This window comes from Onychomys torridus, chromosome 8, assembly GCF_903995425.1.
Source record: "Onychomys torridus chromosome 8, mOncTor1.1, whole genome shotgun sequence".
Classification (NCBI taxonomy): domain Eukaryota; kingdom Metazoa; phylum Chordata; class Mammalia; order Rodentia; family Cricetidae; genus Onychomys; species Onychomys torridus.
This window is the reverse complement of record NC_050450.1, coordinates 49587434-49656178: the sequence shown is the minus strand read 5'-3', so window position 1 is coordinate 49656178 and position 68745 is coordinate 49587434. Positions and strand designations below refer to the sequence as shown.

General features: G+C 49.2%; 4 protein-coding genes and 1 pseudogene across 13 annotated transcripts in view; 3 read left to right on the top strand and 2 right to left on the bottom strand.

Moving 5' to 3' along the window:
- Epn2 (epsin 2) overlaps window positions 1-15097 on the top strand; it is a 61513-nt gene extending 46416 nt beyond the window's left edge. For all 5 annotated transcript variants that reach the window (XM_036194836.1, XM_036194835.1, XM_036194833.1 and 2 more), the window contains 4 exons: window positions 9192-9356; window positions 9829-9915; window positions 10626-10841; window positions 12685-15097. In XM_036194836.1, the coding sequence (XP_036050729.1) occupies window positions 9192-9356; window positions 9829-9915; window positions 10626-10841; window positions 12685-12974 (758 nt within the window). In that variant the 3' untranslated portion in view covers window positions 12975-15097. The remainder of the gene's footprint in view (window positions 1-9191; window positions 9357-9828; window positions 9916-10625; window positions 10842-12684) is intronic.
- A 5513-nt stretch (window positions 15098-20610) lies between these two features.
- Window positions 20611-28733, bottom strand: B9d1 (B9 domain containing 1). Of its 3 annotated transcripts, none has more exons than XM_036197677.1 (7): window positions 28363-28733; window positions 27134-27253; window positions 25392-25503; window positions 23960-24056; window positions 23537-23599; window positions 21145-21212; window positions 20611-20914 (listed from the first exon to the last, which is right to left on the bottom strand). In XM_036197677.1, the coding sequence occupies exons 1-7, from the start codon at window positions 28423-28425 to the stop codon at window positions 20772-20774; spliced, it is 666 nt and encodes a 221-aa protein (XP_036053570.1). In that variant the 5' UTR covers window positions 28426-28733; the 3' UTR covers window positions 20611-20771. The 3 variants fall into 3 exon arrangements, with proteins under 3 accessions (XP_036053570.1, XP_036053572.1, XP_036053571.1); XM_036197678.1 differs by having other exon boundaries at window positions 20613-20914; window positions 27185-27253; window positions 28363-28717; XM_036197679.1 differs by lacking the exon at window positions 23960-24056 and having other exon boundaries at window positions 27185-27253.
- Window positions 28734-38046: 9313 nt separating this feature from the next.
- Mapk7 (mitogen-activated protein kinase 7) lies at window positions 38047-43729 on the top strand. 3 transcript variants are annotated; one of them, XM_036196712.1, is made up of 7 exons: window positions 38047-38231; window positions 38363-38669; window positions 39251-39416; window positions 40878-41956; window positions 42060-42691; window positions 43039-43172; window positions 43281-43729. In XM_036196712.1, exons 2-7 carry the CDS (start codon window positions 38438-38440, stop codon window positions 43432-43434), a joined length of 2397 nt encoding a protein of 798 aa, XP_036052605.1. In that variant the 5' UTR covers window positions 38047-38231; window positions 38363-38437; the 3' UTR covers window positions 43435-43729. The 3 variants fall into 3 exon arrangements, with proteins under 3 accessions (XP_036052605.1, XP_036052604.1, XP_036052606.1); XM_036196711.1 differs by having other exon boundaries at window positions 38047-38669; XM_036196713.1 differs by lacking the exons at window positions 38047-38231; window positions 38363-38669 and adding an exon at window positions 38726-38793.
- Window positions 43730-43843: 114 nt separating this feature from the next.
- Mfap4 (microfibril associated protein 4) lies at window positions 43844-46719 on the bottom strand. Of its 2 annotated transcripts, XM_036196715.1 has the most exons (6): window positions 46663-46719; window positions 46356-46437; window positions 46007-46161; window positions 45376-45472; window positions 45121-45303; window positions 43844-44775 (listed from the first exon to the last, which is right to left on the bottom strand). In XM_036196715.1, the coding sequence occupies exons 1-6, from the start codon at window positions 46666-46668 to the stop codon at window positions 44528-44530; spliced, it is 771 nt and encodes a 256-aa protein (XP_036052608.1). In that variant the 5' UTR covers window positions 46669-46719; the 3' UTR covers window positions 43844-44527. The 2 variants fall into 2 exon arrangements, with proteins under 2 accessions (XP_036052608.1, XP_036052607.1); XM_036196714.1 differs by having other exon boundaries at window positions 45121-45472.
- Window positions 46720-48286: 1567 nt separating this feature from the next.
- LOC118588673 lies at window positions 48287-52861 on the top strand (annotated as a pseudogene).
- The last annotated feature ends 15884 nt before the right edge of the window (window positions 52862-68745 follow it).

Sequence of the window (68745 nt, the reverse complement as noted above, 5' to 3'; positions counted from 1 at the left end):
GAAATCATTGGAAATCACCTCACATGGTACTCATTGGCACTGTGTGGCTGGGCCACTAGTTCTTGAGCAGCTGTGTCCTGTGAAGGTGCTTTTGAAAAATGATGTTAAGTTACCGTGTTCTTGGAGCCTTAACCCAGCTAGCTACCTGGCATAGTCAGGTGCTTTGCTCCTTGTATCTGTGAGCTGACTGCAGAGCAGGCATGTGGTACATACAGTTTACTGCTTAGCCTCTGCTAAAGCCCAAGTGTAAGAGCCACTTCTCAGTCCCATGACACTCATAATTATTAAAGCCTCTCCCATAGCACAGAGCTGCTCTCTGCATGAAAGGAATCCTTTCTGAAAGCCACCATTTGTAGTGGGCCCTGTTATTACCAGTTCTTTCCAAGTAGCACTGGGGACTGCCGAGCCAAGTGGCCTTGGGAGGAAATGCTAAGAGCTCAGAGGAGGGAAGTTGGAGCCTGCCAGGTCAGCAGGGCACTTCCTCCTCTGTTTTAGACACACAAAGCTGCCACCTGGTCTGAAGAGGCCTCATAGCCTGGCAATTCAGAAGGCCTTGGCTGGCTTGTCCCCTTTACTGTCTGCCCACCCACCAGAGCCAAGGCCAGGACCGAGCCTAACTTCCGCCTGGCGGTAGCAGGTGTGCTCTGGCTTCTTGATGACCCCTGTGTGACTGTGACTGCCGGCTGTGCCCATGAATATTCATCTATCCACTGAACTCCTGTGAATGGGTCTACAGAGGAAGCGGAAGCTGCTCTCTTTCTGAACTTGGTTCCCTTCTCCTTTCTCACTCATTTGAGCTTTAAATGAGCCTTTATTTATTGGGTGTGTGACATAGCAGGACCTACTGATGCCAGGCCCTGAAGGCATAGAAAGGCCTTGTAATGGCCTAATTGCAGCTCTGTATCTGCTATTTTCCTGTGGAGTAGAGGTCAGGGGTGGCACTGTCTTTGCACAGTGATTGAAGCAATCTATACTGCTATAGGACTGCTTGCTTGTGTCTATGGTGTCTACCCATTTGGCACTAAATTCAGCCCATCAGCCTGCAAAGTCCCAGATTCATATACCTAGGACCCCAGTGTCACTTGCAGAACAGAAACTCAGCTACTCATTTGGGCTCACCAATCTGTCCCTGATGATCTCTGTTGTTTGAGATTGGTAAGGGTTTGAGCTGAGGATGTGCTTCATTCCCTGTCCAGAGCTCTGAGTTTTGATTACTTTGTCCCTGCTGGCTCTGCATGCTGCTGGCTCAGGAGGGGAGTGTAGCAGTGTTTCAGGGTTACAAAACCTGGGTAGCCAGGGAAAGCTTCAGGACTTGGACTGTGAGGTGTGTAGGCAGCCTGCCCCCTTACACACCCAATCTTTATATTGTGTCTTACTCTGCCTATGAAACCTCTCTTCCTCCTCCAAAGATTTACTTCATTTTTATTTGTTTGTGTATGCCACAAATATAGGGGTACCTATGGAAGCCAGAAGAAAGCGTTGGATCCCCTAGACCTGGAAGTACAGATTGTTGTGAGCCACCTGATAGGGGTTTTGGGAACCCAGCTCTATCTGGAGGAGCACCAAGCACTCCTAACCACTGAGCTCTCTTTCCAGCCCAACTCTTGTTTCTTTTTAAAGACATGGCTTGGGTGTCTCTGCCTGTGGTCATCTTGTTCTCAGGACCCCTTCCTGCCCCATGTTCTGCCTCTTGGCTGCCTATTATCTTCAGGTTGGTACATTGACTTGTGTCTTCTTACAGACAGGGACCATCCTGGGACTTGGCTGGAGGAATGCTGAGCATATTGTTAGGGTAGAGTAATGCAACTGTGTATGAAGCCTGGGCTGTGTGCCCGGGTTAGGTCACTCTTGCATGAGAGGGGTTTGGACAAGGCTCTGAGTGCATCAGGAGCTCAGATTTGCATGGCTCCCTATTGGAGCTTACTAGACATCTGTATAGGTCTTCCCCAGACTCTGTGTGCTTAGGGAGATTTCCTAAAGATAGGTATAGTGACAGCCAGGATCACACACCTTGTGTCCCAAGCTCCCCGCTGAGTCCAAGCCATTGGGATGCTCCCTGTGTCGACTCTCAGTGCGGTAGTGAGAGCGACTCTTCATGCCTGTGCTTGTAGCTCTGGGTCTCCTTGTTTCCTCCGTCTAGTCTTAGATTAGCCATGGTATCAGCATGGTCTAGAATGGGAAGCAGCTTCAGCCCTGCCTATGGAGACAGAGCACGTGTACTTACCCAGAGGCATTCACCTTCACCTATAAGCAAGACCAGTGTAGGAGTGCCCTGCAGTGGACTCCCAGCAGGTTTGGTGGGGAGCTGTATGATGGGATGGTATGAAAGCTTCAGGGTGGGAACTGTGCTGTATTGTCTGAGGCAATGTTAGGATTTGAGTTAGCTTCAGAAAGTGAGAACCCAGTGGCTACCTTTAGGCCAGTGTGACCTGCTGGCTCAAGAAGTGTAATAGTTATGCATACTCAGGCCTGCTTTGATCTGGTGTCTCCCTGTGGCCTACCCCCATCCCCAGGAGCTCAAGGTTGTGTTCTTTGCAAGCTCAGTGGCTCCCGAGAAGGCTCACTGCATGTTTTGTCTCCATGGCCTAGGACATAAAGAAACTCACTCTGCAGCTCCTACATGACGTTTTGGAATTGGGGTTTATTTTAGCCCATGAGGATCCTCCCTGATTGTCAGGGCAGTGTCTAACCCCCATAGATTAGGAGAGTGGGTGAGGAAAAGCTCCCATGGAGCATTAAGGTTTTCTTTAGGGAAAAGGGCAGTGGGGGTTGGAAATGATAGGATGTGTCTCCTAAGTAGGCAACTAGAAAAGAAAGGTAGCAGCAGTCTTCTGAGAGGCACTGCAGAGCAGGGAGGTCTCCTCAGCCTGTGTCCTCAGTTGGAGCTAGCTGAGAGAAGTGGGCCTGTGAGCAGGGGGACAGGAAAGCGTGTATGTTAATACGACTCCCATATGACAGTGGTCCTGGCATTTCTGTGTCATCACACCACAGCTCCCTGGCTTCCTGCCCAGCCTTCCCTTTGGCAAACCATTTCTACCATGTTACTCTCCAGTCAGGACAGAGCCATAACCTGATGAGGTACCCTCTTGGGGAGCAGAAGCAGAGTGAGGGCTTAGTTCCTGCAGTGTGAGTCCAACTGAGGCCAGGTTCACAATCCTGGCAAAGTATCACACAGGCCTGGAAATGTAGGCCCATAGAGAAACTGGGGTGAAAGGTCAGAGGCACTTCTCAGGGAGACAGGTTTTGGAAGCCTGATGATTCTGGTGCAACAGCAGAAGAAGTGGAAAGTCCAAATAAGTTGGCAGGCCATGAGGACAGGAAAGTGTCATTGGGATGCTTCTTGACAGTGAGTGTCCGCTAGCTCACAGCTTTTGTGTGGGTCACTGCAGCAAGCCTGGGGAGAAGTGAAGGCTGCATTCATTCCTGCCCCTCTGTACTGGGGCACTATACTAGCCAGATAGCCTAGTCAGACCGGAAGTTAGAGAGCATGGGCATAGTGCCTACAACATCTTAATAGGCCCCAAGTAAGCTCTTTGGCATTTCAGACCTTGGCAGGCATAAAGCTGCTGTGTGGTAGAAAGACTAATGGTGGGGTCATCTTAACACTGTGGAATGTGCTAGCTCACAGGCGTGCTGGGGTAAACTGAGGAGAGGGCACGGGGAGATGGTGGCCCAGGGCAATGGAGTCCTGAAACTTTCAGAGCTCAGAGAACAGTCCTTGACTTTCTAAGAATGACAAGTCCTTGCTGCTCTTCTCTTATCCCTGGCATATCCTGGTTGTCACAACCTTGTTGGGTGTCCCCTCATGGTTAGAGTTGGGGTTAAAATTGTCCACTCTTCTACAGTAGGGAATTCAGTTTAGAAAAAACAAAAACAAAAACCCTGGTTAGATGGGTGGTTTTGGTAAATGCTCTAAAAGAAGGTAAGTGGAGGATTCTAGAGTGCCTAGGGCATAGAACAGGTTCAGTGGGGCCTGAGACAGAAGGCAGAGAGTTTCTCTGTTGTGTCTGAAGAGCATAGGGAGCCAATGTGGCCAGGCTGGGCATGGAGGCTGTATGGATGTCTGTAGCTCACATTTCTTTGGGGTTCCTTCATGTCTGAAGGAGATGATATCCAAGAACATTGTAAAAGGTGTAGGAAGCTGAAGAATGCTAAGGCAACTTGTCCAGGTAGCTTGTGTGAGCAAAGCAAGACTGTGTCCAGGGAAGGAGCTAGACAGTGACGGGGCTGAGGACAGTGGAGGAAACTTACTTCAGTGTGCTTGCAGAAACCATTGTCTATACCTAAACTTCCATTGCTAGAAAATCGTCTTTCTTCTGAGGATAAGTGGAAACAGGATGTTTGAAATTCAGAAGCAACTCCCAAATCTACAAAAATCCAGAACTTTATATTCAGTGAAGTACACTTTAGAAGTAGAGGGGAGGGCTACATCTTGTCGTGGCAGAGTGTGATAAGGACTGTCTGCAATGATGCACAGCGGTAAGGACAACATTTACAACTTTCAGATGTTCACATCAGCAATGGGGAAATGCACAGAGTTGTGTGAGGGTAGGATGGCATTGCACCCAGGCAGAGGAGGAGGGAGCCACAGGAAGAGAAGTTATGCACGAGAACATAAACAGACACAAGTTAGTCATTGTTCTCACCCCTACACACCCGGATCAACACTGTACCCTGGGTGCTTCCCTACTCCTCTTTCCAACCCTTGTTCCGAGACAGGGTCTTTCTAGGTGCCCAGACCGTCTTACTCTGTGGCTCAGGTAGCATCCAACTTCCAGTCTTCGTGCCTTCAGCCTCCCAAGAAGTTAGGATTACTGTGCTGCCAGGCCCACCAAGTTTCAGAAACAGCGGCAATGAAGAGCAACTTTCGCTGGAGCACTCTGCTTACAGGTCTGAAAACCTCAGTGTTCAAAGATGCCAGTGAAAACTAGGAAGGCTGTGGTGACGACTCATACCTGTAATCCTTGCACAAGGGAGGTTGAGACAGGGTTTAAAGAGTTCCGAACCCACTAGGAAGTGGTAGTGCACGTCTTTAATCCCAGCAGTGTGGAGGCAGAGGCGAGTGGATCTCTGCATTCAAGGCCAGCCTAGTTTACAGAGTTCCAGGACAGCCAAGGCTATACAGAGAAACTGTCTTGAAATACAAAACAAACAACAAAAAAGAGAAGATCTATTGAGTTCCACCCAGGGTAACATGAGACCCTGCCTCCCTTCCCAAAGAAGAAAATGTAAGTAGAGATAAGGCTTATTTACCATGAAAGAAGTCGAAAAGGGTACCCAACCCCTCCCCAAGTCCACCCAGAGGATTTTATAGGTAAATTCTAATAGCATTCAGAAACAGTTCTACTTTTTAATCCTAACTCCTTCTACTTTCTACTCAGTTTCCAGAGACTGAGGTAACCTTGATATTAAACTAGACAGAGTGTACAATGTGGGTTCAACTATTTTAGGCCAGTACCACTTATGAATATGGATGTATTGAAAAGAAATGTAAATCAGGAAAGTGTTTTAGAAGATAGGGTGTATTATAGAAATTCTCTGTAAGAACCAAGTCCTTAGAAACTGGCCCTACTAAAGATGAAAACGTGCAATCACTTTGATAGAAGCAGAGGCAGCTTTTCTTTAGGTACTTTTGGCAATCTTAGAATAATGGAGAAATTCCCACAATACTTGGGGCTTCTAAATGGAGGAAGCCTGGGGCTGGGGAGATAGACGCCATAGTTGGTAAAGTTTTTACTGGTCACTTTGGGACAAGCCTCCCCACACATGCTCACTTAAGGCCAGGCATAGTGGCTCATGTCTATAATCCAGCCCCTGGGGAGCTGATGGTTCAGTCTGTTTGAATTGGTGAGCTCCTGGCTCAGTGAGCAACCCTGTCTCAAAAACTGTGTGAAGAGCAATTGAAGAAGGTAGCAGATGTCGGACTCAAAGTAAACAAATAGATAACTAAATAAATGGAGGGAAGCCTCTAAACTAACGAAATACTAAGATATTGGAGATTGATTTTTGTCAGGTCAGGTGCAAGGCAAGATGCCTGTGATCTGTCCCACTGCTTTACATTGTGAATGGTTCTAGCCAGTGCCACAGGATGACAAAAAAATGTAAAAGGTTAGAAGACATTAGCGTTTTACAGATACTTAAACTTTTGTTTGTTTGTTTGTTTGTTTTTGTTTTGTTTTGTTTTTCGAGACATGGTTTCCCTGTGTAGCTTTGCGCCTTTCCTGGATCTCACTCTGTAGCCCAGGCTGGCCTCGAACTCACAGAGACCCGCCTGGCTCTGCCTGCGAGTGCTGGGATTAAAGGCGTGCGCCACCACCGCCCAGCTGATACTTAAACTTTTATAGATTAAATGGATTAAGAATTAATAGAACCATCAGAATCAATTCTTTCCTTCCTTTCTTTCATTCTTTCTCTTTGTTCTTTTTGAGACAGGGTGTTTCTCTACATAGCCCTGTTATTCCTACAACTCACTATGTAGACCAGGCTGCCCTTGACCTCAGAGATCCATCTGCCTCCCATATGCTGTGATTAAAGGCATGTATCAATTTATAGTTCAGCAAGATTGCTAGATACAAGCATAGTACACAAAATTAAATAAAATACCTGTTCCCAGCAATGATACTAAATTCCTTAGAATAAATTTTAGTGTTAGATAAATCCTAAATAAGAATGATTGAATTTTATTGAAAAATGTAAATACACAGAGGTATCATTTTGATTTAGAAAACTCCCCATTACTGTAATGATTCTTCCCAAATTGATCAGTAATTGAATGCAGTTTTGGTCAGAGTTTCACCACACTTTGTTATTTGTTTGTTTGTTTTGGAACAGGGATTGTTGTAGCCCAGGTCGTCTTCAAACTCCTGGTCTTCCTGCTTCTACCCAGCTCTGAATGAAGAATAAGTTGAGGAATGTGTACATAATCCTTATGATCAATATGGAAAAGTAAGAGCCAGAGACAGGTAGACTCAGGCTGGGATTTGCCATATTGGTTATTAAGAATTTCCTAGTACTTCAGAATAGAAACTAGAGGATCATAAATTCAGGGCCATCAGGGTGGTGGCACACGCCTTTAGTCCCAGCACTTGGGAGGCAGAGGCGGGTGGATCTCCTGAGTTCCAGGCCAGCCCGGTCTGCAGGGTGAGTTCCAGAGGCCATCCAGGGCTCCACAGAGAAACCCTGTCTCAGACCCTTCCCCTCCCCTCTAGAAAAGGTTCGAGGTCATCCTCAGCTACATAGCTTGAGGCTAGCCTGAGCTACATGAGACTCTGTCTTGGAGGGGAGGTCATTATCATAATATGTGTGAAGATAATTAAGATCATGTAGAGAAGGAAATCAGTAGGCCAATGCAACAGACTAGGGAGCCCTGTGATAAACACCTGAAGATCTAACTGAGATCCCAAGAATGAATGGGTACTTTAATCCGTGCTGCTGAGGGAGTTAGTCAGACAGGGATATCCCTAGAGGACACTGATGAAAGACGTGGACCTTGTAGGAAGAAGGGGTCATGACTGACCCATGAATATGTAAAAGGATGGACGTGTTTATTAGAGCAAGAACACATAAAACTATTGCAAAATAGACTTCATATGTACCACTTTTGGTACAAATTTAAAAAGCAGGTTACCTATCAGAAAGTTAGAAGCAACTCCCAGGGCAACAGGACCTGCTCAGTGGATTATAAGTGGTGTGGAAGCAGTTCTGGAATTATGTGCTGAAAGCACAGGGACCTGTTGCCCAGTAGCTGTCTTGTGCACAGGACAAAGGGATGTAAACAAGAATAGGAGCAAAGCAAAGCACACATAGGGTCTGCCCCATGATCATCTGGGACCTTTTGATAAAGTTCAGCTACAGATCAGCAACGGTGAATTCCAAGGAATGACAACCCCCCCCCCCCACACACACACACCTTATTTCTACAGTAAACTCACAAGTGCAGCACAGCTATACACTGCATTGTTTCAAGCTGTGATCAACTAAAAGGCAAAGCAGGAGGTTGGTTTGGTTCAGGGTGCTTTGTAGTGGACCTGGAAATGGTGCAGTATTTAAACATTGTCTTCCACAAGAAAGGATGATTTGTTTCATATTTTCACAATAGTAATTGGAAAATCCACACACAAGCTTGACATTTAACATTAGATATACACAGGAATATTCTCTATTCCCCTTCATTTAAAAGGTTTTTTTTTATAGTGAGTGAGTGAGTGAGTGAGTGTGTGTGTGTGTGTGTGTGTGTGTGTGTGTGTGTGTGTGTGTGTGTGTAGGGTGGTTCATGTGTAGAGGTCAGAAGTCAACTGGTAGAAGTTGGTTCTCCTCTTTACTGACCGAGCTGCCCCACCAGACCGCCCAACCCTTGTAAAAGGCAGGTGTGACCCATAAGTTTACCTTGGCTGTTGCTCATGGTTTGGAAATGTTCTACTGCTGAACCTGGTGATAAGCACCCACCTATTCTGTTACCTTTCCTTGGTGCTCAACCATCCGGGAGAGCAGGGTCCACCCAACGCTGATGGGAGAGTGCCTCTTGGGAGCCGATAGAGTAGGAGGGGGCGCCAAGCTTCACATCTGGGATGGAGCCTTCATTTGTAGGGGAAGTAGACTTGTTCCTTATAGCTTCTTTTGACTTGGGGGACTCCTGTGAACCCTTGGGTGGTGGGAAATGTTCAGAATGTCTTAGCTTTGCCCTCTGTGGACTTCCTAGAGGATTGTCTCCAGCCACTCTTGTCTGGCAGGCTCTGGACTTAGCTCTGCCCAGTCTCGTTGGCTTGGTGTAGCACCCTCTGGGTAGCTGCCACCCTCAGTTGAGAGGGCACAGACTCGTGTGTCACTGTATCCTCTGCCCTCACCCCATTTATTTTGCACTTTCTGAAGTTACCTGTGAGTTTTTGTTTTTTTTCTGGGTTGAGGGGGCTTATTTGGCTTGCAATTCCAGTTACATACAGTTCATTATTGCATTTAACAGATTTTTTAAGTTTATGTGTACGTGTGTGAGACTATGTGAGTTTATGTGTACCATTTTTGTGCATATGCCAGAGGAGACCAGAGGATGTAAAATTCCCTGGAACTGGACTCACAGACGATTGTGAGCATGCTGTTGTGAATGCTGGGAATCAAACCCTGGTCCTCTGCAAAAACATGGAAACTCTTTACCATTCTCCAGCCCCTATTCTGAGTTATGACTCTGACTTCTTCAGGTACCAAGCCAGCTGCCTCTGTGGACCCATGGGGAGTGCCTACCACAGCCAGCACACAGTCTGTCCCCAAGAACCCAGACCCTTGGGCAGCCTCACAGCAGCCTGCCTCCACAGCTGGGAAAACAGCAGATGCCTGGGGAGCTGCCAAGCCCAGCTCTGCCTCAGGTGATCGATCCCTGTGCTCAACCTGGTTTCTGGAGCTCCACCACTTCTCCCCGCTCCTGGTGCACTGGCAGTAGCTAGCTGACTGACCATTTCTGTTCCCACTGGGCCCCAAACAGGAGTTCAGGCCTTCTCCCTGGGTGGCAGGCTGATCTTGTATCTCCCTGGGGACACTTCCCACAGACTCTATCCCAGTGTCCAGACCCTACACACATTTGCCCACATTGCTGGCTCTTATTATGTTTGTAGGATGGTAGAGGTAGTGGTAGGCATTCATGTTCCCTGATCACACCTGTTGCCTTCTCAGTCCAAGTAATTGACTCTGGCTTGGCCCTGAGTTTACACTATGATGTGGGGTGCCTGGGAGAAGCCACCATGGCCTGTGTTAACCCACTATCCCCGTGCAAATTGGGTACCTGTTGTGCTGGGGCATGGAAAGAGATGCCCTCAGTCACCGGCTCGTATATTCCCTCAGGGTCTTTTGAGCTCTTCAATAATTTCAATGGCACAGCTAAAGATGACTTTTCTGAATTTGACAACCTTCGAACTTCAAAAAAACCAGGTAGGTTAAAGATGGTTTCTATATAGCATTTTGTGTATTTGACCACCTGGTTGATTTTAGAAGGAACAAACTTTTCAGGGAGAGGTAGGTATGTGTGTGTCTGTGTGTGTGTATGTCTGTCTGTCTGTCTGTCTGTCGGTGGTTCTTTCCTGTCATCTTCTGTGAGCTGCCAGCAAACTCTGCTCTTTCTGCCTCCTGTCTGCTGTGGGAATGCTGGGATTATGGACTTGTGAAACACTGCATCTGCCCTTTTTATTGGGTTCTGGTGATGGAACTCAGTTTCAGGCTTATGCAGCAGACGCTTTTACCTGTGGAATTGGGGTTGGGGATTTAGCTCAGTAGTAGAGCGCTAGGTAAGGCCCTAGGTTTGGTCCTCAGCCCTGGGGAAAAAAAAGACAAAATTACCTATGGAGATATCTCACTGGCTCAGTAGTTTGCTTGCATCTTACTATCAAGAATTCCGAAAGAAAATTTAGAAAATGAATGGAAACAAGTATATGTTTATGCCTTGCCATGAACCTCAAATCATATCTTAATTTTTTTGGAGGAATGTGCTATGTATACTTGTGTGAATCTTGCTTTTTCATTTACCATTTTTAAATTACATTTGGTTTATTTATTCGTTTATTTATTTAATGCTTGTGTGTGCATTGTTTACAATAGTTTACACGTGGGATGAGAAGACAATTTGCTTTGTCCTTGTCTTGCAGCCGAGTCAGGGGCCTCAGTTGCAGCCCAGGACAGCAGAACCACGAGCCCTGACCTCTTTGAGTCTCAACCCCTGACTTCTGACTCAAGCAAGCCTAGCAGTGCCCGGAAAACGCCTGAGTCCTTCCTGGGCCCCAATGCGGCTCTGGTGAACCTGGACTCACTGGTGACCAAGCCTCCTCCACCAGCCCAGTCCCTCAATCCCTTCCTGGCACCAGGTAGGCATGTGCTGTGCTTCATCAATGGCTATACTGTCCATGCTGGCCTCTGCCTCTTTCTCCCCTCTCAGGGACTGCTGGCCTGTGGCTGGGAAGGGTTGGAGCCCTCAGGACCTCCACACTGCTATTTGGCCTGGTGGGGTGATGTAGATGTCAGTATTTAAAGAGGGGTAAGGGTAGGGAAGAAATCAGCCTCTTCCTGGAGGAGAGCGTGGTGTAGAAGCTGTCTGAAACTGTGCCTGCAGGGATGTTCTTATTAGTGCTAGCTTTGGGTCTAGCGGAGGCCTTTGCTGCCCTGTGTCTATCCCACGTGTAGAAGCAACGCCTTAGCTCTTTAGCATGAGCTACTCCTGGAGGCTGAAGGGCCCTTGTCATAGTACCTGGCACAGCATTCTGCACAGCATGTTCCAGGCTCTGCACTGCCAGAGGACAGGCCCAATAACTTGACCCAGTACTTGGGGTCCCCATGGCCTTGCTGTGGACTCTAACCTCCAACCTTTTAGCCCATTTCTACCCTCTTGCATTCCTGTGTGCACTGAACTCTTGGCTATACTGAGCTAAATAACAACCCTCCAGATTCAACAGTCCCCTCTACCTCCAGGCCATGACATTCCCTACTCACTCTGCTTGCACATCCCCCCTTCCACATCCCTTCAAGCTGAGTTCTTCATCTAGTCCATACTTCTGCCCTTACTCTGCACAGATTCTTCAAGACATAGGCCTCCCAAGTGTGTCAACCCTGACCTGACTCTGTGTGTCAGGCGCTGGAGGACTTTATTTCTCTGTCCCTACAGGTCCTGGCAGAGGAGTATGATACCTAGAAGCTGTGGGCAGAAATAGGATCTGTGGAATTTCTAGGTTCCACCCCACCCTGAGGTCCTAATGGTTGAAGGCATGATATCTTTAGAGAAAAGTTGCCCTGTGAGTGGAGCTGGACAGGACTTGAGTCCTCAGCTAATCTGGTGCCTGTTCCTGCCCAAGAGACTCTTTTCCCCAGTCCCAGAGCCCAAGAGCTGTGAGGGCTCCTGCACTGTGGTGGGCCTTGCCTACAAACCTATTATGGACTTTAGGGGCCATGGCCAGATTGAGGAAGTTTTGACAGATGTAGTGGACTCAGGGTCATTCTGGGCCTCACGGGTAGACCTGGATCTGCCATTCCTGAGTGTGACTACAGATCACCTTTGTTTTCTGTGGACCTGGGGTCACATAACAGTCCTGGTAGAAGTGGATCAGAGTACAGCAACTGCTTCTCATCATGGTGGCTCATGCTGCCCCTTGATGAGCAGGCTGTGTTGGTGAGTGGGGCCTAACGAGCTCAGAGACTTAGTGATGGCAGTGTCACGCATCCTGGAAAGACAGACGCACCAGTTATTTCGCTGACAGAAGAGCCTTTGGTTAAGGGCTGTTTAGAGAAGCTGGGTGAGAGTGGACCACCTGAGTTCTCAGCAGCAGCCCTTCTCGAGCCTTCTTCATGGTGCCAGTGTGTGCGGCCTAGGATGCTGCATGGCCTTTCCCAGACACTTGTAGCCACAATGGCAGACAGAGTGAGGGAACAGGGCAACTGACAGCAGCCTGGGTACCCACCCTCCAGAACTAGAGTACCCAAGCCGGTGTGCTCTTGGCTCTGCCTTGTGTAGCTCTATAGCCCTGGAAAGGTGATACACTCCTCACAGACACAGTCTTCTTGGCCTCAGCAATCTGTAGATGTTTGCCAGTGTCTCCTGTGGATTCTATCCTACTGATCAGTGTTGGAGTGCCAGATGTGGAGGTGTGGGGGGGTTGGGAGGTACACCTGTCCTGAGGGGGTCGTGACTCACCTGTGTTCTCCTTGCTCTTTTATCAGGTGCTGCCACCCCAGCCCCTGTCAACCCCTTCCAGGTCAACCAGCCCCAGCCGCTGACACTGAACCAGCTTCGGGGGAGCCCTGTCCTTGGGAGCAGTGCATCCTTTGGGTCTGGTCCAGGGGTGGAGCCTGTGGCCCCCGTGACCTCAGTAGCCCCACACTCAGCATTGGGGGCCAGTGGCTCTTCACTGACACCACTAGGCCCTACAGCAATGAAAATGGTAGGCAGTGTGGGCATTCCCCCGTCAGCAGCTCAGGCAACGGGCACAACCAACCCCTTCCTTCTCTAGTGCCCAGGCTGGGACTTGCCTGAGTGAACACCCAGAGTGCCGAGCCCAAGGATGTCAAGTGGGGACTCTCTCTGATTTGTGTAGTGGCTGAGAATCTGGTGGTAGGGTGTTAGAGCTTCAGGTCCAGCTTCCTGGTGAAAGGGTGGTTGCTTATAGTCCAGACCTTCAAGCTGGAGTACAGGCGGGATGGCCTCACTGTCCTAGCCGGGGCCCATTTCTCTTCCTAAGTTCTCAGCTCTGACTGTGCTCCACTGAGGTCTTGAACAAGAAGATGTTACCAGTGTTGTCTAAGATTCTGGGATACTGTCTAGCCCAGGACTTGGGACAATCATCTCGTGTGCCCCACCCCCAGTGATCCTCAGGGTGTGGATAAAGTGCAGCTCTGGCCCCACACCACACTAACGGTTGAGAAGTGGTTGTGCATATTTTCTTTTCCTTTGACTCGTGGGAGTCCCAGGTAAACAACACTAGTGTGGGGCTTTACGCTGACTAGAGCACAGCCCTGCCCCGTGGCTCTGTGCTTGTGCACGTTTGCACATTTTGTTGAGTACAGTTTCATATTTGAGTTTGCAAAATTATCTAATAGTCTTTTTTTGGCTAATATTTTTATAATGTGGTTCTTATTTAACTGTCTAGTTTTGATAGAATTGACCAAGTCTGGCTGAATTAAGGTCTTGGCACGTATTATTTTAGTGGTCTAATTTCTCTTATTTATGGTCTTAACTGTAAGAAAACTTTAAAAGAAGAGATATTTGGATGACAAAAATATGCCTTATGGAAAACTAAGCAAATTCTTTATAGGAAAAAAAATCCAGAATTTGATTACACAAAAACCATTTTATTAAAACAAAAACTTGCAACAGTAACAAAACTCCACAGCCTCCAGTTGCCTTTCCCCTCTTCAGCTCTTCTGATGATTACCAAATCAACTGACTCTTGGGGCCTTTCTGCTTAGATCCTGGGAGGCTTTTTTACTAGTGTATTGACATCTTAATGTTAAAAGGACAAACAGACAGCGCATGAGTGAGACTCACAGTTTTTATCAACTCCTTCCTCTCTTGTACCTGGCACACAGGGATTGCCTGGAACTTCTGTTTACTGCCCCCCCAGAGGTGCGGCTGGCTGTGCCACCATCGTGCTCAGGTTAATGAAGAGTGTGTGAAATGGGGGTGGCTGTGCACTTCTGGGCTCATGGGTCACCAAGGATGGTCTCCAAGTTGAGTTAGGACAAGGCCTGACCCTGATGTGTCTGCTGCCAGCTCCAGCTCAGGCTGTTGACCTGGAAGTGATCATATCTTACTTTGGAGATGAAAGAATCCTCACATGGCTATATTCCCTCCCAACCTTCCGGATCCTTACTCTACTCACTCTTAAGGAAAGTATTAAATCCTGAATTAGAGACCACTGACTTGACTTTTCTTCAGAGCAAGGACTGCCCCTTCTTACCAAGAGGTCCTGGCAGTTTGTGTGGCTGGCTTTTCTGCCTTGTCTTGCAGTATGAACTTCTTACCTTCAGCTCTAAGCGTACCCAACCACCTGCCAGCCCCTCTCTGCATCGAGAGAAAGTTTTGGTCCACATGGTTGACTCAGTGATTCCTGCTTGAAGGAGGACTGTACTCATGAGTCTGAAGGCCCTTCCTAACTACCTACTTCTCCCAGGACTAGCAGCCTAGGGGTAGGCTCAGGCTCTGCTGTTCAGGAAGGCTGATGACTGGGCTCCTGCCTGGGAGAGGTGGGGACACCATGGGACGGGAGGCGGGGCAGCATTTCAGATGGTACTTCCTTCCGATTGTATAGGCCAGGTCCAGATCTGCCTGCTGGGGGCCAGTGATTCTGCTGCAGAAGATGCGAGCCCTTCTGACTGAGGCCCCACTCCAATAGCCACTGAGTCCCCTCCTCCCACAGGCCATCCAGCGCATGCCCCTGTTACCCACTGCACTGATCATGAAGGCACTGGCCACCGCCATGTGTGTTGCACACATGCCACCATGCCCTTCCTGATGAATACCCTAGGGAAGTCATCCAGCTGTTTCTCAGTCCCAGGGCTGGTGGTTGGTTTTGGATTTGTGTTGACTGTTGATACTTATTTACTGTATAAATATAATTTATCATTTGTATCATGATGTGGTTTCTGGCTGTGTCCTTTGCCTATTCCTGGCTTCACCCATCCAGTATGACAAGATGGCAGGGCTGGCTAGGGAAGCAGCTTGGTCTGCAGTCAGGCCACCCTTACCTAGTGCCTGAGTCTCAGGTCTGCTATTGGTGGACATTGCCATGGCCTATCTGAAGGTTTTGCCAGGCAAATGTTGGCCCAAGTCCATTGCCCAGGTGGCTTTCAATTGCTGTGATGAAATACCATGACCAAAAAGCAACTTGGGAGTTGAAAGGGTTTGTTTGGTTTATGCTTCCACATTAAATGAGAAAAAGAAATAAATAAAAAGGAAAGGAAGGGCACGACTACTCCTAGGTATGGTGGAAGAGAAAGTTTATTGTAGATATGTGGGAGAGCATAGTCAGAGGCCAGGAATATCTGGGCCAGTCCAGAGTGGACATGACCAACCTGAGCTAGGCCATGTAGGGGGTTGGGGGGTGGGAGAGAAGGGGACTAGGTACAGTAGCCAGGAGCCCAAAGATACAAGAGGAGGAGGGTGAACAAAATGTCTGGATTATGTAGGTTAGAGCCCCTGGGGGAAGGGCAGCCCAGCCTCTGGGCTGGAGAGTTCAGAGTGGAGGGCCAGGTAGGCTGCTATTCATACCCTGTAACAGGTAGGAACTGAGGGATGCTGGGAGAACCAGGGGGCCTGGTCTGCTTTGATATGTTAAATAGGCGGCTCAGCCTTTGGTCCTAGGTTTGAAGCTTACACACACCACTGTTCACCAATCTCACCCCCAGCCCCCAGAGTTTCTCTTTGTAGCCCTGGCCATCCTGGAACTCACTCTGTAGACCAGGCTGCCTCACCTCCCAAGTGCTGGGATTGCCCAGTTTATACTGCTCATTGTTAAAGGAAGTCCTAGCAGGAATCTGGAGGCAGGAGCTAATGCAGAGCTCATAGAGTACTGATTACTGGCTTGCTCGGCCTGCTTTCTTATAGAACCCAGGACTGTCAGCCCAAGGATGGCACTACCCATAATGAGCTGGGCCCTCCCCCATCTATCATTAAGAAAACAAACAGGCTTGGTTAGCAGGTTACCAGTTATTGTTAGCTCTGGGCACCAAGGCCTGACTTATCCCATAGACCAAGAGCTTGCAAGGGTCCTTCCTGTATTCAGCCAAGAATGTAGGGTTTATGAGGGCAGAGCCTTCTCCAGTGCGGCAGGCCCCCAGCAGTGCAGGAGGCTGAGCGACACCACTGTAGTGTGGGAGGTACTGACTCCAGCACTGAGGCCCTGTGAGGCCTTGCAGCACAGGAACAGGCCTGGGATGGCCTCAAGCTCTGCAGGTGGCCTGTCCTGGGAGCAGCTGGGAGCCAGCTTTCTGCCTGCACATGGATATTGCCAGCTGGGACTTGTTCTGGATCTTGTGGTGGCGTGCTGGCTGGTTTCGAATCAACTTGACACAAGCTAGATTCATTGGGAGATGAGGGAGCCTCAGTTGAGAAAACGCCTCCATAGGCAAGCCTGTAGGGACATTTTCTTATTTGGTGATCAGTGGGGACCACCTTTGTGGGTGACGCCATCACTGGGCTGTTGGTCCTGGGTACTATAACGAAGCAGACTGAACAAGCCAGTAAGCAGCACCTTTCCATGACCTCTGCCTCTAGGTTCCTGCCAAGACATCTTTCAGTGGTGGACTGTGCTGTGGAATTCTAAGCCAGTAAGCCCTTTTCCCAACTTGCTCTTGGTCATGGTGATTATTACAGCAGTAGAAAAACCCGACAGGCCACTTCCTCAGAACCTTTGCAGGCTTTTAGCTCTTTGCTTTTGCCATGGATACATACCTTCTCACCACCACCCCCTCCAAGACAGAGTCCCTGTGTAACAGCCCTGGCTGTCCTGGAACTCACTCTGTAGACCAAGCTGCCTTGAACTCAGAGATCCGCCTGCCTCTGCCTCCCGAGTGCTAGGATTGAAGGCGTGCGCCATTGTATGCAGCTCTTCATTTATTCTTCACCACACGACTAGGCTTTTATGGTTTAATTTTCAGTCTTAGAATTTGAGTTTAGAGTCCTCTTACTAATCCTTTTTTTTTAAAATTATTTTTATTGTGTATGGGTATTTTGTTTGAATGCATGTCTACACTCCGTGCATGTTTGCTCCCCTTGGGGGCCTGAAGGTGGCATCAGAGCTCCTCAGACTGCAGTTACTGACATGTGTGAGCCCCCAGGCCCGAACCCTGGTCCTCTAAAGGAGCAGCCAGTGCTCTGCTCAGCTGTCTTCCCAGCCCCTTCCTAGTCTTTTGATGCTAACATTTTCGCTTTCTTTGTTCCTGTTCGTTTCTGCCTTTGCAAACTGGCCTATTCTTCCCCAGACTTCACTTTTCTGGCACATCCCCCAGAGCTGTTGGTTTGGCCCCAGAACCTGCCTTGAGCTCTGCCAAGTAGAGTGGGCTCTCTGCTGCCCACTGTGTGCTTGCACTCTTCCTGCCTGCCACCCTGGCGGCGGTCTGTCTGTGCCATATACAGTAGTTTATGGGTTTTAATCATGGCATAAACTCATTCCTTGTAAGAGTTTCTGGGTAAAGAGTCTGCAGGAATAAGTTCCCTGCCTTCCTTCTGTTCAGGGTAGAACACAATAAAATTCCCCCACAAAATACCCAACAGGGGTGTCCTTGCAGCACCCCTCCTGGCTGGAATCTGACACCAGATTGTTCCCTCATTGCAGTCCTGCCTTCAGTGTAGGCCTTCAAGGGCTTCATGGACAAGAGCAAGGAGGTTTAAGGGGTCAGGCTTCCTATCTGGTGAACAACCTCTTAGCATTTTGTAAGCTTACCAGTGGGACACCAGAGGCCCAGGAGATGGAGTCTAATGGTTTGACCATGACAAAGTGAACAATCTGGTGAACGACCGTGACAGTGAGTGGAGGATAAACCTGGTTTTCATGTCTCTTAATAGTCACATGTCGAGCCAGGCGTTGGTGGCACATGCCTTTAATCTCAGCACTTGGGAGGCAGAGCCAGGCGGATCTCTGTGAGTTCGAGGCCAGCCTGGGCTACAGAGCAAGATCCAGGAAAGGCGCAAAGCTACACAGAGAAACCCTGTCTCGGGAAAAACAAAACAACAACAAAAAGTCACATGTCACTGCATGGTTATGGTGCACACCTTTAATTCTAGCTTTTGGGAGGCAGAGGCAGGCAGATCTCTTGAGTTCAAGGCCAGCCTGGTCTACAGAGCAAGTTGCAGGACAGCCAGGTGTACACAGTGAAACTGTCTTGGGGAGGGAAAAAAATGGTCTTATGGCTGACACCCTCTCACATTTCAGACATGCTCCAGTCACTGGCCTCCAAAGCTCTCCTCTGCATGGTTTCTCATCTTGACTGGCAGGCATGCCAGAGGCTCTTAGGTGATGGTACCTCTCTGTGCCTTGATTGGGGTTGGGGTATGCATTCATGAAACTGTTCATTCAGCACAGATGTGTGTGCATCTAGTTGGATGTAAAGGTTCACTTGAAAGATGAATAACTAGTACAGAACTCCGGCTAATGATCTGCATGCTGCAGTCCACAGCAGGTAATATGCTAAGCACAGGGTGGACTAGAGGAGAAGAAAGATTTCACCAACGTGAAAATGCAAATACAGTCTCTGTCCTTTGGTATCCTGGGTGGTTAGAACCCCACCAGGGCACCAAAATGTGAGGACAAGCAAATGCCCTGTATAAATGGTGTAGTGTTTGCATAGTGCTTACCCCATGTAGTCCTGTACTTTACCTCATCTCTAGAGGAATTGTAATACCAAACACAATGAAAATGATACACGATTGTTAGGAAGGGATGGGGACAAGAAGAGTCTGCATATATCTGTAAATGTTTAGTTTGTGACCCTGGAACTTTGGTTTGTGGAACCTGCAGACAGAATCCTGCCTGCAGGAAAAATGACCACAATTTGTAGATGGTGGTCTGTTACTTCAATTTTCCTGTGTTTAAATAGCTTCATAGTTTTGGCAAAAGGGACATTTTCACACAAGAGGCAGTCCACTGTGTCAAAACTTTTGGCAGATGATGCCATGGTGTCTGAGGCCAGAAATAGACTGGAAAGGGACAGAGCTTCTGAGGTGGAAAAGGCCAGGTGGCATGGGTGTTGGGTAAGAGACCTGCAGTGAAATAGGGTGAGATGCAGAGGGACATAAGAGGGGCTCCTGAACCAAGAGCTTGAGGAAGGAAGGGACTGTTCTTGTGAATGTGACATTGGGGAAGACAGTGCAGTGGTATGGCCTCTGGAAGGTAGCATCTCCAGGCTAAGGAGAGGCACTTGAGATGGGAGGTACAGGTGTGCTGATGATGGTCTAAAGATAGGGTGGGCATGAGGGAGTAGCCTGAGGAACACAGAGGAACCATGGGCAGAGTGAGGTCCCCAGGGTATGATGGTGAATTAAAAGATCACAATGGCAGGTGAGATTCTGTTGAGCTAGTATGAAGAAAGGAACACACAGACGGTGGAGTGTTTACAAATGACACCCATGAGTGCTAATGGCAGAAAGGACACTGGGGCTCCAGGAGGTCTCGGGTGGCAAACAGAAGATCGCATGAGGGAGGTACTGGTCTGAGAGATGCTTGGGTGATGCAGTTGCTGCAACTGTGCATGGGGTGCAGATGTCAACATCACTGCAAGTGGGGAGCCTTGAAGAGGTTATCCACAGGAACGGCTGAAGACTGGGTGTCAAGAGCAAGCTCTCTCCTGATGCCAGCAATTGTGTGGTTTGACAAACTGGAAAACTGATGTGGGCCCTCTAGGAGGAAAGGCTGGAGCTACAAAGAGACAGGGCAGCTTCAGAAGGCAAGAGGAGCTTGCCAGTCAGAGAATTTTGCTGACAGATCCAAAACCCCAGCTGGGGGTGGGGGGTGGGGTGTAAAAGGCAGTTTGGTCCAGGGGATCTCTCAGAGCATGTCCCAGTAACTCAAGACATGTGCAGCAGTGTGGCTGGTGGTTTGAGACGTGGTGAAGGCCTTGGTTAGCTTGTTTGCTGGGCAGAGGAGGCTAGATGTGACTGCCTCAGTCCACGCTAGGTCATGTGCCACCAGCATGCATGCATGGGGAAACTGGAGGCCCAACTGCTCTCCCATAGGTACCAGGGTGCCAGAAAGTTGTACTCTTGACACAGCCTCCTGCCTGGCATGTCTCTTCCCTGTCCTCAGGCTCCTAGCAGCACACTAGAGGTGTGGAGTGGGAAGGGACAGTAGTGGAAGCTGGAAGGCAGGTGCATCCCAGGGCACCTCTTGCAGATTATGCTAACCATATATGGTGGGCAGTCATAGTGTCAGCCAGCCATGAAGCAAGTGACTTTAACATCCTGATGTGGAAGAGGACACGTTTTAGAGATGAGTACTGAGAACCTTGAAAGGGTCTTAGCTCTGAACAAGTTGGTTAGCAATCCTGGGGAGCCTAACTCCCCACTCCACTCCAGCCTGGCACCCTTCTGGGGCATGTCCTGGGAGGTTGAGCCCCAGGCCTGTTCCTTTGGGGGAGATAGGAGAATAAAGCAAGAAATCCAGGACCCAGAATTTCTGGGAAAAAAAAAAAGGTAATGCTTTATTATAGAAAACTGTCTTCAGCTCTCCACTCCCCAGCCATGCTGCTGGAGTCTTTGATTGTGTGTGGGCTGTGCGGCACCTGGGCCATAATGGTGGGCAGAAAGGCTGATTCTTTCATTGTAGGTTGCTCTGTGACAGGCTGGGACCCAGGACTCCTTGTGTGTCCACAGGCCCAGTGTCATAGCCCAGCTTCTTCATGTCCTTGGTCACCACATTGAAGAGGAGGGTGACAAATCCCTGAGAGCGGACACGGGTCACTAGAGACATGAGATGAGCATTACGTGAGGTTTGTCAGGGATAGACGTAGCAAACCACCTGCTGAAGCCCCTGTGTAGGTGGTGTTCTAGAAAATTCTTTGGGTGGCTTGTATATTACCAAGTCCCAGTTGTCTGGAAGCTCCCTAGCCTTCACCCATCCGTTTGCTGGGCTCCTGGGAGTTGGGGGCCCACCTCTTCCCTTCAACTGGGGTTGGGAGTATCAGCTTTACCTTCCCGGCCTTCACCCTGGGCCACCACCTTGGGGTCTGTGTACTCAGGCCGCCGTCCCATGAACCAGCTGAGGACATAGGAAAACATCAGTGAGGAGACCTCTTCCTGCTGTCCCTCCTCCTGTCTGATAGGCCAGGTAAGGTGCAGGAGATGTCCCCTGTCTGGGTCTGTGGCCAACAGTCCCAGCAGTGCTGCTACCAGGTGCTCCAAGCCATGTCCAGCCAAGGCTTTTGTGGGTTTGCATCACCAAGTACAACCTGAACCCATAGGGACACCCTCCCCCATACACACAAGGAACAGATGGGTCAGGAGAGGAGAAGAAAGCAGGCAGTGTGACCCTTAGCCTCCTCAGGTTAAGGAGGGAGGGAGAACCCAATTTCAAGTGCCAGATTCAGCTCCCCAAACTTGACCTCCTTGTATGGGATCCAGAACAAGCCACACCCTGTCACTGAACCTGTTTGTCTACCTCATGGGACTGTGTGGAAGCAAAGGTACCCTGCCAGCTGCCACATGACATTACCCTTTCTAGGGAGACTCTGGCCCTGGAAGGCTCTGGGTAACAGGTCATCTGACTTTTAAAGTCTCACCTAGCTAAGGGTACCGTTCAGCCCCCAGGCTCTGGCTAGCAAACGCAGAAACACTTCCTACAAATGTCCTGTGACTCATAGGCCACAATCCCACTGCACCCTAACTTCAGATCTTGGGCCCCACCCAGGGCTCTAAGGCACATGGACAGGATGTACAGGCCCAGCCAGCATCTTGCTGGAAACCATAGGCTTGGGGCAGACAGGATTAGCCTAAGCACAGAACCTAGGACCAACTCAGACTTCATGGAACAACTCCACCAGCATTCCTGTTTGCCTGCAGCGGCTGCGGCGGCGGGGCTTTGTCTTTTCCCAGGGCAGTTTGTGGCAGGCTTAAAAGGTAACCATGACTACACATCGACCACCCATAACTATGCTGAGGGCATGGCTGGACCCTTGGGCTCCCAGGCTAGACCTCAGCAGTCCCATTGGACTGCTGGGCAGGAGGTCCTGTGGAGTCAACTGTGAGTGCTGTTCAGACAACCTAAGGTAGGGATAGGGAACCAGGGTCCCTGCAGTCGTGCATTCCAGGAGAAACTGGATGCGCGTGCGTGTGCGTGTGCGCGCACTGCTTCCTGTCTCCCCATCATAGAGCAAAGCTCTAGCTGTAGTCACCTCAGCAATGAGGAGTCTCAGGAATGCCTGGCAGTAAAGGCACCCTTAGCATGTCTCCAGCTGTCTTCTACTCTGCAGGTGGTTTTCTCATGAGAAGAGACAGGCAAGTTCAGGGGAAGTGCTCCAGGCGAGGGCTGAGGCAGGGCAGAACCTAGTGGGCTCAAAAAGCCGAGGCCAGGCGAATGAGAAGCAAGAAAGAGGCCACTGGCATCCTGGCTCCTAAAGGCAAGAGGGTGTGCCAAGCAGCTTCCAGCAGCGATACCACCCTAGGGCTTTGCAAAGACGAGGGTGGGGAGGCTGCACTGAGAAGGTGGCTTATCTGTGAAGAGGGTCTATGGAGGAGGTACTAAGAATGTTGCAAGGTAGGAATAATCCTGGGTTATCCAGGTAGGCATAGGCAAGGTGCAGTCCGCCCTAAGAACCTTTCTTCAGCCCTCTCAAAAGTGGGCTCCAGGCTCCCTTCTCCACATCCTCTCTGCCTGATACTAGCTTGCAGGAGGCTGCTCATTGGCTGCTGCCTGGGAGCCTCGGGGCCTTCACTTCCCTTTCATCCCTGTCAGCGTGCTGGGGAGCAGAGGTGGCATGCAGCAGAGCTGGGCAAAGATCTCCCCCTGGGCCATCTCCAAGATTCCTGTCCTGTTCTCCGGGACCTTCTCACTGCCTCCTCCCTGCACCCCCGTCCCCCAACCCTCTTCACACTTGCTGGCAGCAGCAACTTTCTGACTGCTCCTAACTCTTAAGTTTTCCCCAAGAGAGCAAGAGCTCTTAGGGCCCTGTGTGTAGAACATGCTCCCAAGATTCTTCGCAGCTGCTGCTTGACTCTGCTCTTGTTCCACCTAAAGTGGCCTCCCAGGGTGCCATGTGGAAGGCACTAGTAGATGCTCATAATACTGGGTCACTGTGGCTGTCATGAGGAGTTGCCTCCTCTTGCTGCTGCAGCCCGACAAACAGCGTTTCCATGTGACAGACTCAAAGGGCACAGCAGAAAGCCCCACAGCCTTAAGCTGCCAGGAAGTGGTCCAAGGAAGCCTGAGGACTCAGCAGTCTTCCTGTCTGCATACCTGTCTCCAGCTGTCTCTAGGTGCAGCCACGTGAAGACCTGTGGTTTCCAGGCCTCAGGAAGGTGGGAGGCGCTGGCCCATTAGTTACCCATTAGATCAAGAGGCAATAAGGCTGCAAACCAAAGGCCCACCTTGTGAACTTCTGCAGTGTAGATGTGGACTCCGGCACAAACATGGGGATGGTCCTCTTGTGCCTGAAACAAATGTTTTTCACACAGAGATGTACAGAGGAACAGTACTGGCCCTGTGGAAACCTCTACAGGCCAGGGTGCAAACCTGTACCGATGAAGGTGTGTGGCTGCACATAGATAGGACCTTTTCTACCTACACCCCCTTCCATTCCTCTCCAGTAGCATGAGTCTCCTACATAGGTGTGTCTCTTCCAAGGTGCAGACTATATACCCAGGTCACCCAGGGCTCTGAATATATTTGCCCAAGTCCAAGGAAGGAGCAATGGCCAGAAAGCCTGCTGTCTAAAAGTGCTGTCTCAGGGTTTGCCTACCCCAGTAAGGGGCAGACTACAGGCCAGAGACTGGGTCAGAGTGGGCACCTACCGTCCCGGAGAGAAGGGTACATGCACTGCTCCGTAGCCTCGGACCACATCATTCCCAAACACGTCTGGTCCATACACACTGAGCACGATCTGTGGCCCTTTGAAGGACAAGGTTGGCATGTGGGGAAACAAGGGAAGGTGTGCAATACATGATGTGCCCAGCTGAGTCTGGAGCAGGGACTCACAGGATGAGTCCAAGCCCTGGGAATCCTGTCCACACCAGGGTTTCTGTCCCCTGCTACTTCCTGTGCCTCTGCTGGTGCCCTGGTGCTCTCCATACCTCTGCTCATAGGTGGGGAGACAGAGCCAAGACATTTAGTAGACACAGGAAGTCCGTTGGAGGCTCTGTGCCAACCTGGGCCTGTTTTCTTCTTCTCTGGTGGCTATGGTCTCTCTAAGCTGTGACACCCTGAGAGAGGGGCTTGTCCTGAGGGTTCTGAGAGCAGTTAGGAAAATCATGGCCTTCCAGGTATTTTTCCTTAACATACTGATGTTTACATATGCTTCCTGATCACATCCAAACAGGCCTGCCAGGCCTGCCAGGCCTCCACCTCCTTAGTGTCTGACCTCTAGGTGTAACTGACAGATCTACTACTGTCTGCTGCAACTCCAGATGACAGGTGAGGCCTGGAAGCTGGCTCTGTAGTTACTGCGGAATGGCCTCAGTCAAGCTTCTCAACATTTTTGCCCTCAGCTTTCTTGTGTCTAAAAGCATTGGAATAGTACCAAACACAAGAGGTGCACAGTAAAGGTTAATGAAGTCTGCCCTTCCACAACTGCTCTGCCACCAGAGCAGTCTGTGAGTTATTCAGATAGTTCCTATGTGGTGCTTTGTTCATTCCCAACACTACCTGATCACTATAGATCACTCACATAGAGGTTCTTGACACACGGTGTACTCGCCTCTGAGCACACTGCTGGGTGTATGCCCAGGAAGGACTCACACAGACAGGCAGGTCTCTGGTCAGTTCTACAGCCCTACATTGCACTCCTCTCCACGGGTGCTTTCCCAGCTGTGTTCTCTGACCTGCCACTCCACACTTGCCAACCTTGGCAGACCAGTGTCAGCCTGGCCTGGCCAGCCTCTACGGCTTTGCTAGGTTTGGAAGGGCTCAGAATTAGAAGGGGAAGGCTTTGTACAGAGCATGAACAAAGGCTCAGAAGAAGGTCCCGAGCCACTGGCACAGGATGAGCAGGTACTGCAGCAGTATGCAGTGGGAAGCTGAGTGACTCGGGGTCAGACCCTCCAGCCAGGTGGCTGCAGCCTTGCACACCAGGCTGTGTGTGCAGATGGCAGTCAACAGAACAGCCAGATGTTGAGCACATCAAAGGCTGGGGCAAACACCAAGACACTGGCAGTGTCCATCTGAAGAAGGAGAGTGGGGGAAGTGCAGCAGAGGATCCACCCGTCCCATCCTGGCCCACAGACTCACAGCCATAGGGGTTGGTACTTTTAAAGGTGACATCGATGGGGAAGTTCCACACCAGTGCTTGCCGGACATCTTGGCTCTTGGATGCTATCTGTGAGATGCCCTCCTCCAGACCCTGTATAGACACAGATAGAGATAGCTGGTCTGAGCTCCTGGTCTCATGGCCCTTCCACTTGTGTAGTCAGGTTAGGAAGGCCATTTGAGTTCTTTCCATGTGGCTTGTTCCCTACCTTTCTTTTAGATACTTACCCCAAAGTGCCTTGGTCTAGACTCTGCCCTCCCGTTATCGGTGGACTCCTGATGCCCTGCCCTCCTCAGTCCACCCATCTCTGACTGACAGACTAGAGCGTGCTCGACTTACTGTGTTGGTTTCCTCTACAAGAGGCTCTGCTCTGCTCTACGGACGTGGGGACTTCTGTCAGGCGTTGGTCACTCCCAGAGAACTCAGTAATAATTATTAAGACAAGAAAGTGCTGACTCAGTGGGTAAAGGCACTTGCTGCACAAGCCTGACAACCCGAGTCTCATCCCCAGAAGCGTATAAAATCAGATAAACCACCCTGGTGTGGTGGTGTGAGAGGGGGGGTGGAGACAAGAGAGTGCCCCTCTGTCCCCAGCATATCTAGTGTGTGTGGGCATGTACTTGTACACACAAAATAAAATCATTTTAGAAATTCGTTTTATAGCCGGGTGGTCGTGGCACACGCCTTTATTCCTAGCCCTTGAGAAGTAGAGGCAGAGACAGGCAGATCTCTGTGAGTTTGAGGCCAGCCTGGTCTACAGAGCGAGTTCATACCAGAACAACCAGAGCTACACAGAGAAACCCTGTCTCGACGCCCCGCCCCCTTTTCATTTTTTTTGTTTTGCCTGCATTGCATGTCTATGGAGGCCAGCAGAGGGCACCAGATCCCCTGGGACTGCAGTTACAGATGGTTGTGAGCCACCATTTATTTGTGTGCTGGGTATTGTTGGGGTCATCTGCAAGAGGATGCTGTCAACTGCTTAGTCATCTCTCTGGCCCCAAGGGTGGCTCACAACCACCTGTAACTCCAGCTCCAGGGGATCTGACCTCTGGCCTTCATAGTCACTTGCATTCACAGCCATACACAGATACACATTAACATAATTTAAAGTAAAATAAATCCCTGATAAGTAGAGGCATCTTTCAAAAAATGTAAATATCATAGGAGAAAAAAGAAAACAAAAGTATTGACATGTCTGTGGTACAAATGAAGAAACCCAGGCTCAAAGAAGTTGGGCTTCTACGTTTTAATTTTTTTCGTTTGTTTGGGTCTTATATATGTAGCCCAGGTTAACCTTGAACTCCCAGAGATGCTCCTGCCTCAGCCTTCTGTGTTGGATTACAGGCATATGCCACCATGTTTGGCTAGCTGTCACTTTTTAAACTGTTGTGAGGGTTAAGTGTGTGTGGTGCTAACAAGAAAGCACGGTGTGGTGTACCACAGCCCCTGGGTGTTCTCTGCTGTCTGAGGAGAGGCCAGATTTTGGGGTGTCAGGGTTACTGGCTGAGGGTGTTTATAGCCACTGGTGGGCACTTTTCCAGGGCCTGCTGCTTATGCTGCCCTCTGTCCCTCTTGGCTGCCACCAGCACACACTCCAGGGATGCGTCAGTGAACCCAGTGGTGGCTATATTCTGTAGCTTTGCCAGGAGCAAACTCCTGTTTGGGTCCCCTCTGACCTTAGGGTCCACCTCTTGGGTCTGGAATAGAAGGCTGTGACAGGTACCTCAGGAATCACGACAGCTCTAAGTAGAGGAGGCCCATGAGTCCAACTCACCGCTGTGGGGGCCCAGTCCTGGCCGTACACGAAGCAGTACTTGCAGAAGAGGTCATCATATTCTGGAAACTGAGAGAAAAGCATGCAGGATTCTGTTTAGGGAATGCAAACTGAGCCCACACGTTAGCTAGGCAGGTGCAGTGGATAGGAATTAGGAACACGAGGCACCTGGGATGGAGGGTATGGACTTCAGCAGGGGCAAGGGGACAGAAATGAGGGAGATGGGGTTAGTCCCAGACTGCCAATGCTTATAGGCTGCTTTGCTCACGGTCTGCTTTCTGTCTGTCTTTCCCAGTCCATCATCTGGCAGACCCCCTTGCTCATCCTTCAGAATTCACCCTCGGGGCACCTGTTCTTAACTCCTTAGATGGTTAAGGATCATTGCTTGGCTCCTTTTGACCTCTGCATTTCCACATCCAGGTACCCAATGTCTACGTCTGACAACCTTGTGTGACTGAGGAAGGAACAGGTTTTATGTGTGTCCTCAGTGCTGGGCACAAATTAGATCTACAGGAATCATGCTGACGTGAAACCCAGGAAGCTACAGATCTATGGCTAGAACTGAGGGCCTGGGAGAAGGGAGGACCCAGAGCAGAAACTGGAAGAAGGTGGCTAGAGTACTCAGCCCATCTGGGCAGCCTTCTGTTGGATAAAGGAAAACAGGAGGACATAATACTTGATGAACCAGGAAGGCAGGAACACCTACGGAACCTCGGGCCTGGCAGAACGTAAACCATCTAGCCAAACCTCAGAATAAGTAAGAGTACGAGTATTTTCAACAAGCAGCCTAGAAAAATAATTGTAGCAAAGTTCTGACTGTCTGTCAGACAGATCTGTGTTCGAATCCCACTTGGCCACTGCCTCCTGCTAAGTTTTTCTAGCTGTTAAGTAGATCAGCTGAGCCTTCACTCCGATTAGTACCAGCCCATCACTCAACCAAGTAGACAGGATGCAAGCTGGAGGCCATAGTGTGACTTTGGTACCAGCTCAAGGACTCGAGAGGTCTGTTTTCACGCCTGCTTGTCCGGGCCCAGCAACCTGGCGCCAAGGTTTTCAAAGGCTGATTCTCCATTCCAACTAATTGAGAGGCTCAGAGCAATGGCTTGGCTCTCCGGGAGCTGAGGGAAGAATCCGGGGAGGGGAACGGGCCGGCCCTGGGCAGGTCCACGGCAGCTCACCTGGGCGCTCTCTACCTGCCCGTTGACCATGAGCAGGAAGACGCTGGGACTCGCTGCAGCCATGGCACGGCTGGGCCGGGAGACCCGCGCAGGCCGCGCGCCCTGCCGTTGCCAGGAGGCTCCCGGGTTGCCTTGGAAACAGATGGCAAGCCATCTGGGACAAATTTCTCAGCGGTGACGATTTGGTTCAAGAACTAGAGTGCGCAGGCGCGGTAGTCTTGGCGGCCGTAAAGGCGGTCTTCTCCGCTCCCGGCCGTGTGAAATTAACCTCTAAGGTTGGATCCTCAGACCCGCGGTAACTGTAACTACCCTAGCCTGGCCGTGTTTGAAGAGAACAGGGTGACGAAAAGCAGCTGCCGGACTCAGGCCCGCGGAAAGTCACGTGCTAGAGTTACCTCTGGCCACAAGGTGTCGCTGTGGCCGCACGCGGCGGCGGTCGGAGGGCCGGATGCGAGTGGTCCAGCAGGCATCGCCTTGCGCCCTGCCCCAGGTGAAGGGTATGCCCTTCAGGTCTTTGAGGCTCTTGTCCTTGAAACCTCTAGAATCCTCCAGTCCAAGCCCCCGGCCCCACATGTGAAACTTGGACCCACGGAGAGGCAGCGATCCACGTACCAGTCACCCATTTTTGGAGAATCACTGGCTGCTCAGGGATGTTAGAGCTGGGTCCCAAGCATCCTACCCAGTAGACGCAGCTGTCATCCCTTAGCTCCTACTGGACTCTCATCACTATCCAATCCAATGCTAGCCTTTGCCTCTAGCTCCCCAAGTGCCTGTCCTCATTGGCAAGGCCATGGTAAACACTTGGGAACTACGTCTTGAATGAATTCTTGAATGTATCTCCGTTTCTGGAGGAAGAAACTGAAATTCAGACCCGGGAGGTAATCTGGCCATATTCATTGCAGTAATTTAGGCTTCACATGCAGAATTTCACAAGGCAACATTAGAGACCACATTAAGTACTGGAGAGCCTGGAAACAAATGGATACAAAGGTGTACACTTGAGGGAGCTCAGCCTGTGGAGTCCAGGTCATCATATCAGCTGCCAACTGGGAAGTCAGTCCAGTGTTCCTACAGCCACTTGTGTGGAAGAGGGAAGCTGTGCGGTCATAGCCTCCCAGGTGGGCCGGTATAAAAAACAAAAATAAAATCTTTAACGTAGAGCCAAGTCACATAAGCAGAGCCTCTAGGCACCGCTCCCCTAGGTAGTGGCTGCCACTTGCTGGTCTCAACTGGAAGAGTTGGAACGTTACAGGCTACTGACTGAGCCATGATCTGAGAAGGGGGCACTCTCAAACCCCGGATTATTCATTAGTTAAGGCTTTTGCGTTCTAAACCAAAAGGATGAGAAATCTGAGGCTAGTTTTTGTTGACTTTGCACAAGTCATAGTCGCCTGAGGAGGGAAGCTCGCTTGAGAAAATGCCTCCTTCAGATCTGGCTGTAGGCAAGCCTGTTGAGCATTTTCTTAACTAGTGATTGATGGGGGAAGGCCCAGCCATTGTGAGTGGGGCCACTGCTGCCGGTGATTCCCGAGTGATATAAGAAAGAAGGTTGAGCCGGGTCGGGTCGGGTCGTGGTGACACACGCCTTTAATCCCAGCACTCGGGAGGCAGAGGCAGGAGGATCTCTGTGAGTTCAAGGCCAGCCTGGGCTACAGAGTGAGTTCCAGGACAGGCTCCAAAGCTACAGAGAAACCCTGTCTCAAAAAACAAACAAACAAACAAAAAAAGAAAGTTGAGCAAGTCTGAGGAGCAGGCCAGTAAGCAGAACTTCTTCATGGCCTCTGCATCAGCTCCTGCTTCCAGATTCCCGCCCTGTTTGAGTTCCTTTGATGATGAACCATGATATGGAAGTGTCAGCCAAATGAACCCTTTCTTCCTTAACTTGTCTGGTCATGGCATTTCATCACAGCAGTAGCAACCCTGAGATAAGGTGGTACCCGTTAGTGGGGGTGTTGCTGTGACAGACATGACTGTGTTGTTTTGGGGAGGATTGTGGAAGGACTTTGGAACTTGGGCTGGAAAAGCCCTTGAGTGTTGAGAGGTAAGTGAGCTGTTCTGTAGGAATTTGGTGGTAGATAAGAATGTTGAGAGCACTGGGCAGTGGTGGTGCATGCCTTTACTTTAGTCTCAGCACTCGGGAGGCAGAGGCAGGCAGATCCCTGAGTTTGAGGCCAGCCTGGTCTACAGAGTGAGTTCCAGGACAGCCAGGGCTACACAGAGAAACCCTGTCTCGAAAAACAACAAACAAACAAACAAACAAACAAGAACGTTGAGAGCGGTACAGATGATGAAGGCCTGACTTGTGCAGTTTCAGAGGGAAGTAAAGACTCCAACAGACCTTTTGTGTGATGAATCTGTGGTGTCTGCTCAGCTGGAGCTGAAGAATCCGCTCTGATTAACAAGGGACCAGAACCACTAAGGTAAAACCTTCCCTTTGCTGGGACAATGGATGCTGGTCAGCAGGGGCTGAAGAATCAGCTGTGGTTGAGACCAGCATCGTTGAGGTGGAATCTTCTGGGAAGTGTTTCCTGTGTTCCTGAGGTGGCCAAGGTTGTACCTTGTGCTGGCACCCAAACTGGGTAGTGTAAGAGTCACCTGGATGGGGCTAGTTTTTTTTTTTTTTTAATTTTTGCTTTATGTGCATTGATGTTTTGCCTGTGTGTATTCCAGATTTTGGAATTACAGACAGCTGTGACTGCCACATGGGTGCTGGGAACCGAACCTGGGTCCTCTAGAAGAGCAGTCAGTACTCTTAACCGCTGAGCCATGTCTCCAGCCCTAGTGCTAGTTTTGAAGGCAAGAAGGGGTCCTGGAAAGCAGCTGAGGCTTGACACTTGGAGCTATGGCAAGGCTGAAGTCCCTAAAGAGGATCCAGGAGAGGCTATTGGTGAAAGTGCAGCCCAGCTGCAGCCAGGACCCCAGCATATTTGGCTCCACTCCACTGCTACTGCTGTTCTTGGTGGTCATCCCATGGTACTGGCACCTCCAAATATGCCTGGGTCAACAGTGATCAGCTGGAGACAGGACAGGTAGAGGGACGTGAGGAAAGGATGGGCCTCGGGGTTCTGTCACCGTTCTTGAGAAAGGAAGGCTAAGAAGAGGAAGACAATGATGAGCTGTCACCATGAGGGCAGCTCTGATGATCCTTGCTGTCTTGTTCCTCATGGATTTGGGTTCTGAGGACAGACAACAGATGCATTCCTCCATCCCCACACTCTGGGCAAGGAAGACCAGTCTCAGGGATGGTCTGGGTTGGAGGATATTAGCCTCAGAGCCAACTACAGAGGCCTGTAGTGCTCCTCTGGTGTAGCTGTGACTTGTTCTCTAACGGTGGTGTTTTCAAGGAATGGGCACAGCATGAGGTCATCAATGGTGGCATTTTTGTTTTCATTTGCGGGGGTGGGGGTGTGGGTGTGGGGGGGGGGGGGGGTGGGGGGGGGGTGTGGTAGTGGTGGATCTCAGTCCTCCATATGCTCAGCAGGACTGAGTACTGTCTTATAAAAAGGGAAATTTAGCACATGGTTTTGAAGGTCTTGAGAAGTGAGTTAGTTGTCTTGAAGATGGAAGGCTGTGAAAGATTGAGTCTGGCCCCTGAATCACTGGCCACTTCTAAATGTGCTCCTGTCATGATGCCATCCTCATGACATGATGAAGCTAGAGGCCTTGGCCGATAGGGTGAACCATTGGTAACTTCCAGTCCTAGTGCTGTAACTACATTAGACTCTGATCTTTATAAAATGCCAGTCTTGGAGCTGAAGAGATGGCTCAGTGGTTAACAGCATTGGCTGCTCTTCCAGAGGACCTGGGTTCAATTCCCAGCACCCATATGCAGCTTACAACTGTGTGTAACTCCAGTTCCAGGGGATCTGACACCTTCATACAGACATAAATGCAGGCAAAACCACCGTCAATGTATGTAAAATAAAATGAATAAATCATTAAAATAATGAAGTGCCAGTCTCAGGACAATACAGGCCCCACATCTAGAACACCAGGCAAGGTGATGACACATGTCCACAGCTGCCACCCAGTCTTCAGTGGGTCTCGCTGTGCACAGTGCTAGAAATAAGATGAATCCTGTGTCTTCATCCATCTGGCCACCCAGGCCACCGGAAGCTGGGGCAGCCACTTTCTATATGCTGCTGTTCTTGAACCAAAATATACTCCCCCGCTGGCTGTAGGGCTAACTCCTATCCTGCAGGGAGGCTGAAGGTGGCACTAAGAATAAAACATCCATCAAGCCACATCGCCTTGGTGCAGACCCTGGGCAGCAGCCCCAGAACTCCACCCATCACCCTCCCACCAAGATGGCCACAGGGTCCACTATGGACTGACATATGGAATTTTATAAGCGCAGCTTTTGCCTCCCTGTGAACCTACTACCCACCCGATCCCCTGAAAGTAAGATGCTTTCGGGCCCAAATCACCCCTTTAGTGGGGAGGAGGGTAGGTTATTATGGCCACCATGCTGGGGTGAAGACAGGCCATTGTGATCTCACAGGATCCTGGGCTGACTGATGATACCTGAGCAAGGCCATTGTGATCTCACAGGATCCTGGGCTGACTGATGATGCCTGAGCAAGGCCATTGTGATCTCACAGGATCCTGGGCTGACTGATACCTGAGCAAGGCCATTGTGATCTCACAGGATCCTGGGCTGACTGATGATGCCTGAGCAAGGCCATTGTGATCTCACAGGATCCTGGGCTGACTGATGATGCCTGAGCAAGGCCATTTGTGATCTCCAGGATCCTGGGTTGACTGATGATGCCCTGAGCAAGGCCATTGTGATCTCACAGGATCCTGGGTTGACTGATGATGCCTGAGCAAGGCCATTGTGATCTCACAGTCCTGGGCTGACTGATGATGCCTGAGCAAGGCTATTGTGATCTCATAGGATCCTGGGCTGACTGATGCCTGAGCAAGGCCATTGTGATCTCACAGGATCCTGGGTTGACTGATGATGCCTGAGCAAGGCCATTGTGATCTCACAGGATCCTGGGTTGACTGATGATGCCTGAGCAAGGCCATTGTGATCTCACAGGATCCTGGGCTGACTGATGATGCCTGAGCAAGGCTATTGTGATCTCATAGGATCATGTTTTACCACTGAGGCACTCTACCAGAGCGGCTGGGTCAGCAAAGTCCTTCACCTTTTTTTCTTTATATATTTCCATTGAAATGATTTATTTTGTGTATATGTATATCACATGTAGAAATCAGAGAATGATCTTGGAAATGGGTTCTCTCTTGCCACTTCATGGGATCAGAGGACAGAATTCAGGTTGTCAGGCCTATGGGCAAGCCCCTCTACTACTGAGCCATTCCCTCATCAGTCTTAGATCTCTCTCTCTCTCTCTCTCTCTCTCTCTCTCTCTCTCTCTCTCTCTCTCTCTCCCTCTCCTTTTCTTTGTGTTTATTTTATTTATTTGAGATAGGGTCTTTTTTTTTCAATCTTTTTTTTTTTCTTGCCGGAGCTGAGGATCAAACCCAGGGCCTTGTGCTTGCTAGGCAAGCACTCTACCACTGAGCTAAATCCCAACCCTGAGATAGGGTCTTATTATGTAGCTGGAACTAGCTATGTAGGCCAGACTGGCCTGAAATGTAAGAGATCTGCCTCTGCCTCCAGAGTACTGGAAGGCATGTAACATCATGCTTGGCCCAGTCTTGAACTTCTTAAGATGATCTTCCAATCTAGTGCTTAAGTCATAGTTGGTGGGGTCCTGTTACTTGCAGCCAGATGTAGGGCTGGGAGAACTGCAGTCTTGGAAAGCCCCTCCCTTACACCACCAATGAGGTCTGCACCCCTAGTCTCCAGCATTTGCATGGTTAGCAGCAAGGCCCTTGTTTGGATTGCAGCTGGAGTCAGAATTTAGACCAAGTCCCCATTTCAGTCTTGAGTGATTCTTTCCCATAAGACAGGAAACAGGACATTTATGTAGCCAGTAAGAGCAAAGGGATGGACCAAGTGCACCAGCTAAGAGGCTTACAGTTTAGGCCTTGCATGTATGGTGGGCTCATGGTAGGAGGTGGTTCTTTTGGTTTTAAACTCTCTACTCTAACCTGTTGTGAACTCAAGTTCTTAAAAAAGAACTTGTGGTTCTACATGCTGGCTGATTAGTTAGAATGCCTGTGCCTATAGAGAGCTGGAAGGTGGGGCCTGAGCCAAGTTATCTCCGGCTAGTTTTGAATCTTACCAGCCATTCATGGTCCAGCTGTGTGACCTAACATCTGCCCTTCTACTGGGGACATCCACCAACCCAAAGGTTAAGAGTGTTATCAGATGACACCTGAAGTCTACAGCATTTTGCAGGGGGCACATCTCAGATAGCCTGCATATCAGATATTTACATTACCATAAAAACTTCAGGAAAGTGTTACTATATTAGAACACAGTATTTGGGGTGACCTAAATCTGTGTACCTGGGCCACAGTCACTCACATTCAGTTCTAGAATAAACACTTATTCTGAGGTGAGAGCTGTGTTTTATACCCAACACAGGATGTGTATGTGTGTATGTGTATCTAGAGGGATTTGTGCATGTTTGACTATCCATGGAAGCCAGAAGAGGGTGTCAGAATAACAGGAAAATTGTACATTGGGACTGTTGAATTTCTAGCTAGGTGACAGCAATGTCTGCAAGACAGATTCTCAGGAAGAAGAGCCCACTAGGGTGACAGTGAGCAATGAACTTGATAGTGGAGGCTTCAAAGCTGCTATGGCCTCTCTGGTAGTGAATCCAGTCCACTCCAAGTTTGTCCTGCCAGCTTTCCTGAGACTTGAAACTAGTCTGCTTCCTGACTTACCTGCCTTCCTTCAGGGGCTCCCAGTGCTCCACAAAAGTGTTTACACAGAATTAGTGTAAAGTTTTTAAATAAAGACCAGACAATGGACAGAAACACAGTAGGTGAATTCTGAGAGAGAGCAGTGGAGAGAATATGAATCTCTCTCTCTCTCTCTCTCTCTCTCTCTCTCTCTCTCACACACACACACACACACACACACACACACACACACACACACACACACACCAGGGAGAATGGGGACCTTCTAGAGTTGAACTTGGAATTATTGTGATTGTTTAAATGAGAATGGCCCTCACAGGTTCATATATTTGAATTCTTGGTCCCTAGTTGGTGAGCTGTTTAGGAAGGATCTGGGGGTGTAGCCCTGTTGGAGAAGGTGTGTCACTGGGGGTGGGCTTTGAAGTTTCAAAAGTCCTGCCACCATTCCTAGTTCGTTCCGTCTGTCTGTCTCCTCTCTATTTCTCTCTCTCTCTCTCTCTCTCTCTCTCTCTCTCTCTCTCTCTGCCTTTTGTTTGTGGATTGAGATGTGAGCTCTCAGCTGTCTAGGAAAACAAACAAACAAAATTCATGTAATAAGTAGTCTTTTGTACCTAACTTTTTTCCACTTAGCACCATGTTTTAAAGGTCTGCCTACATTGTATTATGTATTAATATGTCAGTTATTTTATTTCGTTTCATATTTTTGAGATAAGGTCTCACCTATCCTGGAACTCACTTTATTGATCAGACTGGCATTAACAGAGATTCATACCTGCCTCTGCTCCCCAAATTGGGATTAAAGGAATGTTCCATTATGCCCAGCTTTTTAAAACATTTCTAAATTTTTATTTTCTTTTTTCCTTTTTGTCCATCAGTTGATTGACATTTGAGCTTCTAATTTTTTGGTGTTGTGCACGTAAGATCTGTGTACCAGATTTTGCAAGGACATAGGCCTTCAGTTCTAGGTATATACAAAGAGTGGAATTGCTGGGTATCTGTTCGTAGGCACTGTCTGACTTGTACTGCGCATGCTTCAAGGGGAAGAAAGGTTGTCTGCCTTGTCACCTAGAAAAAAGCCACTAAAGAACTGTTAGACCTCAGTGATAGAATGCCCATTTTTCACAAATATGATTTACTAACTAATGATCAATTAAAATCATTTAAAAGCATTGGTCTGTGTTATGTTGCCAAGAAAATTAGACATAAATTTATAGCAAGCTTCCATGATTACATGTCTACACATTCTAGATTATATATTTGTCCTGGGGCTTGCCCAATATATCTAACTATAGTTTTTTCAATTGCTATTTATTTTCCTCGTGTGTTCATGCCCATACATGTGTATGCAGAAGCCACAGGTTGACACTGGGTGCATCCCTCTATCACTTGCCACTTAATTTCTGAAATAGGGTCTCTTACTGAACCTGGAGCTCACCAATTTGGCTATACTGTCCAGCTAGAGAGCCTCTGGGACCCTCCTGTTTCCCCCTCCCAGAACCATGTATTATGCCAGTGCAGCTATGCTGGGCTTTTTATATGGGTGCTGGGGATCAGAACACAAGCACTTTACTAACAGAACCATCTCTCCAGCTCCCTCCTCAACGTCCATGGGAGTTGTGAAACAAAATGCAACGACTACGTTTCTATTTTGATGTATGTCATAATAAAGATCTTGAACCCCCTAAGTATGGACAATGAGTAACAACAGCCACAGACCCCCCCAAATCTGTCCTAGAGACAGACGGAAGGGGCTTATTAACTGTCTTGAGACAGAGGTTTACTGTGTACCTGGAACTCAATATGTACATCAGGCTAATCTTGAACTCACAGAGATTTGCCAGCCTCTGCCTCTCCAGTGCTGGGACTAAGGGTGTGTGTCTCACAATGCCCAGCTTTTTTTTTTTTTTTTTTTAATTTAATCTAAATTGAACACATATGTGTATTAAGTTTGCGAAAATGTATTGATGTGTGAAACTTCGTGCATGTATTTTGGTACGAAGTACAAGAGGTGGGGCAACATAAACACCTGTGTATGCTTACCAAAATCCATTTCTGGTCGGAACCCAACCTTCAGTTTTTAGTTGAGAACTGCGTAATAAATGTCAAGCAGGCACTCAGACTACTGAGTTTCATCCCAGTTTTCCCCTCCACACTTTTCTTGTCTCACTGGGAAACCCAGAACTCTTCGGAGTGGGCCCCACCACCGGAGTTGCCTACGGAGAACCTTTCCAGCTCTCGGTTAACAGCGCTCACTTTTGCCTTCTCCAGTTGACTGTAGCAGGATGGCAAGGAAAGGAACGACAGGGTGCTAGCTCTGTCGCGGTCCATATGGCGTGCGCATCCAGACCAGGGGCTGGGGCCCAGGTCAGCGACATTCTAGAATCCGGAGGATTTGGGCCTCTATGGTCACTCCTCCTCGGGAACCAGGCGCCCAGAACTTCCGGAGCTAAAAGAGTGAGATGCAAACCCCATAGGAGATGAGGCTGACAAGGAAGAGGCGGCGAAAGGAAAGGCGGGGGTACGGAGCCTGTTGCCTAGGTAGCAGACCCCCCCCACTCCGTATCTCCGCTCCTTCGGGCCCCGCCCCTTCGGGCCTAGGGAGCCCGTAGGCCCTGATGTGCAGGCGAACGTGACGGTGTTTTGCCCGCCCTTCTCCCAGCTCCTGAGACTGCTAGCACACGCATGCGTCAGAACGTTGCGGGGCTGCGCACGCACCCCCGAGGTGCGCGCATCACCCCTTGGGCGTCTCCCGCCGCGAGCTGGACCTCTGGGAACGCGCGCGCGCGCGCGTGCGTGCAAGACCAGGGCGCGGCTTCCTCGTCCGGTGAATTCTGATTGGATAGAGTAAAACGAAGGGGTGGGAACCTCGGCGGGGACCGCTCAACGATTGGCCAGGGATTGGAGGAGCGTGGTCCTGGGGCGGCGGGCCGGGGTGGTCTGGCCCGGCGCGCGCGAGGTTGAGGAGGTGCCTACGTTCCTTGATAAGTGAGCGAGTCCAGGGGGACACTCGTCGCCTGGTTGGCAAGACCCGGGAACCCCAAGTCCCCGAGGAGGCGTGGCGGCGGCGAGGTGCCGGCGGGTCGGTGAGTGCGGTCCCGGGAGCCCCGGGGCCCCGCCCCTCCCTTTCTTCCGGGGCCGCGCCGCGCCCCCTTGAGCCCCTACACCCGGGCCGCAGGGCTCTCCGCGCCAGCCGCCCCTCTCGCCTGCTGCGCAGGTCTTGCCTCCTAGCCCGCAGAGGGGAAACTGAGGCCCCCAGGGCGGCCTCCTCACCGGCGCCTCCACGCACACCATGGCTGAGCCGCTGAAGGAGGAGGACGGCGAAGACGGCTCTGGGGAGCCCCCTGGGCGGGTGAAGGCAGAACCCGTCCACACCACGGCCTCTGTCGTGGCCAAGAACCTGGCCCTGCTCAAAGCCCGCTCCTTCGACGTGACCTTTGACGTGGGGGACGAGTACGAGATCATCGAGACCATAGGCAATGGGGCCTACGGGGTGGTGTCCTCGGCGCGCCGCCGCCTGACGGGTGAGCTGGCTTCCTGAGGCTCAGCATGTGTGGACTGCTTTCCAGAGGCCGTGAGGAGCCCGCACGGTCCCAGGAGGATCAGCTGCGCCGGGGATTCTGGTTCCCCTCACCACTGACCGACTAGGTGCCAGCTCCCCGTTAGGGTCTCTTCTCAGGAACCCTGCTCCCCCCCCCCCCCCAGTCAGCCTACTTCCTCCTTAGCAAAACGATATCCCTGTAAGCCAGAAGAGAGAGGTGCTCCTTGGTGCCCCAAAAGGTATCTATTAGAGCCAGAGATTGGCACAATGGCTTGGTGATGGAATGGAGGAAGATCTGGGATGGAGAGAATCTAGGAGGAGGGAGAGTGAGCTCAGGTAGTGCAGTCAAGACCACCACTAACGAGCTGTGTCTCCTCCGTATGAGCTGTTAGTACCTGCCTCATGAGGTAGTTGTGGAGTTAAAATTTGGTATATGTCACACACAGGGTCTTGCACGTAGTAGGTACATACCTGCTGTTAGTTGAGTTCTGGAAGGGCAGTGTGAAAGGGGCCTGCAGCTGCTTCAGGGTACTCTCCGGTATATGCCTTTTCCCTGCCCTCCAGGCCAGCAGGTGGCCATCAAGAAGATACCCAATGCTTTTGACGTGGTGACCAATGCCAAACGGACCCTCAGGGAACTGAAGATTCTCAAACACTTCAAACACGACAACATCATCGCCATCAAGGACATCCTGAGGCCCACTGTGCCCTATGGAGAGTTCAAATCTGTGTAAGGAGTGGGATGGGGGAAGGAGATACTGCCAGGACCAGAGTAGAAGTCCAAGGCCAACAATGCTGAAGTTTTGGAAGGGCAGTTGATCCCAGTGTGAGACAGGCTGGGGAAAGTCCATGATTCCCAGGAGCAGTGTTCCTCTAGGGCATAAGTAGGGACAGTTCTTGTTTCTCAAGAAGAATACAAGGGCTCAGTAGTAGGATGATTAGCATCTTTGAGGTTTTAGGTTGACTCTTCTGTACTGGGACAAAAAAAAAAAAAAAAAAAAAAAAGAGAGAGAGAGAGGATGTATTTCTTTCAACTATATAGTAAGTTCAAGGCTAGCCTGAACTACACGATACCCTATCTCAAAAGACAAAACAAAAAACCCAAACAGCAGGAGAGGGAGTGAAATAAACAAGCCCAAATTTTATAAGAGAACAGACACAGGACATTATAGTGTCATGACACTTTCCTATTTTTATGGCAGACATAACTAATAGATGACAAAATACTTTTTTAAAAATAGAAAATTGTAGCTGGGTGGTGGTGGTGGTGGTAGTGGCAGCAGTGGTTAATCCCAGCACTCGGGACACAGAGGCAGGTGGATCTCTGTGAGTTCCAGGCCAGCCTGGGCTACCAAGTGAGTTCCAGGACAGGCGCAAAGCTACACAGAGAAACCCTGTCTCAAACCCCCCCCCCCCCAAAAAAAAAAAAAAAAAAAAAGAAAAGAAAAGAAAATTGACAAGCTTTCACAATTTCATTTCATCTTTAACAGTAACTGCTGGCAAACAAGAATTTGCTCCAAAATTAACTGTACTGGACAAGCCTGGTATAATTGAACACCTTTAAAAAAAAAAATCTGGCAGGGAAATTTGATCTATGGAGAAAATGATCTGTCAAAAAGTTGTGGAAAAGTTGGGGCTGTAAAAATGGTTCAGTGGTTAAGAGCACTTGCTGCTCTTGGAGAGGACCTGGGTTCAGTTCCCAGTGTCTGCATGGAGGCTCACAGAAGTCTGTAACTCCAGTTCTGGGAGATAGACTCCCTCTTCTGGCCTCTGTGGGCATCAGGTGCATATGCAATACACATAACATGTATGCAGAGAAACATACACATAAATTAAAAAAAAAAAAAATCTGCCGGGCGGTGGTGGCGCATGCCTGTAATCCCAGCACTCAGGAGGCAGAGTCAGGCAGATCTCTGTGAGTTCGAGGCCAGCCTGGTCTACAGAGCTAGTCCAGGCCAGGCTCCAAAGCTATAGAGAAACCCTGTCTTGAAAAACAAACAAACAAACACAAAAACCTATAAAAAGCTGTAGAAAAATTTAGAACCTGGTGCTATTCTCTCATATCATGCTCCTAGTCCTTTGGGGTTTCAGTGTGAGCATGGGTTAAACTCTAGAATTGGGAGGCTAGTGAGCATGGGGCTTGTCCCTGTAGTGTGAAGAGGCCAGCTTACACCCCTCTCACCGTTTCTAGCTATGTGGTACTGGACCTCATGGAGAGTGACCTACACCAGATCATCCATTCCTCACAGCCGCTCACATTAGAGCATGTGCGATACTTCTTGTACCAGCTGCTTCGGGGCCTCAAGTACATGCACTCTGCTCAGGTCATCCACCGTGACCTTAAACCCTCTAACCTCTTGGTGAATGAGAACTGTGAGCTCAAGATTGGTGACTTTGGAATGGCCCGTGGCCTGTGCACGTCCCCTGCTGAACACCAGTACTTCATGACTGAGTATGTGGCCACTCGCTGGTACCGTGCCCCTGAGCTCATGCTTTCCCTGCATGAGTACACACAGGCTATTGACCTCTGGTCTGTGGGCTGCATCTTTGGTGAGATGCTGGCCCGGCGACAGCTCTTCCCGGGCAAAAACTACGTGCACCAGTTACAGCTGATCATGATGGTGTTGGGAACCCCATCACCAGCTGTGATCCAGGCTGTGGGGGCTGAAAGGGTGCGGGCCTATATCCAGAGCCTGCCACCACGGCAGCCTGTGCCCTGGGAGACAGTATACCCAGGTGCTGACCGCCAGGCCCTCTCACTGCTGGGCCGCATGTTGCGATTTGAACCCAGTGCCCGGATCTCAGCTGCTGCTGCCCTTCGTCACCCCTTCCTGGCTAAGTACCATGACCCTGACGATGAGCCTGATTGTGCCCCACCTTTTGACTTTGCTTTTGACCGGGAAGCTCTTACCAGGGAGCGTATTAAGGAGGCCATTGTGGCTGAGATTGAGGACTTCCATGCACGGCGGGAGGGCATCCGCCAGCAAATCCGCTTCCAGCCTTCTCTGCAGCCTGTGGCTAGTGAACCTGTGTGTCCAGATGTTGAGATGCCCAGTCCCTGGGCTCCAGGTGGAGACTGTGCCATGGAGTCCCCTCCTCCAGCCCCACCACCGTGCTCTGGCCCCGCACCTGACACTGTTGATCTGACTCTACAGCCTGCCCCCCCAGCCAGTGAGCTTGCCCCACCGAAAAGAGAGGGTGCCATCTCTGACAATACCAAAGCAGCCCTCAAAGCTGCCCTGCTCAAGTCCCTGAGGAGCCGGCTCAGAGGTGCTTTGTGGGTCTGGCAGCTGGCTGGGTAGTGGAGTGGTGGAAAAGGGCTCTGGGACAGAATCGTAAGCCCTTACCTTTCCCTTGTCCAACTGCCCCGCAGATGGCCCCAGTGCACCCTTGGAGGCACCTGAACCTCGAAAGCCCGTGACAGCGCAGGAGCGCCAGCGAGAGCGAGAAGAGAAGCGGCGGAGGCGGCAAGAGAGAGCCAAGGAGCGGGAGAAGCGGCGGCAGGAGCGGGAGCGCAAGGAGAGGGGGGCTGGTGCCTTGGGGGGGCCCTCTACCGACCCTCTGGCTGGACTGGTGCTTAGTGACAATGACCGAAGCCTGCTAGAGCGCTGGACTCGCATGGCCCGGCCTCCGGCCCCGGCCCCGGCCCAGCCCACTAGTCCTCCCACTGGCCCAGTATCTCAGTCCACCGGTCCTCCCCTACAGCCTGCAGGCTCTGTTCCTGGCCCTGCCTCCCAGCCTGTTTGCCCACCCGCCGGCCCTGCTCCCCAGCCTTCTGGCCCTCCTGGACCTATCCCTGCCCCACTCCAAACTGCCCATTCCACTAGCCTTCTGGCCCCTCAGTCACTTGTGCCAACTAGTGGGTTGCCTGGCTCCAGTGCCCCAGAAGTTCTGCCTTACTTCCCATCTGGCCCCCCACCTCCAGATCCTGGGGGGCCCCCTCAGCCTTCTACGTCAGAGTCACCTGATGTCAACCTGGTGACCCAGCAACTGTCCAAGTCTCAGGTGAGAAGAGAGACAAAGGCCTGGGATACCTTGACCTGGGTCCTGAAAGGTGGGTTTGGATTGTTGTCCATGTTGGATGAAACCAAGGAGCAAAGGGAGCCTTACCTCTTTGAGCCTGTCTCCTGCTCCTAGCAGGAATGGAAGGTCAGTGAAGAGGTGGTTGGGAGATAGGCTCTGCTTGGAAAGTGGCCCAGAGGCAGCCCCACTGCACTAGTACTTGATGATTTTGAGATAGTGTTCATGGTCTGGGATATCTGGTCAGAGTGGTTAGTAATAGCCTGTGCCCTGCTCACCTTAATCTGTCCTTCCTGGCACCTGTGTTTATAACCTGTTAATTGTCCATGCAGGTGGAGGACCCCCTGCCTCCTGTGTTCTCAGGCACTCCAAAGGGCAGTGGGGCTGGCTATGGTGTTGGCTTTGACCTGGAGGAATTCTTAAACCAATCTTTCGATATGGGTGTTGCTGATGGGCCACAGGATGGGTAAGATGGTTGGACTGAGCTCCTGGAATGGGGCTATGGCAGGGTCCTTGGATGGCTGCCCAGCTGGTCCAGGCTGAGAACACCCATCCCAATTCCTTTTCCTTGTAGCCAGGCAGACTCAGCTTCACTCTCAGCCTCCCTCCTTGCTGACTGGCTTGAGGGCCACGGCATGAACCCTGCTGACATCGAGTCTCTGCAGCGAGAGATCCAGATGGACTCCCCAATGCTGCTGGCCGACCTGCCTGACCTCCAGGAGCCCTAAAACCCACAGCTTGTGCCTTGCTGCCAGGACAGACCCAGCTTCAAGGTCCAGGGATGCAATCCAGAGGCCTGCAGCCTTGGCACTGGCAGGTGAGGCTCAGCTTGAGTTACTCTGCAGGTTCATCTCAGACCCACCTTTCAGCCTTAAGCAGCCATCTGAGCCACCACCGAGCCATAACAGGATTTGGAGACCCTACTCCCCCGAGCAGTCTTCTTCAGTATTGTATTTTTATTGTTGTAATATGCATTTGTTTTGCCATCAAAATGAGGTCTGTGAAATACGAGGTTTCCTTTAACCTGACTGTGTGTCATTTTTAGAGTTGGGATAAGAATTCCAGCCGGCGTATGAGGAAGAGCCAGGTGTCTGTATTATTTAGGGCCAAGTAAATGTTTGTCATAAAGCCAGTCCATCAGATCCTGAAGGTTTATTGAGACTTCCACTTCCCACCACTCCCAGCCCCCCAGATTGTTCTCTGCTGCATTTCATGACAATCCCTAGGGCAAGTAGGGGACCTAGTTAACATGCCTGTCTTGCTGGTAGCTACTTGAGGTTGGTGAGTAGGAGCTGTGGTGGATATTGTTTTGGTATTGAACTTTGAAGAACTAGTGAAGACTGGTGGGGTTCGGTTCTTCTGTAAGGGGGTAAGTTGTCGAGGGGGAGACCAAAGGTGGGAAGTGGTCTGGGTGGGAGTGCTGGGGTGTAACAGTGGCTATGCATGAGCTGGGTGGCAAATGCCATAGGTGCTGCATTACTCTGGGGAGCCCCAAACAGATGGGTCTGCAATAAGGAAACAGGCCGAGGTGGAATGCAAAAGCTGGCTAGAAGGTAGCTTCTGGCTTTCAGCTGTTGGGAAGGAGTAGAAGGAACTTGGAGTTTTTATAGTTTAGCCAGATCCAGGCTGGGATGGCTGACAGCCTAGCCTCAGCTAGGCTAGCCTAGCAATGGGGCCTGGCTTAGGAATGGTTACTCTGGACATGGGACAGGGATTGCCGGGGAATTGCTGGTGCTCAGAAAGCAGAAGCAGTGTCTTGTGGGTACAATATGGAGACTTGGGGCTTCCAGGGGAGAGATGGGGCCTGCCTGGGCCAGCCCCTCAGGTCCGACGAATTTTCATCTCGGTGCGCTTGAGGGAGTAGTAGAAGCCTTTCCACTGGGCCCAGTTGATGCCGTTGGCATAAGAGAGGTGGGAACCACCCAGGTAGAAGCCATTGAGGTTGGCGAAATGGCAGCTTCGGAACCAGAAGGCTCCCGAGGAGAGGGCTGCACAGTTCTGCACGAAGAGGTCCTGGTCTCGGTCGAAGGTGGAGAACTTCTGGCCACTGTGGTAGGACAGGGAGTCACCTGGCAGAGGGAGAAAGGATAGAACTACTGAGGCCAGGAGCAGAGCCTTGTGCTGGCAGGCTGTGAGTGACAGCAGTTGATGAATGACAGACAACATGTGGCATCCTATTGGGATGGAGGCACCCTGCCCGAGCCACAGAGAGAAACAGCTGTTCTGCAGAGCGGCCTGGAGCTGGGGCCTGGAGCAGGGCCAGGGTGGCTGTTCCCGTGACTGGCGACTGGCGTTGGTCTGGAGAGAGCTGTGGCCAGCTCTTCCAAGCCCAGAAGGGATGAAGGAGGGGCCTTAAGGAGCCATTGAGGCAGGGCCAGTCGTATGTGATTGCTCCCCCTACCCCATAGGGGTACCTGCCCCGCCATCCTCGAAGCCAGCCACGTAGAGCGTATAGCCATCCTCCTCAGCACTGACCGCATTGGGGGAGATGGAGAAGTCAATATACTTGGCATAGGCTGTGTTGTTCTCAAAATCTTCCAAGTCCACTCGCAACTCATACTTCTGCTTCAGTGTCAGGAGGTGCAGGTTCTGCAGCCCTAAGGAGGGGCGGTGTCTGGTCAGCAAAGACTTGGCTGAGAGGCAGCCCCTACCCCGTGGCCCCACCTTACCCAGCCAGTACTCCCCGTCAGCACGGCCAAAGCCCAGCTTGTAGTCGTTCCAGCCCCGGAAGAAACTCACTGAGCCGTTGAATCTCTTCTGGAAAACCTAGACGCAAGAGGACAAGGGCCTGGATGATGGGGGTTCAGTACCCTCCGGGGCTCTGCCCTGTCCTGCCCTGCCCCCCAGGCCTGGCACTGCTGAGCCAGTTTATTAAGGACTTGAGTGAGTATGGGGGAGCTGCTAAAACAAAGCATGCACTGGCTCTGGCCCCCCATTAAACATCTGCTGCTGAAAAGGGGGTACCTACCTGGCCTCTTGCCTGCTGAGAGACAGGAAGGGGAAAAGATTTAGGGGGAGTTGGAGGCTGGGGACTGTGTGATAAGGGAGGACTTAGAGGACCTAGCTGTACTGTGTGGCCCAAGACAAGCAACACGATGTCCCTGGGCCTGTGGTTTCTCATGTAGGAGAGGCACCTACCTAACAGGACCCCTGTAGGGACAGCATGCAGTAACCCTCTCAAGCACCCGAGTGTTCGAAGCCCTGGGTCCCCATAAAGACGAGGAACCCAGTCTGCAGCAGTGACCCTGACTCATGCAGCGGCCTGAGCCGCATCTGGCCGGAGGCTCCTCGGCCACTCACCGTCCACTTGCCGCCCTCAGTCGTCATGTCGCAGAAGACAGGCACAGGGACGCTGGGGCCAGAGGGGTAGATGAGGTACACGCCATCCGCCTGATAGCCCTGAGCGTAGATGTCATCACAGTCCAGGGGTTGCTGAAGGCAGGACTTCTCCAGAGCTGACAGCAACAGTGTGGGGACAGCAAGGGGGAAGACTAAGGCATAAAGGACACCTCAGCACCCCAGTTTTTCCCCAGGGCTCAGGGACCCTGTCAGCAGACAGATTTCTCTAGGGGCCACCTGCCAATTTGTAGAGGAGGAGACAGTCCTGCAGAGCCTGGCTTCCAGTGGCCCGGGAAGGGGGGCTACTTACCATCTCCCCGGATCCCAGAGGCCTGTGGGGCACAGGGAGGTGTAGACAGCAGCAGCAGCAGCAGTGGCAGGGCTGGGAGAGCCTGGTGATGGGAAGCAGGCCCAGTGTAGTCCCCAGCATGGGCCAGACACCTCCCAGGCCTCCCCACTGCCCGAAAACCTGCTGTCTTCTTTTCCCTTCTCTACTCTCCGGGAAAGGCACAGTATCCCCAGAGCTTAAGTGTCAAGAGATCCCCACTATCCTCCTCTGTCCCCTATGGGGCAAGAGGCTTGTCTCCACAAACGGTCTTGGTCCCCCAGGCCAGTACCTTCATGCTGTCAGCTCAGTTCAGAGAGGCAGGCTGTCTGGGGCCCCAGACTGCAACCGCCCACAGATATGTGTTGGGTCTGAGCCCACAGACCTAGCCCCGCCCCTGGAGCTGCAGAATGCCCCCCCCCCCCCAGTAACCAGCCCCCAGCATCAGCTTACACTGTCAGGGGCCAGGGGACCACCTGGGTCTCATTAGGCCTGTCAGGGAAGCACTGTGGACCAGACATTAACTCCTTACCAACTGCAACTGCTCCCTGGACCCCATTCTGCCCCCCCCCCCCCCACACTGCTTGACTTGCAGCCCCTTGGCAAGCCCAGCTGGCCTCTGCCCATCCCCTGCTTCCCGACAGGCCCTCTGCAGATGTCTGCTTCTCTCCCCTTCTTGTCTAGTTGTTTAATCAGCCATTTGGGGAGGGTAGGAGGTGGAGGTGTCCATGGGCCCGAGAGAGGGGTCCCTACTTGGGAAGGCCAGGTAGGGTAGGCAGCCCCAAAGCTCCTGATGTGGGAGCCGTCTGGCCTGGAAGGAGACAGGGCCAGCAGGGGCCAGCAGGGGCCAGGCAGTCTTTTGGCAAGCCTGGGACATTTCTGAGCCATGAGCACAAAGTTGCAGGCGGCCAACAGTTCTGTCTGCCTCGACTGGAGCCAGGGCCCTCTCCAACCCCTTCCTGGCCCCCTCCCCTGCTGGGTGTCTATACCCCCACCCTTCCCTCTCCCACAGTTCCCCAGCCCATCTGGATTGCCTTTGTTTCTCCTAGTCCCACCCCTCCTCCCTTCCAAACCCATCTGCTCTCAGGGCGGCCCTCTCAAGCAGTTTCTCCATTTCTGTCCTGACTGTGCTTCCCTTGCCCCCAGCATGGCTGGTTTCTCTGTCCCTCCTGCCATGCTTACTACCCAGCCTCTTCTGTTCTTGTTTTTCTCTCCTTCCAGCCTCTGTATGCTGGAAGAGTTGTCCCAGGTACCTAGTCTGTGTTCCTGTTTAAGCCTCCAGTGGCTCTCCATTTCCTGAGGCCAACACTTCGACTTGAAAGCAAATACCAACCTGTTTCAGCCTCCCTTCAAGACCATGTTCCTTGCTACTTGAGACTTTTTGGTTTTTCGAGACAGTGTTTCTTTGTGTAGCTTTGGAGCCTGTCCTCGAACTTGCTTTGTAGACTAGGCTGACCCCGAACTCACAGAGATCCACCTGCCTCTGCCTCCTGAGTGCTGGGATTAAAGGTGTGCACCACCACTGCCACCACCCGTATTTTTTTTTTTTTTTAACATAATTACATTTAGTGTTCCATCTGCATGTGTGCCTGCACACCAGAAGAGGGCACCAGTTCTCATTACATGTGAGCCTCCATGTGGTTACTGGGGATTGAACTCAGGACCTCTGGAAGAGCAGCCAGTGCTCTTTACCTCTGAGCCATCTCTTAAGCTATGTCTAGTTACCCAGACTTCTGGTTAGCAGGTTCCTGGGCCTTGGCCTGGGTTGTTCCCTGTGTGCCCACGAGTCTTTCTTCTTGCCGTGAGTGCTAGTGGGCAACATCTATGTCTCCATTTCTGCATACTCAGCAACCACCACAAAGCCCATACATTCACAAAGGACAATTTTTTTGAGCACCTACTATGTGTTATACAATATGTTGGCTGCCAGGGATGCAAAATCAGCCCCTGGAATGGCCAACATGTTTGGGACAATGAACCACAAATATAACTTATACCTCGAAAGGATACAAATTAAACAGGTGAGATGTCCAGAGCAAAGAGATAGCTCTGGTTTAGCTCCCCTCTTAGACCCAGGAAGAGCCCCTTTGGGCCTCCTTGACATCGTGTGTGTGTGTGTGGCTGCTGGTTAGAGAACTCTCTCTGTATAGTTGTGTTGAGCCCCGGTGTTCCAGAGCTAGCTGCCAGTGTTGAAACCCACGTGCCACCATCTGTGAAGTTGGAATAACTTGGGCAGATTCCTCTGTGCCTCGGCTTTTTCCCCTATGGAATGAAGATGATCATATCTACCTCTTGGAGGTGTAAGGGTTCAAGTACCAGGAACAGTGCCCACATCTACTTATCAAAAGGAGAAATCTTAACCTAATTAAACTCAAGTTTATTTGAGCAATTATAAAGAGAACAGAACAAGGCGACACAAAAGTGATTTGTGAGCTGGGCAGTCCTAGGTGGAATCAGACAGTTCCCAGGAATAACAGGCTCTGACAGCGCTTATAAGAAACAAGTGTGTCAGAGACTGCTTAATTGGTTACAGTTTAGATGGATAATTGGTTCCTGAGCCACCCTCAGTTAACTGAAGTCAGATGCAGTGCAGGAGCTGAAGCTGAACCAGTGGCCTCCCATGAACACTATCTGATGGACCTGCAGTAACGATTTAGCCCAGATTAGCTCAACAGCATCATCATAAACATCATGACTGTTCTCAGATGAGTGGGTCGTTCAGTTTTCATCCTTGTCTGTGGAAGGCTGACTTGGCTGCTCCATAGTAATCCTCTCATTAATCCAGATTTTTAGCTGGCTCATTGTCCAGTCTCCCTTGTGGCTGGGTGAGGTCACATGTCTGAATTTGGAGCAATAAGATGCAAAAGGAAGATAGGTGGATCTTTAGTTCTCCTTCTGCTTCTCTGAAGGGGATGGCTGGAGACCTAGCTGCTATCTTGGACATGGGAATGAGGTCTCATGGGGGGAGGGGGAGTGGGGGATGGAAACCAATAGAAGCCCTTCCTGCCTTGTGGAGTGGGTGGAGGCCAGGCCTGCACTGCCCTACCCTAAACCTTAAGTGGAAGAGAAAGAAACTCTCATGCAGTTTAAGCCTCTGGATTGTTTCCGTAAGACAGCTGTATCTCACCCTAATCTCTAGCAATACTAGCACAAAGCTACAGAAAGGAAAATAACTGTGTGTGTGTGTGTGTGTGTGTGTGTGTGTGAGAGAGAGAGAGAGAGAGAGAGAGAGAGAGAGAGAGAGAGAGAGAGAGAGAGAGAGAAAAGTCATTACCACAAATAAAAACATGTCCAAAGTTAAGTAAGAGAGACTTTTGAGACCATAACTCACATAGGAGCAGAGATAAGGAAATGAGTGGCCCAAACTGTCATATTGTTATTAAATCAGTGATTTTTATGATAATGTGCATTTGTAGTGTCTAGGCAGGCACTCTGCTGGCACGTGTCCCTCCAAACAAATGCTAAGGATTAGCTTTAGGAATTAGTTTAACTCCTTCTGAAAAGAAATTTGAAATCACATACAAGGAGTCAGTATCCTTCCTCTGAAGATACTGTCTGCAAAGAATTATCCAGCACTGGCAGGCTGGATGCCACAGTGGACGGTCCCAAGCCCGTGCCCATATGTGCGGCACTAACTGGACTCAATGATTATTAATGACAGCTTTTTAAAAAAAGTTGACATGAAGTTGGGAGACGGAGAGGGGCACACTAGGGAGAGTGGGATTAAGGTAGTATTGGTGAGCATGCTAAATATCTATTGTATGAATTATGAAACTTCCAACTAATAAAAATATTAAAATACAAACATGAAACGGAGCTGGGTATGTGGTCTAGGCCTTTAATCCCAGCACTCGGGAAGCAGAGGCAGGCAGATCTCTGTGAGTTTGAGGCCAGCCTGGGCTACAAAGCGAGTTCCAAGACAGCCAGGGCTCAAAAAACCAAACAACAAAAACAAACACAAAAACATGAAATGGAACTGGACAGCGGTTAGCAGCACTGGCTGCTCTTCCAGAGGACCCAGGTTCAATTCCCTGTACCCACATGGCAGCTCCCAACTGTCTGTAACTTTGGTCCCAGGGAATCTGATGCTCTCTCTCTGGCCTCCGTGGGCACCAGGCACACACATGGAACACAGACATACATGCAGGCAAAACACCCATACACATCAAAATAAGAAAATAAAAATAAAGGTGTGAGCCACTACACCTCTCAATTAAAAACAAAACAAAAAAGAAATGTCAAAAAAAAATTACTCCAGCTCACTGAAGGCTACATAATGTAGGACATCATTTTATTGCCTGCTTACTTTGTGTTTTAGTTAGGTTACTATTGTGTGATGAAACACCATGACCAACACAATTTATAATAGAAAACATTTAATTGGGGGCTTGTTTACAGTTTCAGAAGGTGTCTTAGGGATTTTATTGCTGCGACAAAGCACCATGACCAAAAAGCAAGTTGGGGACGAAAGGGGTTATTTGGCTTACACTTCTCGATCATAGTCTATCATTGGAGGAACTCAAGCAGAGCTGGAACCTGGAGGCAGGAGCTGATGCAGAGGCCATGGAGGAGTGCTACTTACTGGCTTGCTTCCTCTGGCTTGCTCAGTCTGCTTTCTTTCTTTCTTTTTTTTTTTCAAGATTTATTTATTTATTATGTATACAGAAGAGGATGCTAGATCTCATTACAGATGGTTGTGAGCCACCATGTGGGTGCTGGGAATTGAACTCAGGACCTCTGGAAGAGCAGTGGGTGTTCTTAACCACTGAGCCATCATCTCTCCAGCCCATAATTTACATTTTTTTTTTTTTTTTGAGCTGAGGATCGAACCCAGGGCCTTGTGCTTGCTAGGAAAGCGCTCTATCACTGAGCTAAATCCCCAACCTCTGCTTTCTTATAGAACCCAGAACCACCAGCCCAGGGATGGCATCATCCACAATGGGCTGGTCCCTCCCCCACTGATCACTGATCATTGAGAAAATGCCTTACAGCTGTATCTCATGGAGGCTTTTCCTCAACTGAGGCTCCTTCCTCCCTGCTAACTCTAGCTTGTGTAAAGTTGATTCACAAAACCAGCCAGAACAACTGACCCTTGTCAACGTGACACACAAACACATCACTATTAACACAACTCTTCCTTTCTTATTCATCCCCACGATCTCAGATTAAGAACATAAATAACCATAAAAGTCACAGTCTTTACAAATTCAAACTTTAAAATTTCAGTCCCATTAAAATAGACAATCTCTTTTAAGATCCAAACCAAGTCTTTTAGAATTTAGTCTTGCTCTTTTTAGTGATGTCTCCTAGGCAGTGGGCTGTGTCAGGACGAAGCTGACTATCTCCTTCTCTGCCACTGGCTGTCAGAAACCCATCCAGAGGATGATGAACACAAACTTTTCGTACGTTGCATGAGAAGCGCATGGCCACAGAAGTAGGTGCTGATGCTCTGGGTGAAGAGTGGAAGGGTTATGTGGTCTGAATCAGTGACAAACAAGTTTTTCCCATGAAGCAAGGGGCTTTGACCCATGGCAGAGTGCACTTGCTGTTGAGTAAGGGGCATTTTTTGTCATAGACCAAGTAGAAGAGGAGAGAGGAAGTACAAGTCTGTTCAAGGACGCATTGTGGATACCAATCTGAGTGTTCTCAACTTGGTTATTGTAATAAAAGGAGAGAAGGATATTCCTGGACAGAGAGATACTACTGTACCTCGTCGGTTGGGACCTAAAAAGAGCTAGCAGAATCCGAAAGCTTTTCAATCTCTCTAAAGAAGATGATGTCCACCAATACATTGTCAGAAAGCCATTAAACAAAGAAGGCAAGAAGCCAAGGACCAAAGCACCCGAGATTCAGAATTTTGTTACTCCACGTGTCCTGTAACACAAATGCTGGTGGACTGCTCTGAAGAAACAAGGGACAAAGAAAAACAAAGAGGCTGCAGAATATGCTAAACTTTGGGCCAAGAGAATGAAGGAAGCCAAAGAACAGCGCCAGGAACAGATCGCCAAGAGACGCAGGCTATCCTTGCTGAGTCCAGTCAAAAATCAGTCTTTAAGGGTAACAAATAAATAATCATACCTTTAAAAAAAATTCAGTCTCTCAACTATATGCTCCAGTAAGATACTTTCTTACTTCAAGAGGGAAAAATCAGGGCACAGTCACAATCAAATCAAAGCAAAACCAAATTCCAATCATCCAACGTCTGGGATCCACTCACGATCTTCTGGGCTCCTCCAAAGGGCTTGGGTCACCTCTCCAGCTCTGCCCTCTGCAGCACACACAGCTTGTCTTCTAGGCTCCACCTGGCTCCACTCCACTGCTGCTGCTGTTCTTGGTGGTCCTTCCATGGTACTGGCCCCCCCAGAATGCTGGGGTCTTCTGCTGCAACTGGGCTGTACTTTCACTAATGGCCTCTCATAGGCTCTCCTCATGGTGCCAAACCTCAACTTCTCTGCATGACCCCTCAGTCCTGGGCCTTCAACTGCCGCTGAGGCTGCACCTTTACCAATGGCCTTTCATAGTGCCAAGCTTTGGCTGCTCTCCACGACCCCTTCATGCCTTCAAAAACAGCACCACCTGGGTGACTCTTGCACATTATCAAGTCCGGCTGCCAGCACAAGGTACAACCTTGGCCGCCTCTGGAACACAGCTTTTTGCGCACTCAGGAAACACTTCCCAGAAGATTTCACCTCAGTGATGCTGGTCTCTCCTTAATCACTGCTAATTTCTTAGCTCCAGCCGACCATCAAGTATCCCAGCAAAGCAAAGTTTTGCTTTAGTAGTTCTGCCATCTTATTAATAATCACAGCTGATTCTTCCGCTCTAGCTAACCAGAACCACAGGATCTTAATTCAAAATCACAAAAGGCCCCAACAGAGTCTTTAAACTTCCCTCTGAAACTTTACAAGCCGGGCCTCGATCCTCTGTACTGCTGCCCTCAACAGCCTATCTTCCAGTTCCCACAGAACATCCCAAAGAGCTCTCAACACTCAATGACTTTTCCAGCTCAAAGTTCTAAAGTTCTTCCATAATCCTCCCCCAAACATGGGTCAGGTCTGTCACAGCAATACCCCACTACACTGATACCAATTTGTCTCAGAGTTTCTATTGCTACACCGAAACACCATGACCAAAAAGCAAGTTGGGAAGGAGAGGGTTACACTTCCATCATTGGAGGAAGTCGGAACAGGAACTCAAGCAGGGCAGGAGCTGATGCAGAGGCCATGGAGGAGTGCTGTTTACTGGCTTGCTCAGGCTGCTTTCTTAGAGAACCCAGGACTGCCAGCCCAGGGATGGCACCACCCACAGTGGGCTGGGCCCTCCTCCATTGAGCACTAATTGAGAAAATGCCTTACAGCTGGGTCCCATAGATGCATTTCCTGAACTGAGAGGCTCCTTCCTCTTTGATGATTCTAGCTTGTGTCAAGTTGACACAAAACCAGCCAGTGCCGGGCGGTGGTGGCGCACGCCTGTAATCCCAGCACTCGGGAGGCAGAGGCAGGCGGATCTCTGTGAGTTCGAGGCCAGCCTGGGCTACTAAGTGAGTTCCAGGAAAGGTGCAAAGCTACACAGAGAAACCTTGTCTCAAAAAACCAAACCAACCAACCAAACAAAAACAAACAAAACCAAACCAGCCTGTACAGAAGGTTAGTTCATGTCCATTATGGTGAGGACTGGGGCAGCAGGCAAGCGTGGCTTATGGAGCTGAGAGCTTACATCCTGATCTTTAGGCAGCAGACAGAGAAAGAGATGGCGGCGTGAGGGGCGGGGACAGACCGGCGTGGGCTTCTGAAACCCCAAAGCCCGTGCCTAGTGCCACACCTGCTCCAACAAGGCCACACCTCCTAACCTTTCCCTAACAGTCTGCCAACTGGGAACCAGACATTCAAATATATGAACCGGTGGGGGCCCTTTTCCTCCAAACCCCCACAACATGGCAGACATACTCCCAAGGTTTTCTTTTAGGGGGGCGGGGTAGAGAGGGATCCCCTCTAAGTAGGTTGGATGCTGCCTTACCCAGGCATCCTCGTAATTCCATGCAAGCACATGACAGCGGGGTATTGGAAGTGTGATGTCCTGGATGGGAGACAATGGCTTGAGAAACAGAAGTGTTTTCACTTTGTGCAACCCCCATGTGCCAGATCTCACCCTTATCTCCTGGGCTTCAGAGTCCTTTTCTGAAAGTCCTTGCCTGCCTGCACCTTGAAGTGTTTTCTCCTTTTATCCTTAGTCTGTGTGCCTGGTTTTTGCTGGTGTGTGCTACCCTTCTTACTGTAGCCCTAGCACGCTTTGGAACCAAGTATTTTGATATCTCCAGCATTATTCTTTTTGCTGAGGATTGCTTTGGCTATTTGGGTCCTTTGTTTCCCCTGAATGATTTTAGGATGGTTTCTTCTATTTCTATGAAGAATGCAATTGGAATTTTGGTGTGGGGGTTGTACTGATTCCGTAGATCCTTTTCCGTGATATTGTCATTTAGACAGTATTACTTCTGCTGGTCCATGAGTTTGAGAGCTCTCTCCATTTCTGAATGTCTTCTATTTTGTTAGTGTTTTTAAGTTTTCATTGTAGAAATGTTTTACTTCTTTAGTTAGGTTTATTTTTAGATATATATTTTTTAAGATTACTGCGAATGGATTATTTTTCTGATGTCTTTCTCAGCATGTTATTGGTCCATAGAAAATCTACTGGGGCGTGTGTGTGTGTGTGTGTGTGTGTGTGTGTGTGTGTGTATGCATTTGCCTGTGCTTCTGATATGGAGGCCAGGGATCCTCTGGAGTCTTCCTCCATCTCTCCCCATCTGTTTCTCCCCTTCCCTGACACTCCTTGCATGTGGTTTCAGATACGTGCTACCACACCCAGCTTCCACACGGATGCTGGGGGTCTGAGCTAGCTCCTCATGCTTGTGCAGGGAGGACTTACCCACTGAGCATCTCCTCACCCCAAGCTAGTGATTTACACACACACACACACACACACACACACACACACACACACACACCTATATATTGTCTCTCTCTATATATATATGCATGTATATATATATATGTTGACTTTTTGTATCCTACTACTTTGCTGAAATTTAGTTATCAAATCTAAGAGTTTTCTGATGGAGGCTTAGGGTTTTTGTTTGTTTGTTTGTTTTTTCACGACGATGTTTCTTTGTATAACTGCCTAGACTGTCCTGGAAATCACTCTGTAGACCAGGGTAGCCTTGAACTCACAAAGATTCTCCTGCCTCTGCCTCCCTCCCGAGTGCTGGGATTAAAATTGTGAGCCACCACACCTGGCTGCCTTAGGGTTTAAGTATGGATTATATTGTTTGCAAATAGAGAAACATTGACTTTTTCTTTTTCTGTTTGTATTACTTTTATTTTTCCCCCTATTGTCTCGATTAAGACTTCAAGTACTATATTCTATAGATTACAAAGATTCTGCACAGAAAAGAAAATAGTTAACAGAGTGAAGAGAAAGTCTACAATATGAAGTGCAGGGAATATCTCTGCCAGCTAAATATGTGACAAGTTATTAATATCTAGAATATATAAAGGACTGGAAACTAAATACCAAAAATAAAAAACAAAAAAACTAGTCTGATCAATAAATGGGCAAATGGAATGGACAGTTCCCTAGTGATGAAGTACAATGCCCAGTAACAGTATGGAAAAAAATATTCAGTGGCCACAACCACTAGGTAAACAAAAATCAAAACCACACTCTCAGATTCTTTCTCACCCAAGCCTGAATGGGCATCCTTAAAAACAACAACAAAAACCAGTAACAAATGTTGGTGAGGATCCTGGGCAAGAAGAAACAGCATGGCCACTATGGAAATCAGCATGGAGGTTCCTCAAAGAACTAAAACCAAAGCCACCATACAGAGCAGCTACACTGCTTCTGGGAATACACCCAAAGGGACTGACTTCTGCACACTACAGAAACACCTACAGGTCCATGTTTATCACTGCATTGCTTGAGGTATCCAGGTTGAGGACTCCCGCTAGGCATCCATCAATCGATGAATAGATAAAGAAAATGTGTTTCATATCTACACAATGGAGTGCTATTCAGGCATTAAACAGGACACAGTTATGCCATTGCCAGGAAATGATGGCAGAGAAGAGAACCATATTAAATAAAACAAGTCAAAATCAAAAAGGCAATTATTGCATGTTTCCTCTCCTATGTAGAACTAGATCTTCTACCCAGGAAGTACTGGGAAAGGAGGGAACGAGCAGGGGAAGGGAAGGAATAGAGAGAATGGAGGTGAGTATGGTCAATGGTGCACTTGAATGGTGTGTCTCTTTGAAACCCATTGTTTGTACGATGAATACTAACAGAGCCTTGAAAGTTGAAAAGGAGAGGCAGCAGGAGCAGGGTGAATCCATCCTTTGGGCATGGAGACCTGCTGTTTCAGGGTCCTAACTCTCAGCCAGGAGGACTTGGCACTGGTTGGTGATGGCCTTGCCGTGCAGTGCCAAGTCCTCCTGGCTGGCTCAGATTCAGAACCCGGCTTTGTTCTCAGTCCTCCTGACGGCTTCACTTTCTCCGTTATTTTTTGTGAAAGACCCCCAACTCATATGCATGCAGACATTTTAAAGAGAGCTCCTGAGTCTCAAGGCTGGAGGGGTCTTTGGGTGTGCTAAGAATGCTCTGCTGCTGAGGGAAGGCCTCAGCTCTGAGGAGGTTTTTTTCTCTTTTGTGACAGGGTCTCACAATGTAGCTCTTGATGTCCTGGAATTTACTGTGTAGACCAGGCTGGTCTTGAACTCATAGAGATCCACTTGCCCCTGTCTTCTGAGTGCTGAGATTAAAGGCGTGCACCATCATAGCCAGCTTCTGAGAAGGTTTTTTTAAATTAAAAAAATTATATTGCCTGGTGTTGTGGTGCACACTTTTAATCCCAGCACTCAGGAGGCAGAGGCAGGTGGGTCTCTGTGAGTTCAAGGCCAGCCTGGTCTACAGAGTGAGTTTTGGGACAGCCATGGCTATTACACAGAGAAAACTTGTCTCAAAAAAACAAGACAAATATTATTTTATTTTATGTGTATGGGTGTTTTGCTTGCAAGTCTGTCATGCATCTTGTGTATGTAGTTCCCATGGAGGCCAGAAGAGGGCGTAGTGGGATATTAATAGTGCCATTGCTCCTGGCATTTACTATGGCAAGATGGCCACTTCAGCCTTGGAGTTATCTTTTGTAAATACTGGTGATGATTATCTGAGATTTATGGGGTTGTTCTTTCTTGGGAATTTTAGAACCTTATTAGCATAACCTCAGTCATAAGACTTTCCTGGCAAACCTGGAATTCTTAGAATGACTGTGTTTGCTTAGTAATGGTTCCTTAAGACAACTCCTAGTTCAGATAAGAGATTTTGGTGTGTGGGAACTGACTTGCAAAATGGCCTTTTGTGTATCGATAAACAGAGCTTCTGCAGAACTCCTGGTCTGTCAGTCCATCTAGATGATTCCCCCTGCTGCTTTTGCTAAGCTGCAATTATATTTTGTAATGACCCTCTTTCTTTGACTGACCTGTGCAAAACAGAACACAGACAATGTTGGATGTTAGGGATGGTTGTGAGCTGCCATGTGGGTGCTGGGAATTGAGTTGGGGTCTTCCAGAAGAGCAGCCAGTGTTTTAACTGCTGAGCCATCTCTCCAGCTGCAGGAGATTTTTATATCAGCATTCCTATCAGGTTTAAAAGGAGATTTTATTTTCTTGCAGGTGGCAGACCCCCACTCTGACTCTTTTTTTTTTTTTTTTGAGCTGAGGATCGAACTCAGAGCCTTGCGCTTAACTAGGCAAGTACTCTACCACTGAGCTAAATCCCCAACCCACTCTGACTCTTTTGCTAAGCCTTTGCTGGGACTTGGGACCTGTTGGTAGGAGCTGAGGCCACTCCAGATCTGGGAAGCCCCCAGGCATCTTAATTGCTGCTGTATCTCCCTTCATGGCTTCGCCCTCTGCAGAGCAGCCTCACTGGGATTTGGAGGGTAGCAGGAGAATGAATTGAGGACACTCTTCTGCTGGGGTTCCTGCATGCTGATGGAGGCTGTGAAACAGAGTGGGCATCCCCTTCCTCCCTAGGTCACAAGTGTGGTAGAAATGGCATCACTATTCTAGGGATGTGAGTCCTTCCATTAAATGCCGCTGATGTTGTTCTGATTTGGGTGCTGAGGGGTCCTGGAATGATAGTGGGATGGTGAGTTCCTGATAGGGGCACAAATTTGCAATGCAGGAGATTGTTCGGGATTTGGAGGACAAGTGGACTCAGGCATGCAGAATTATCCACTAATGTCTTCTGAAGAATCTGTTGGCTGTACTGTAGTGGTGCCATGCCCTGATGGTCGAGTAATTTCTGAGACTCCCTGCAGTTTCTGCATATCACTTTGATGGGATCTTTCCTAAGCTGGATGTTTCCTGCAGTCCTGTACCAGTAGCTGCGCGCCTTCCCTGGTCCACGCTCCATCCTGCTCTCTATAGAGGCTGGGGTGTATGGAGGGAATAGCTGGTGAGCAACAGAGGTACCGGCAGAGACGGGAGGAGAGGTGGTGTAGGTGATTCCTCCTGGCTTCTGACCTCCCAGGCACTGTACTGTTAACAATAGCTGTACCCTTCACCATACTGTCTCTTGGTTCCAGCTCAGCCATGACCCAGGCACTCCCTCTGGTAACCTTGTGTTCTTCCCCATTCCCTCTGCCTTGCTAAAAACTGTTAGATTATGTTCCTAAAGCTAGCCGCCAAGGTCTAGTCCCTTATTTGGCCCCTTCCTCCTCCTGAGGCTGACCACCAAGGTCCAGCTATGGAAGTGTTGAAGTCATCAAAAGCCCCCTTTGGCTGCCCTAATTAACATGCCCAATCAAAATGAAACACCTCATCCTAACACAGGGTTCCCTCTTGTACCTTTATAAACTGCCATTGTCCTATGGGTCACATCTGTCTCCTCTTTATCCAGAGGCTGAGGAGGAAGTGGTGGCCAGTGTTGTCAGCTCCCTTATCTGTTCTTCATTCAGGATGAGTGGCCTAGACTCTGAGTCACATCCAAATCTGCTCAGGCCATATTGTTAAAGCCCCATTAAGGAAAAAAAAAAATGTCTGCATGTGACAAGGACAGAAGGGTGTCAGATCCCCTGGAGCTAGAGTTACAGTGAGCTGCCTAATATGGATGCTGGGAATTGAACTTGGGTCCTCTGCAAGAGCAGTATGTGCTCTTCACCACTAAGCCATCACCCCACCCCAGCCCCGTTTGTTTGTCTTTTAAATTGGGGTGACTAACATGAGTTTGAGTGAGGGGTTAAAGAAGACAGTATGACTCAAAAGCAGCTGCATCTCCAGAAAGCGCTCTCCCCACACCCCCACCCCCAGCATGGGTGACAACTCAGGAAAACTGCAGCCCTGAAACTGTCTAAGCAGCAGGCAGACAAGCTGATGATCATCTCTTTTCCCCACAGTCTGCCTGATGTCTCCCAGTCTCTACCCCAGCAACTGTTTACTCCTTTTTATCTGGCTCGGTAGGAGCCTTCGAGAATCTCTCAAGCTGTGACCTACATTTGTTTGCCTCATGGAACCTCCCCTTCCCTCCTGGGGCAAATGTTTCAATCTGGAGAGAGTGTTGCATTCCAACAGGTACACTTTACATGTCATAAAATCCACTCATTTTCAGTGTACAGCTGAAAAACGGTTCCTTTCAAAGGAGGGCAGACTGTTTCTAAAGCATCTGTTGGTTTACAGCAAAATGGAACAGAAGGTACATCGGTTTGCCACGTACCCAGCAGACACACTGAACAGCCGTTCTCACTGCCTGCATCTCACCACTAGTTACATTTGTTACATTCAGTGTGCCTGTGCAGACACATCTTCATCACACAACCCCTGGGGTTTGCCTGAGGGCTTACTCTTGCAATTTGTATTCGTCAGGGCCCTCTACAGCAACGGTTCTCAACCTTCCTACAGCTACAACCGTATAATACAGTGCTTCATGTTGTGGTGAGCCCCAACCATAAAATTATTTCCATTGCTACTTCATAACTGTAATTTTGCTACTGTTATGAATTCCAATGTAAATACCTGATATGCAGGATATCTGATTTGCAACCCTTTTGAAAGAGTCATTGGACCCCAAAGGGATTGGCACTCATAGGTGGAGAAATGCTACTCTACAGGAATTGTGAGGGCCAAAGTTAACCTGTAAGCCCCATTTGCCCAAGGACAGATAACTTCCTGGAATGCTGGAGGCTGTTGTTAGTGGGTGATAACAAATCACATGTTTTTGCTCCCCTAAACAAATTTGTTTAACTCAACTGCTTGGGGTGTACTTAGTCACATGTGGGCAGGAGGTACATGGTCAGAAAATACATCAGGATGTACACTTGCCTCTAATTGGATGTAAGTGGGAGGTTCTCAGGCAGGAAGTACATCAGGATATGTGCTTGCCTCTGATTGGACATGATGGGAAATGTGGTAGCCTCCTGGTTTTGCCTTTTTAAGCCTCTGCAAAATGTGACTCTTCACCATTTCCTGGGAACCCTAGAATGGTTCTGGCAAGAGCCCATCATCCTGGCCAGTATTTAATTAAAGCTTGCTTCAAACTTGACTCCAAAATTTTGGAACTGGTCTTTTGCTTGTGATTTTCAGGGTTAATAGAACAGAATGGAAACAATACATATATATCACTTAAGGATTTATTAGCTTAACTTGCATCATTGTGGCTGAGTAGTTTAACAATGGCCATCTGCACTGGAGAGGCTGGGAATCCAGTATCTTCCCAGTCCCCAAGGCCAGATGCCTCAGCAGCCCCACTGTGGTGATTGTTAGGGTCCTGGAGAAGTCCCACAAAAGACCACCATCCACGTATGCAACAGCAAGAGCATTTATTATACCAGCATGCTGGGGCCGACCATCCTAACAAAGGCAAAATGGCAATGACCCTGAGAGAAGCTTGCAGGCTCCTTTTAGGCACAGCTAAGGGCAGTTCCTAGGGCAATTAGGTCATTTCACATATGATTGGCTTATGAAAGTGGCAATCATATTAGTACATTCTAATTGGCTAGGACTAGCAAGGGCTGGTAAAGGCTACAGTTTTTTTCATTTTGGGGCAGGCCTGGACAAGTCCCAGGCTTTGTCCTTGTTTGGTTATCATCTTGAGCTGCTGCTACTGCTACTGCTGCTGCTGCTGCTGCTGCTGCTGCTGCTGCTGCTGCTGCTGTGTGTGTGTGTGTGTGTGTGTGTGTGTGTGTGTGTGTGTTGTACTAAAGTTTTCTCTGGTCCTGCCCAGCCTCACTGACCCCCGCAGCCACTTATAAAATAATCACTCAGAAGCTTATATTAATTAAAACTGCACGGCCATGAGCTCAGGCTAATTACTGACTAGCTCCTACATTTAAACTCAGCCCATCTCTGTTCATCTATATGTTGCCACGTGTTCCATGGCTCTACCTGTGTGCGGTTACATGCTGCTCCCTGGACAGCGGGCTGGCATCTGCTGACTCAGCCTTCCACTTCCCAGAATTCTCCTTGTCTGTTTATCCCACCTTTACTTCCTTCCTGGCTACTGGCCAATCAGCATTTTATTTATCAAACAATCAGAGCAACACATTCACAGCATACAGAGCATCCCACTGCAGGGGGGGAGGCACTCTGGCCTAGTACATGCAGTTTTCATGCCTGTTGCCAGAGCACCAATGATTAATCTGCCCTATGTTTGTGGCTTCCTCAGAAACTGCCTGCTCAGTCTCAAGAAGCAGCCTGGTCTACAGTGTGACATCCAAGACAGCCAGGACTGTTATACCGACAAACTGTCTCGAAAACCAAAGCCAAAAATTAACTATCACAATATTGTACACTCTATGAATCTGCAGAAACGTAAGATCATAGTCACCACCATAGAAATCCACTGTGTTGTCTGTTCATCCCACACTCCCTGACACCATTGGTATTTTGCTGGTCCTGTGACTCTGCCCTTTGAGGTGTTATGCCCAGACCACGGGGATTCCCAAAAGACCACCATGGAGACCAAATTCTGTATGTAAAAGCAAAGGGCCTTTAATTTCAAGCTCTGGGCTTGGTCTCTCTGTCTGTCCTACACAGTGGTGAGAGCAGAGAGCCCAGAGCCCAGGCAGGGTGGGTTTTGTTTTGTTTTGTTTTGTTTTTTAATCATAGCAGAGGTTGGGGTGAGGGGATTTCCAGGGTTCAGGACCCTGATTGGTTGACATTTGTCTAGGGGTATAGGGAATGTTTGGGATGTCAGGTATTTCCTCTTAGATGCAGGTTCCATTGGGTGGGGGCAGCTTATGGATTTCCTGGGTCCAGAGGTTGCCTGCCAGAAGCTGTCTGAGCCTCTAAGCCTGTCATGGCAGCTGTGTGGTCAAGTTGTTTTGGGGCCCTCCACAGCGGAACACCGTGCAGTTAGAATCAGGCATGTAGCCTGTCTAGATGGCTTCTTTCACTTGTAACAGGTGTTTTAAACTTTTTTTTTCTTTTCTTTCTTTTTCTTTTCTTTTCTTTCTTTCTTTCTTTCTTTCTTTTAATTTTTTTTTATTTATTTTTTTTATTTTTGAGACAGGGTCTCATTATGTAGCCCTGGCAGTTCTGGAAGTCACTTGTAGACCACACTGGCCTTAGACTCACAGAGAGCCACCTGCTTCTGCTGCTGGGATTAAAGATGTGTGCCATTATGCCCAGCTGTTTTAAACATTTTAAATTCTAATTGCATTTAGAATTGTGCTTTTGGTGTCACGTTAAAAAACATTTGGCTTAGTCTGAGGTCCTGAAGGCTTCCTAAAAAAAAAAAAAAATCACTGAATGAAAAAAAGAAGTGGAAAGGACAGGACATGACTGCTCCTAGGTTTGGTGGAGGAGAAAGCTTATTGTAGACAAAAGGGAGAGTGTAGTCAGGGGTAGAGACAGAGGCATCTGGGAGAGCCCAGGGTGGACATTGAAAGGCTGACAGGGGCTGGTGGCTGGTGGCGGGGCTGGTAACGGGTGGAAAAGTCCTGAGCCCAGGCCACGGCCATGACTACCAGAGTTACAGAGAGCTTTATTAGGAGGGAAGGGGGGAGTCAGAGAGGGGAGCCAGGCCGGGGAGGAAGGGTAGAGCAGAGCAGAGAGGGAACGGAGAGAGAGGGTGGGGTCCGTGTTGGGCTTTTTTAAGGCGCAGATTGTGTGACCACACCGCAAATACATAGTCGCCAGCACCTGTTGATGACAGAAGACCCCAAGGAGTGAGGGTAGGAGAGGGCAGGATCCTAACAGACATGACCAGCCTGAGCTGTGCCATTTGGAGAGGCAGGGAGAGGGGAGAGAGGGGAACCAGGTGCAGCAGCCAGGAGGCCAAAGGTACAAAAGGGAAGGGTAACCAAAATGTGTGGATTATATTGGGAAGAGCCTCTCGGGGCAGGGCAGCCCAGCCCCTGGGCTGGAGAGTTCAGGGTAGAGGGTGGGGTATGCCAGCCATATCCCACATAGGCACTGAGAGATGCTGGGAGAACCATGGAGGCCAGGTCTGCTTTGATGTGTTAATAGGCATTTCAGCCATTTGTTCCGGGTTTGAAACTTAACAGTTATAATCTTACATATTATATTAAGCTATTGGTATGTTTTGAATTAATTTATGTGTTGTCATCTCTCTAGTTGGTGGAGTGAACCTGGGAGAGTGGAGCCTAAAAATGAAGCATACTAAAGTCTCATGCAATGGCCAACTTTATTCAGGGCATCAGATAATTTATAGTCTGAGGGCTAGGCAAAGTCACATGAGCAGAGTTCACATGAGCTGGGCTGTATCCAGGCCCGAGGACAACTTGTACTTAGAAACACCATCTGAATGGCAAAGTAAGATGGCGTGTAATCTGAAGCAAACCCACTCCTATTTATTACACCTGGGAGGGGCACCAAGGCACATTCCAGGAACAACCCATGTTATGGAGGAACAGAGGTCACAAGACTTGTCTTGTTTGCTTGCCGTTCACAAGCTCTCAGAAATCTCCTCACACAGCTTCATTCCATGTTCAGACTATATGCGTAAGTTGGGAGGCTTGGCAGGTTTTTTGTTTTTGTTTTTGTTTTTATTTTTAAGATTCCTTTAGAACGCCATATACATGTAGGAATAGGCTCCTGCTTGCATGTCTTTGTCTTGTCTGTTCTTGCTTTGTGGCACTGGCTAACATTATCACTTCTGAGTTGACTAAGAGTGTGGACCAAAGGCCTTGTTCCTTATCTCAGAGGACAGGAACCCAGCCTTTCATCATTTTGTGTATTAGTTGCAGGTTTTTGGGGTTGTTCTGGCATTCCCAGTTTTCTAATCATTAATGATTTTGTCAAACACTTTTCTGCACCAATTCAAATAATTATGTGATTTTCTTCATTAACCAGTTTCTATATTGGATGTTTTTCCAAATATTAAGTCAATCTTTTCTCCCTCTAATTAGCTGGTCAGGGTGTATATTTCTCTCTCTCTCTCTCTCTCTCTCTCTCTCTCTCTCTCTCTCTCTCTCTCTTATTGAGAGGACTAAGGAGTAAATTTATGTGGCTTATCCATGCTAAACCCATGCTCTGCCACTGAGCTACCCCAGCCTCTTAAGTGTTTTAATATGTTGCTGGATTCTAGGTTTCAGTTCATTTACGTGACATATTGGTGTTGGTTAATGCCGAAGGAGGAGAGTGTTGGAGTCACGAGCCATGGTTACCTTTCTAGAGCTTCATGGGAGAGAAAGGGGGAGAGAGGGAAAAGAGAGGGAGAGAAGGACCGCGTGGAGGGGGGAGTATGGGAGGAGAGAGAGTGGAAAGAAGAGAGGACAGACGGAAGGACAGAGAGCAGAAAAGGGAAAAGAAAGGCACAGAGGGCCCGCCCGCTCACTTTTTAGGCTGGGGCGCCGTTGCAGGCTGGTGACGTAATTAAGGACAGGATCCTTACACTTGGTCCGGATTTTAAAAGTGTTATCCGTGGTTATGGTACAGGATAATATTATCTGTGATCGTGGTACAGGACAACACTGACTTATGGTGAGTTTATAGTGGCCCCTCATCTACCTTTCTGCTTTATAGAACACAAGATATAGAATTAGAGGTAATACTTTAAAAGTTTGGTAGAATTCTCCAGATAAACCATATGGTACTGGTGGTTTTGTGTTACAAAAAAAAAAAAAAAAAAATAGCATAAGAAGGCCTCCGTGGACTTAGAAAAGGAATTCACTGCTGCTCACGTAGTTTTTCTTTTATAGGTAAGACATTGCTTTTCTCTGATTTCTTCAAGGTATTTTTTTCCTTTGTCTAGTTTCCAGGTATTTTATTCTGTTGTGTTTTGCTATAAATTTCTTTGGGCTTTATCCTATTTAGACCCCCTCGTTCTTGGATCCGTAGGTTTCTACCCACATTGCTGCCATATGTATTTGGCCATTTTCCTGTCAGGGCTCCGAAGTCGGCTCTGGCTGCAGTCCCGTGGGTCTCTGCTCAGACCTTTCTCCAGTCTCTTGTCTGTGTTGCCTGCGGGCCTGTGTCTTTGTTTAGTCTTCCACTTGCTGACTGTGTTCTCTCTTCCCGCTGTCCTGCTCTTAAGTCAATCTGCTGAGCTTTTAATTTTATTATTGTATTTTTAGTTCCATTTGACTCTAATAGTTTCTGGGCTTTGCTGAGGCTTTCTGTATTTCATCTGTTTCAAATGTGTTTGCCATTTCTCACCGAGGCCTGTTTTTTTTTTTTTTTCTCATGGCTGCTTTGATTTTTTTTTTCTTCTTGTTGTTGTTAGATTGTCCTAAAACACCTGTCTTTGCCATGTCAATCTCTGTCAATTGCTCTATCATTTAGTTTGAGATCTTCCTGGTTCTAGGTATAATAAGCACTCTTTGATTGAAATCTGGACATTTAATGTTATGCTGTAAGGAAATGCATTTTATTTAAACCCATTTTGGCTGGCTTCCTCTGACGCCCTTGTCACAGAAGAAGGGGGTGGCACTGCTTTCCCTCTGCCAGACAAGGGCAGAAATCCACTCACTCTGCTTCCTTGGACTCCCAGTGGGGTTTGACTGGTGGGCAGAGGGCACATTTTACATGAGCGGCAGCAGGGGAAGGCACTGATGGTCACTGGGCAGCTCCCTGCTTGGCTCCTGCTGGCACCCCAAATGGGGCATATTTGGAACTCCTTGTCCCTGCCTGTTGAGAGGAAGATTCTGCCTCTGTGACGTGGTTGGGTGGGGTGATGGGCTTCTCTGTGACATTTGTCTAGCATAGGTAATGTTAAAACGAGTTTTCTGCTTGCCAGGCCTCTCCAGCTATAGAGAAACGTTTTTCTCTCTTTTGCAGTGTGTGTTCTGGTTGTCCCACTGTTATAGGAAATGTATTAGTTACTTTTCTGTTGTTGTTTTAAAACACCATGACCAAGGCAAATTATAGAATACCCTTCATTTGAGCTTATGGTTCCAAAGGGATGAGTCCATCATGGCCGGGAGGCATGGCAGCTGCCTGGCATGGTGGCCAGAGCTGGAAGGTGAGAGCTCACATCCTCAACTGCAGGCACAAAGCAGAGAGGGAGTGAAATGGAAATGGGGTGAGAGTATAAACATCCAAAGCCCACCACTAGTGATGTCCCTCCTCCATCAAAGCCCCAACTCTCAAGGTCTCCACATCTTCCCCACACAGCACCAACAACTCAGGACTAAGCATTCAGAGACCTGTCTAGTGGAGACATTTGTCATTAAAAGCACCACATACAGGTTGGCTACTCTCCAGCACCTGGCCTGGAGAAATGAGACAAAAAGAAAGCCCGAGGAGGTTGCACCACACCCATCCTAGGACTTTGAACTTCCCAGCTCTCTTTCTTCCTTTTGGAGTCTTACTCATGACATCCAAGGTCATCACTGTTGTGTGTATATTTGTGATATATTGTGTGTATAATGTTTTTATTTGTATGCATTGTGTTATGTATGTGGTATATTATGTGTGCATGTAACGTATTGAGTTAGTGTATTGTTATGTGGTATGATGTAGATATGGTGTATTGTGTGGGTATGGTGTATCATGTGTGGTATATGCACATGAGTGTAAGTGCCTGTGCACATTGGCGACAGAGCAGGATGCCTAGTGCCTTTATCTATGGTTCTCTGCTGTATTGCCTTCTGCCTTGAGACAGGTCTCTGACCAGACTGGAAGCTTGCCATTTCAGCTATGCTGACTGGCCAGTGAGCTGTTGGGATCCACCTGTCTATACCCCCAATTATGGGGTTACAGGCATGTGCAGCCATTACCAAGGTTTTTCATGAGTTCTGGGAATTTGAACTCAAGTCCTCATGATAGAAGAGCAAATACTCTTACCCACTGAACCATCTCCCCAGCCAGGTGTCAATAGCTTGTGGAATAAGGAAATAAATCACCCTATTTTCCTACAAGTGGAATCCCCTTAAGTAATCATAAAATGGCATAACTTACATACAGTGCTGTGCACCAATCCTACCATATATGTATACCTGAGAATCACTTACAGGGAAAACTCCACCAGGATCCCTTGTTCCAGAAGAGATGTGTTTTCATTTTCATTTAGGAAACAAAAACAAAAACAGAAAACTAGCTGCCTGCAAATAGGTTGGTGAATGGCTGGGGAGTAAGTGGTGGCCAGGGTTGTCAGGCTCCCTTATCCGTTCCTCAGGGAGAGTGGGTTTCTGTGAGTCACATCCAAATCTGCTCAGGCCATATTGGCTGCAGTGTTCTTCCTCTGTGGCCCATGTACCACCAGCTGCAGTGGACTGTCTGGGCCAGATGCAGGTAGGCAGTCCCATTCTGCCATCAGCCCCATTGTTGGAAGCAGAAGCACATTCTAAGCCTTTTGACATCCTCCTTCCTGACCTCTGAGATCAGGAGTTCATTTCCGGTTGCCCAACCTCACCTTACAGTGACTCTTCGTTGATTTCATCAACAAGCAGGCTGTAGTATGGGTTGCTAAGGCTGCTGGGTCTGTTTCATGCTGTCTTGTCGTGGACTAGGAGGCCAGAAGGGAGTAGAGCCATTGGCTGTGGGTCAGAGAAACAGGAAGGAGAAACATTACATGTGTGCACAGAAGAGAGGGGGAGGGAGAGAGGGAGGGAGAGAGGCACAGTGGAGGTCAGGTGGCCTTGGCTGTGAGTTACGTGGATTACCTCAGTTCCCTCATCTATAAAGTGGAGCCAATATCCCCACCTTCAGAGGAGCTGGGTGGGTGTTAGAGATTCTCGTCCAAAGGATTCAGCATATTAGAAGGCACCCTGTAAATGTATAGGACAGTTATTATCTGCATAGTAACTATAGAAAATGACTTCCTTGTCTTCTTAAACCCATCCCTACGGTCCTACTTCACTAGGGCTCAGCTTTTCCTTTGACAAAGAGGAAGGAGGGAGGTCATGGGGAGGGATCTGAGA

Bases quoted from the DNA above. Each gene is read 5' to 3' on its own strand.
- B9d1 (XM_036197677.1), bottom strand. From the start codon at position 28,425: ATGGCTGCAGCGAGTCCCAGCGTCTTCCTGCTCATGGTCAACGGGCAG. The intron at 25,504-27,133 runs GTACCTGTCACA...GTGTCTATACAG, and splicing joins GAGCTGTCGTGATTCCTGAG to GGTCTGGAGGAGGGCATCTC. The intron at 24,057-25,391 runs GTGAGTCTGTGG...TGTCCTTCAAAG, and splicing joins AAGTACCAACCCCTATGGCT to GGCCACAGATCGTGCTCAGT.
- Mapk7 (XM_036196712.1), top strand. From the start codon at position 38,438: ATGGCTGAGCCGCTGAAGGAGGAGGACGGCGAAGACGGCTCTGGGGAG. The intron at 38,670-39,250 runs GTGAGCTGGCTT...CCTGCCCTCCAG, and splicing joins GGCGCGCCGCCGCCTGACGG to GCCAGCAGGTGGCCATCAAG. The intron at 42,692-43,038 runs GTGAGAAGAGAG...TTGTCCATGCAG, and splicing joins AGCAACTGTCCAAGTCTCAG to GTGGAGGACCCCCTGCCTCC.
- Mfap4 (XM_036196714.1), bottom strand. The intron at 46,162-46,355 runs GTAAGTAGCCCC...TGTTGCTGTCAG, and splicing joins CTCTGGGATCCGGGGAGATG to CTCTGGAGAAGTCCTGCCTT. The intron at 45,473-46,006 runs GTGAGTGGCCGA...TCTTGCGTCTAG, and splicing joins CTGAGGGCGGCAAGTGGACG to GTTTTCCAGAAGAGATTCAA.